Below are 72,089 nucleotides of genomic sequence, written 5' to 3'. Positions count from 1 at the left end.
GTATTTTACCCCAAAAGACTATGCACGTCTGTGTGGCTTCTTCCTGTGTTTAGTTTCATTCACGAGATGAGTAAAAGTTTAACTACTTACTGCATGTTTAGTGTCATACGCGCGGACAGATTAATCATAAGCGGTCGCACAGTGCTGCAATCTGTACTGCGCGCATGTAGAAAACTATTGACAATAGCGCTGTTACAGCTATTTCACTACCCATTTGCATTGTTTGATTGAAAGTTATCATTTTGTAAACAATCGTAATCGCAGTATTACAAACAGCTTTAAAGGAGCTTTAATATGCCAAGATTAATATTGAGTACCCCTTCTTCCATTTTTTAATCTGCTTTACGCCGTTCTACAATTCTTTTTTTTCACAGAAAAACTGTTTTATTGGTCATACAACCATAGATGACGTTGTGTACGTTATTTTAAGTATGCCGATAAAGTGTTCATATAGGCTTCTCAGCGCTTCGCGCTGCATGGCACAATATGAAAATTATTAACAACAGCGCTACTATAGCTGTTTCTAACGCTTTCGCGTTATATTATTTAAGCTGTCATTTTATAAACATTTGTAGTCACAGTATCACAAAAGGTTTTACAGGATTTTTTTAATATGTTAATGTTTTATATTGTGACCCCTTGATCCCTCCCCCTTCCGGAAATTTGACATGGTGATCTAAGATATTTGTTATTCACAGAAAACGAGTTTATGGACGTAAAACTATAGAAGATCTTATGTACGGTATCTTATGTGTGTCAACTTTAATCAATTCCCTTACAGCCATCTGGTTATCTATATAATTTTAACTTTTATTAACTACTGAAGATGTTACTGAAGATGTTACTAATTTGCCCGCATCTCGTGGTCGTGCGGTAGCGTTCTCGCTTCCCACGCCCGGCTTCCCGGGTTCGATTCCCGGCGGTGTCAGGGATTTTCTCTGCCTCCTGATGGCTGGGTGTTGTGTGCTGTCCTTAGGTTAGTTAGGTTTAAGTAGTTCTAAGTTCTAGGGGACTGATGACCATAGATGTTAAGTCCCATAGTGCTCAGAGCCATTTGAACCATTTGTTACTAAATTAAGTGTTTGTTAATACACAGCCCCAGCGCCAGTCAGAGCTTTCTCCTAATTCATTCAATGCATTAGGGGAAGAAAGAAAAGAAAAAATACTAACGCATTGTTTCGCAAAGTAATAGCCCTCGTTTTAAATGCTTTGTTAGTGTAACCCGTAAATATCTTCAACATTTCGCGGCCCTGCAAGCAACTGTGTAAATATTAATTTTAATTTTAATAATTAACTTGTAAATAATAGATTGCAGCGTTCAGTCGTCTTTTTTAAATTTTATTGTGTAGATCTAGATTTCGGCTAGAAGCTAGCCATTCTCAGTGCACTGTTATTTTCGCTCAATGCATGTAATACCTCTTGGTCGTGCTTCATCCACAGTTCATTGAACTGCTAGCCTCTAGCCGAAATCTAGATCTGCACAATAAAACAAAAAGGACGACTGATCGCTGCAATCTATAATTTACAAGTCAGTATAACAGTCGGTGAGTGCAACAGCTTTCTGAATGGAAGGTAACCTGAGTTTGTTAACGTTCTCTTTACCAACTAGCATACGTTAGAAATTTTTTTCGACAGCAAACTGTTCCCCATTTTCATACTTCTCATGCGATTCCCACGACATTTGTAACTTTTATTTTTCATTTGATATTGGTTATTTTAATTTCGTCTGCGATTGCTCTGTGTATTACCACAGAACCTCACAACAAATAGTGAACCACGTATGTAATATACTGCATAATGTATGTGACTCTCCTGCTCTAAGAAACGTAGTGCGTACTGAACCATTATCATCTGCAAAATATACTGTAAGCATGTCGCTCTGCAGCGACCAGGCCACGAATCTCTGGGTATGAAATCTATCTTGAAAAATATTCTGCTTACTGTTCCCCTCTTCTTATTATTCTGCAGGTACAATCCATACACCCATTTTGCATGAATGAGTAAAGGATTGCGTTATTAATTGAGGTCCTTAAATGCTTGAGTCTGCAATAGTCTATAGATATCTGGAACCTAGAACTGAGATAATACCGATAAACAAAACCCCCTAAGAGCTATTGCTTTCAGAGAAGAATGTAATTTTCCTATATTTTTCTAAAGTGTAATTTAAATTTGTTGAACAAAAACATTTGTTTTTCGAGTTTTCACCTCAGAACAAAATGTAAAATTTTTCATATTTGATTTGCATGTTAAAATAATGATCATTAAAGCTTTGTAAATATGTGTAAATTATTATCATTCCATTTTCCAAGTGTGCACTATGTTGATAGCAACGTCATTGTGTGTAGGGGTTTTGCTTTGTTAAGGAAGAGTACAAATGCTCGTCACATCAATACTAGCCACGATGTAGTGTGGTGTATGTGTGTGTGTGTGTGTGTGTGTGTGTGTGTGTGGTTGGGTGGGTGGGTGGGTGGGTGTTTGGGTGGGTTTATCTCCTTCGAGACGAGAAGTTGGTCACTTTGAGGTCAAGTTATGTTTTATGAGAAGCAGTCAGAGCGAAATATGTTTCCTTATCCATCAGGCTCCCAGTAACAATATAAGGCTCGCTTAATGTCTGATTCTGACACGGTTATGTCAACTGCGCCGACAACCTGTAGGACTTTTCGCATCAGATTGGCATAGTACTTTTATGAGGTACACACAGTGAATGTGAAAGAGAGTTGATAAGCGGATATTAGCGTTAATCGGGTACGAAAGTAATTCGTCGAACGAGTCATTAACGTTAGTCATTGTTGCCTGTACTAGGATTCTGCATACTGTATGTGTGCGTGTAGACGTGTACTGCATACTGCCATTGATGAGATTCTAATCTGTAAATTAAAGAAAGAGATTACAGGACACACGGAATGTTAATGCTTCCGACTTTTTTGTGTGGAAGCTGTTAACTTTTTAAATAAAACAGAAGTTATTAACATTCTACTTCATTGTTCTTCATGTCTACATATTTATTTCTCAACGTAGTCAGCCTGGCGACGAACAAATTTCTCTTAAGAAAAGGCCATTTTTATTGCACTGTCGCTGTAGAATGTTTGACTCTGTTGACAGAGCCACAACCTCACCACAGCATTCACTCCTGCATCACTATCAAGTGGAGTCCTAACGTTCTTTCATTCTTGGATGTACCGGGTGATCAAAAAGTCAGTATACATTTGAAAACTTAATAAACCACGGAATAATGTAGATAGAGAGGTAAACATTGACACACATGCTTGGAATGACATGGGGTTTTATTAGAAGAAAAAAAAGTTCACAAAATGTCCGACAGATGGCGCTGGACAGCAAAACGTCAGTCACTGCGCATGACAATCGTGTATAAAAGGTGCTGTAATGTTACAGAATCGCATCATCCGCAGCCTGGCTGATAAACACCTGCTGGAACGTACGATGTTTGAGCAGGATGGCGGCCCACCCCATATTGCTAGACGCGTGAAAGGTCTCTTGCGCGCGTCGTTTGGTGATGATCGTGTGCTCAGCCGCCACTTTCGTCATGCTTGGCCTCCCAGGTCCCCAGACCTCAGTCCGTGCGATTATTGGCTTTGGGGTTACCTGAAGTCGCAAGTGTATCGTGATCGACCGACATCTCTAGAGATGCTGAAAGACAACATCCGACGCCAATGCCTCACCATAACTCCGGACATGCTTTACAGTGCTGTTCACAACATTATTCCTCGACTACAGTTTTTGTTGAAGAATGATGGTGGACGTATTGAATATTTCCTGTAAAGAACTTCATCTTTGCTTTGTCTTACTTTGTTATGTTAATTATTACTATTCTGATCAGATGAAGCGTAATCTGTCGGACATTTTTTTGAACTTTTGTATTTTTTTGGTTGTAATAGAACACCATTTCATTCCAAGCATGGGTGTCAATTTGTGCCTCTCTATCTACATTATTCCATGATTTATTCTGTTTTCAAATTTATACTGACTTTTTGATCACCCGGTGTATGAAAATTAGATGACGCCAAGTTGGGACGCAGTGAAGGATGATCGATGACAGTGAACACAAGGAGTCGAATTGCTGCATATGTCGAAGCGCCCATGTTTGTCTGGCATTGTCGTGTTAAGGAGCGGGTAGACAATTTGTGAACAAGTCCTTCAGATTCGTGCCTCGAGTTTTCTGAGGGTCTCACAGTACGTTAAACCCTTAATGGGGTGACTTTAGGCACGAGTTCCAAATGAACCACATCTTGAACACCCCAATATACTGCTCTGATGACGTTGCCTACTGACGGCATGGTTTCGAACCCTTTTGTCTCGTGATCCCTTGTGGTGGAAGTCCACTTATGCACTCTTGTTTCCAGCAGTAAAACAGTGAACGCAGATTTAATCACGTGTCACAATTTCATTAAGGAACACATCAGCCTCTCGCTCAAGACGCAACAGAAATTGCTGACAGATGTCCAGTCTTCTCTGTATCATGTCAGGGGTGAGCATTTGAGGCATCCAGTATGCACTCAGTTTTCTGTGCCGCAGTTGGCAGTGATCGCCTTTATACGCTCTCATGATATGCCACACGAGGGCAGTACTCTGTTATCTCAGGATTTTCTCCGACGATCTCATCAAACTAACTCCCATGAGTCATACCCAGTCGTCCATTCCGAGCTCTGTCAAACTGATGAGGTTAGCACAACCATTTCCTTCATTATGTGCACGAAGAACCTAATGTGCCATATTACTGATTTCATCGCCATACGCAGCTTGAACTATTCTGTGGATATCAATTGCAGGCGCATTTTCTGCGGTTATAAACTCGATTACAGCACGCTGTTTTTCACGCACCAACACACGTAGTTATGTTACACATTACCATGTTACACACCACAATTCGGAACCCTGTAGTGGCAAAGGGTTGCAACCAGCATTAGTAAAGCGGGAAAGTCGAACGAGTAATATGCGTGACATGCAATACAACAACCAATATTGAGAACAGAGTAAATCAATTCGGAGGCATTAAAAAGGACGCCCTCTGTTACACCAACGTTTTTACTAATACTGTCCCATAACTGATATAAACCAATGTTAAAAAGACCAATGAAATACGAATAACTAATCCATCGATATATGGGATATGTATACCAATCATCACCAGTACGTAGTTTACATGTTTTACATTCTTAAGCTGATGTGCGTCATTCATCTAGATAAGAGGCCACTGTGGACGTGCACTGAGTGAGCCCAGAGGTGCAGCTGGTCATGTGTGCTGACAGGGGACTGGGACGCCACCCTTGGGGAGAATTCTCAGATAGGACTTGTCAGCAGTGACGGTCAGTGCCACTTGGTCAGCTGGCGTTGCTTGCAAAAACCGGCCATGGGTGGAACTTGCCTGAAGTTATAATACGGATATGGTCTGCCATGTTGTAGGACCATCGCCAGAAGTTGTTTTTAACAACCTTGACGTCGAAAAGGGAGAAATAGCGTCTTTGATGCGGCTCAGATGACTGCCATTATGAACAGAGCTTCTTCGAAATACACCGTCAGTCCCAACACGTAACCTCAGGAAGTTAGGCCACTTTTGACGTTACTGAATGTAAGCACTTAAAATACCAAATGTTTAACAGAATATAAGATCAGGACTGAATAACGTAAATCATTTAGAGGTTAGAGAGAGTGAAATTGGACTGTGGTTCCAAGGCGCCACCTAGTTGCCCACAGAGCTAGAAAGATAGCAGTACACAGTTTTTCAGTAACAAGTATTAGGAAGTGTATATAGCGTATTGACCATATTTGATCATAAAGTGCAACAGAGCCAGCTGCAATCAGGCAGTGGTGTCATGTATTGTTAAGCAAAACACGGGTGACAGGTGTTATGAAGCAGAGCCAGTTTGGTGCAGTAGAACAACAGCTGAAGTTACAAAGTGGTAGTGGGAGGACAGAAACCTATCCTCAGTTGCCACCACAGACGTGGTCAGAGTAAGGCCATAAGGCTAAATGTACATAGCCTTGAGCTTATTAGTACTCATCCTTCGTGTACTAAAATATTCTCGCCTCAATGTCAGAGCCTGCACTACAAACCTGTGACATCCAGACAGACATCCTGGATTGCAGTATGGCGTCCACCGTTTGACCTTGGGACACAGCTGCCTACCCTGAGTCACAAGAGACCCGCCACCAGAGCAGAGAACCACCCACTCGCTGGAGGGAGGTCATGGCCTCCTGCACGTGTTATTAGCTTTGCTGTCATACTGTATTCATAGTCACAGCTGGAGACGTCGCTGACAGTGCCATTCGAGTGACATCACACTCGGTCCCACTCTTTGCACTGTCAGCAACGCCAGACGTCTATTGTTTCGTACGAGAGACAACGTGACGCCTCCACCAAGTTGCACCTGACATGCTACGACTGAGGGCCAGCATAAAAAAGTTAATTAAACAAGAGTGCTGTCATCCTCTTGTCTCATTTCATTCTCCGTGGGTGACATTCAAAGGGTCATCTAACTCTGGTGTCAGATCACTGACATTGCCCTCTTAGAGCAATGTTTGAACCTACAGCTTATGTTATGGTTAGCCCAAAAATTTTTATTGTATTTTGGTCATAGAGAAAAGGTTTGACGGTTGCCCATCTCGTAAAAAAGACTTTATCGAGCAGAGAACCAATAGATTATTCTATATATAGTGGAAGTCACGATTATTTAGTGCCTGTAACATATACAGGGTGCAATCAGGAGGGCGACTAAGCATATTATACAGAATAAGCTCCATTATAATACTATAAATGTAGTCGTTAGGGGCGTATGGCTAGGCAATGCTGGGGGTCGGGATTTCTCATGATTAGATGTGAGAATTATGTTAATGTAATTTGTTTTCTTGTCTTGTGAGTGTTAGTTATCAAATTGATTGTTGTCAAGGACAAAATTTCGATAGAACCAGAGACGCAAAGTCTGTCAGAGCCAGAAACAGCACTCTTATTGTTAGCAAATGTAGCACAATCAACAGCAGATGACATAGAATTGTATGGATAGGTAGCCATCGACACAATGAAATGTAATTTCTCACTCGCAAGCTTAACGGCTTCTTTTCTGCTAAGGCAATCGAGGATGTGCAGACATTTATGGAGGATCTTGGAAGTCTGGCTGAGATGGAAGGTTGCTCAAATAAGGAATTACTGAGCGTTACTAAACTAAGACTAACAGGGGATGCTAAAACTTACTTAGGGTTTACAGAAGCTCTTAAGGTGGCCACTACATTCGAAGAATTAAAAGAAGGGTCAATTCGCCGGCCCGTGAGGCCGATCGGTTCTAGGCACTTCAGTCTGGAGCCGCGCGACTGCTACGGTCGCAGGTTCGAATCCTGCCTCGGGCATGGTTGTGTGTGCTGTCCTTAGGTTAGTTCGGTTTAAGTAGTTCTAAGTCTAGGGGACTGATGACCTCAAATGTTAAGTCCCATAGTGCTCAGAGCCATTTGAACCATGTTTGAGAAGGGTCATCTCAAAGATATATGAAAAGAAATAGTGCCAAACACTACAGTGAACAATTAGGGGTAACAACTAAGAGAAATAAGAAACAGTGGAACAATTTCTGGATAGGATTAGGAAGAGTTAGGACAGGATTCTGCAGTCAATGAAATTATTTTGCAAGAAGCTGAGCAGAAGGTACTCGAGGCTTTCTTAAGAGGATTACATGCGGAAATGTCGAGATGTGTATGGACAGGGGGTCTGACGGATTTGTGCACAGCAGTGTGGTTAGCTACAGAGTGTTATGAGATAGATTTGTCGACTGGAATGCAGGGTAAACGGACAGTCCTTGCATCTAATATAAATTGTTTCAGGTGTGGACGAATGGGGCATGTATGGAGGCAGCGTTGCCAGCCTTAGGGTGATGTGAATAAACTAAGAGAATGTAATAACTTTAGAAGCAGAGGACCTGGGGAGAATAAAGTGTCAAATGCCAACAGGAACCCCAGGTTCACCTATAGTCTTTCACAGTAATATTGGATGCTACGAAATTGTTTGCAGTGGTTGACTGTGCGATAAGAGGAATAGCAGGAAGAAAGGATTGCAGGGTATTGTTGGATGCAGGGGCCCATGTGTCGGTTGCCAGTAGTGACCTGGTAAAATGTAAACAATGGGGCCTATCATGGTACAGATTGCATGGGGTGGGGGTAAAGATGTCACACCATTAGGATCGATGAACATAGAGTTTTGCCTAGACAATGTGTAGAGATTGTGCCACACGTGAGTGAGGGCTATGAGCTATGATATGATTCTTGGATTAGATTTCTTTTATCAGCGTTGTGCCATAATCGATCTTCGGTAACATGGGCTGAATAATGTTTGAGTTATGAACTGAAAAATGTTTCAGTTATGTAAAGCCACTGCCAGTGTGACGATGCCGGAAGGGGAGTCTCTCGCGAAAGACAAACCAAATAAACCGCGAACGATCACAATAAGACTTAATTAACACGATTGTGTACCTTAGGGTACTAGGAAATCACTTGGGTTCAGTGTTAGGTCTACCTTGGCTATAGGAATTTTGTTTGTGATGGAACCATTAGAAGAGAACGAAGTATTAGAACAGGATTAAGAAAGGGGTTGTTAAACCTGGAGGAAGAAGAATGGGACGAGAGTGGTGTAGGCCATGGACAATTGCTGGATGCCATTGAAACTGGATTATGAGCGAAAGTGAAGCACCTAGGGGTATGCAATAGGGAATGGCTGGAAAAATTGCTTTTGGGGTTTAAGTATTCATGTTTTCCAAATGGGCCATTACTGGCTACGGATATTACACAGCACCACATACCAACTGGAAATGAATCATCAGTTTACCGCAAATCATACGGAATACGTGGACACTTGTAACCAATTTTGGAGGAATTAATCGATCAACAGCTGAAGGATGGAATAATTGAAGTAAGTAATATCGCATGGAAGGCAGGAACAGTCGTTGTGCCAAAAATATCAATGAATGGAACACGAAATATAGGTTTTATTGTGATTATATATTATGATTGCCTAACTTTGCCATACATCACAGAAAACTAGGATCGGTTAGTAAATGCAAATATTTTTCAGCAATGGACTTGAAGAGTGGTTATCAGCAGAAAGAGTTAACTCCACAGGATCGACACCAAACAGCGTTTTCGCAAACTGGGGACATTACCAATTTTTGAAGAATGCCGTTCATACATAAACAAAAAAAAAATGCACCTCTCAAGTTTCAGAGACTCCTGGATGGAGTACTCAGAAGTTTCAGGTCACGTGAATGCTTGATGTATCTCAATGGCATAATCGTCTGTGGGAATGGTAAGGAACAACTTATGCAGCGATTAAGGGAAATAGCCCTAAGGTTAAAATCACCGAAGTTAACACTGCGTACAAAAAAGCGTAATTTTGGGATAGAAGAGATACCATATCTAGTTCGTATCATTAGTAAAGGTGGGGTTAAGACAGACCCAAGATAAATTAAAACCGTACGTGAATTTCCTGTACTACAGTCCGTAAATGATTTTCAACCCTCCTTAGAAGTTGAGAGCTGTTTCCACCGGTTCGTAAAAGGATTTGTGTGTATTAGCAGACCGTTGACACAATTATTAAAAAGAGGGTACTAAAGTTGTGTGGTAAGAAGAGTGCTAGGATGCCTTTGGGGAGCTGAAAGAAGCTTTAACATCGAGTACGATATTGGTATTTCCGGATTTTAATAGAGAATTGGTTTTTATCACGTGATGAATGAAACCACGCACTTCTATGTGTGTTATCATAGGAGGTAGATGGCGTAGAACATCCGGTAACTTGCACATCAAGGCAGCTAAATTCGGCAGAAAGAATTTTTTTCCACAATGGAGGAAGAGATGTTAAGCATTACTAATTGAATCACAAATTTAAAATAATATCTGTGTGGTAAAACGTTTAGAATAATAACAGATCATGTAGCATTAGGATGGCTATTCTGGTTAAAGGATTCTTCTAGTAAGTTGACGCAATGGGCAGTAAGACTAAGTGAATTTGATTTCGAAGTCAGGCATAAACTTTGGAACAAGGACAAAAGTGCAAATGGCTTAACTACAAAGGTAGCAGTAATTCATATTGGTTTATTGAGCACAAGCAATGGCAAACTGCACAGAGGGCGCATGACGAATATAAGGAGTGTTTTAAGAAGTCACAATTTTGTATGCAGAATGGGTTGCTATGCAGAGAATGCCAGGTGCTGCTGCGAGCAGTAGTACCACCGAAGCTAATGACTAAAGTGCTACAAGAAGCTCTTTATCACATGTTAGTGGGTCGTGGAGGTCTCATATCTACGAACAAAAGAGTAGCAGAAATATAGTGGTGAAGGAATAGGTAGATGGAAGTAAACCAGTAGGTCCTATGTGCGGAATTACATACAGTGCACACAGAGACCATGTTAGTGTCGAACGAGAATACCTGAAGCACAAACACCACTCGAATTTCTGGGGATTGGTGTTTTAGGACAATTCAATAAAACCCCAGCAGAGAATAAATACATACTTACAATAATAGACCATTTTTCACGATACGTAGAGATGATCACAATACCAAACCAGCTGGCAGCAACAGTGGCACAGGCACTTTTGAATAATTGTATACTGAAGTTTGGAGCGCCTGAAACAACAGTAACAGACAGGGAATGAATTTAATGTTAGATATATTTAAGGAATTGTGTAAGTTATTGAATGTGAAGAAGTTAAGGACGAGTCCTCTCCATTCACAAGCTAATGTGAGAATTGAAAGACTGTATGGGACAAATGGGAAGTTTCATGGACACTACACTGACTCACCTGACACCAACTGTGTAAGAGGTCCGTGATTAAAGAATTAGTTGCTAGCGCGCTCGAGCAGATGTAATTTCGATGGATTTCTCACGCGCTGCCTGCGATACGTAAGCTATAAGAGAATCTCAGACCAGAGAGCAGTGTTAACTGAAGTAAGAGCAGTGTCAGTAGGAGTAAGTAGCAGCGAGCAGTCCTGTGTATGGAGTTGGCTGGGCCGGTCGTGAGGGAGCGATGGCGGTGCCTGAGCGTGGTAATATAAGGTAAAAGCAGCCTCGCGCATATGTAGTATTGTTATATCAGGTCCCATGTAAATGTTTTTAAAGAGATATCTCTTAATAATAAATTTTCTTATAAAAAAGTAATTTTTGACAATCAATCATCTCAATGTAAAGAATTTACTAATTTCTCCAATCCATGGTCATCCCGATTATTGCAAAGAAATATCAGTTGTTCTTTTTATACATGACAAATCTATCGGCCAGCATTGCACTCGACTGTGCCAAAAAAATTTCTTATAGGAGCAGTTGCGTTATCCGGCGACCTTATTGAGGTAAGAATTTTCTATTTATTCAGAATGATCTTTCAGGGCCATGACGCAGCACTACTTACGTCCAAAATTTACCATTTTAAATTCACAGTCAGTTATTGAAAGGTTATAAGTGAGCCACAATTTTATTGAGAAATTAGTCACGTTATTATTGGTAGGTTACGGGATAATAAACTGTTGCTAGGTTACACTAAATGTCAATGCTATACATATTTTCACTGTTGTATAGTTACGCTAAATGTGAATATTATCTGTATTATTTTATTGCGGGGAGGTTAGTGTAAGAATAAAGCAGTGTAGGGTTCGCTAGTAAGTGATGCTATCAACTTCTTATACCGCAAAGGGAAAGACAAAGAAGTTTTCTGGAAAGTATTAAGGGCCATGCCAAGCGGTAGGGACTACGTCACCAGTAAAAGCCAAGAGTCAGTTGCCGACGAGAACGACAACTCAGCATGTAGGGCAGTTGAAATCTTTCAAAGGGAGTCCAGAAGCTATTCCAGGGATAGGATATGCGGACCGAAAAGGGAGAATGAGGGGAAATATTTCGGAAGATAAACAAGGGGTTGTCAATGAAACGATAACGACGAACCCGTATGGATTACGGTCTAGGATATAATCTTTTAATATTTTCTTAGGTGAGGTACAGATTTAATCAGTATAAGCAGCTGTGGACCAGCAATGAATTTAAAGGAGAGGAAGGTAATACGTATTCCTGCCCATAGGCGAGGTCCAGAGAAGGCGAAATGATGCGGTTCATAGTGGAACTACTGATCCTCGTCGGGTGGAAGCGTTGGTCTCTAAGGGGAAGTGCTGCTCGCCAAACGGGAGGACGTAGTGATTACCAGTCATCGCTGGATGATATAGTTAGTATTCAACGCATGGGAGATGGGTATGAAATGAAATGAAATGTCGTGTGACGAGGGCCTCCCGTCGGGTAGACCGTTCGCCTGGTGCAAGTCTTTCGATTTGACGCCACTTCGGCGACTTGCGCGTCAATGAGGTAAGAAGATTGGAAGAAGCATTCGACAAGTTCCTTCAGGGAACGCAAAGGTACGGGATACCCAAAAGAAGTGCTAGGGTTGTGAGAGAGTAAACGGAGAGTTTGACAAATTAAGGAGGAAGATGAAACTGGTACTGGGGTTATTCCACATATGCAAAGGAAGAAGGGCTGGATCTCCGCTAGAGGTTGGCTTATGAAGACAATATTTAACACTGCTGATGAGTAAGAGTGACACTGTAGAAGAGGTTTAGCAATGGGCAAAAGTATTAGAGCAATGAGTGATTGGCACACTATGCAGATTGATAGTTTAGGGAAGGATGTAATGAATCACACACAACTGCTACGACAACTGAATGGAAAAGTACTGCAGAATGCCAGAGCTACAGAAGAGATAGTTAAGCAGAATATCAGTGAGCTACATATCGAAGCAGAAGTCTTAGATAAAGAAGTAGTAATGACAGAGTGATTGCAATCCGTGGAAGATAGTGTTTTGGAAGCACAAGAAAAAGTAACAGAACTACAAGGGGGTATACAGCAAGCCGTAAAAGATCAGCTAAGGATATTGATGTATTTCGTGGGTGGACGGAAAGTATAGAAGTAACTACAGCCGGAGTTGGGGTTGTTTCTAGAACTCGAGTATAAAATGTAATCTTTTTAATTGAAGGAAGTCACAGTGCTGTTGAGACCTGATGGAGCGCAAGTTTACGTTCCTATTTCTACACCAGTAGCAGCGAAACAAGCTCGTTAGTAGTGCGACATAGCTAACACATATCCTGTTAAATGAGGGATGCTGAAGAAATCTGTAAGAGTGAAAACGCTGCGACTGTTATTAATTCCAGAAGACAGGGGAAGGTATGTAGAAATGGGGGAAGCCAAGTTACAAAAGTGCTACCATGGGGAAATCACAGTCTGTCCGAATATGGTAATAAGAGAGGGGCAGGATTCCTGCATAGTTAATTTTCTAATGGAACAAAAGGAGGTAATAGAATAGAATAAAGAAGTGATTGAGACAGAATTGTACTTTCAGCAGGTCCAGAACCATTGGTTGTACTCTACCTTTCAATAGATAGTTATAGTGACTAGTTGTTTCGAGCGGGGGAAGCTTAGGTCAGCAAGGAGGCTAGAATGAAATGGGAATGGTTTGTTATTAAATGGAACAGTTTGCGAAATAATGGGGCTTACGTTCCTTCCGCCCGTCGCGATTTCAGGGAGAACTGTCCCTAATACTTCATGGCCTCGTTTGAATTGGTCGGAGGAACCCATGGAAGTGCTAACTGCTGCAGATCTAAAAAACTTAAATCAAAGTCTAGGATCGGAATTAATGCAGTGTATAAACACCAGTGGGAGGGACAAGTCTCCCTAGAAACATTACCGCAGCATGAAAATTTATATCGGCAGCTTCAGTACCAGAAAGACACAACACTGACTATTCTAATACCAACTACTGTAGAGTCACTTGTTCTGCTGAGCGTTGTCCTTGTTTCGGTATGTAAAAGACAAAACACAAAACTGAGTTCTGAACCAGCTGTTGTTCAGATTGCGGTGGATTGGATACCCCGAGCGTAAGAGCAGCAGAAGGAATATTAGCGCGCAAGAGGGCACTATTAAGGATAAATGATTCATTTTAGCTTGTAAGTTTGCAACAGAGAGTTAGATGTTAGCGTGTGAGAAGCCTAGTAGTGAAATAAATTCCATGGTGTTTGAGTTTAGGAGCAGGGCAAGAGGCCCTATAGAACTCTGTAAGATTAACTAATATGTTTAAGGAAATCAATTATTAGAATAATTCCTAAGAGGCAAAACAGGGCCATAAGACTTCTCACAAACACACATTTCAGTTCACGTCTTGAGCTCATCCTCCCCACCTTAGAGCGTAATTATTGCCAAGGCTTTCCCGTATCGTAACAGCACCCTAATGTTAGACGCGATGGAAAAATCTTGCCTGTACTTCAGGTGTAGGTAATAAATAGATCAGATACAACTAAATTTTCCTTCAGGTATTTGAATCTCATATTTACCTAGAGTAATGATAGAAGCTTAAGAAATGAATTAAAATTTGTTCCATGGCCAGGACTTGAATCCTGGTCTTCTGGCTTACTGGGCAGACGTGTTAGCCACTAATAAAGGACACCTGAGTTCATGTCACAACCATGGCAGAAATTTTAATTCATTTCTTAAGCTTCTGTCATTACTGAAGATAAAAGATGATACTGAAACGTCCGCTTAGAAAAATTATTGAATTACTGTGCTGGCAAACACCTTACGTTATTTGATTTTCAAGCAGCTGAGCAGAACTGAACGTACTCAGACATTTCGCTCCTTACTTCTGATCAACACTAAATTGTCACACAATATTTTTAGCGTAACGCAATCTGACTTTCAAAAATCCCAACAAAAGAATGGCCCTGATTAACAATAACCTATACCTTTCACGAATCACTTACCTCACAAAAATATTCGTTACTCGAACTACTACAATACAGCGAGTGCCACTACTGCCAGCTAAATGAAAGATTCTAACTACTGAAGGGACTAACTACTGATAGTCGGCCGGGGTGGCCGAGCGGTTCTAGGCGCTATAGTCTGGAACCGCGGGACCGCTAAGGTCCTGCCTCGGGCATGGATGTGTGTGATGTCTTTAGTTTAGTTAGGTTTAAGTAGTTCTAAGTTCTAAGAAGTTAAGTCCCATAGTGCTCAGAGCCATTTCAACGATTTAACTACTGATAGGCATAGTTAGCAAATGATGATGATGAGCGTTTGGCGTCATTGGCCGGGAGGCCCCTCGCGGGGCAGGTCCGGCCGCCATATCGCAGGTCTTATTACATTCGGCGCCACATTGGGCGACCTGCACGCCGGATGGGGATGAAATGATGATGAACACAACACAACACCCAGTCCCTGAGCGGAGAAAATCTCCGACCCAGCCGGGAATCGAACCCGGGCCCAGAGGACGGCAATCCGTCACGCTGACCACTCAGCTACTGGGGCGGACAGTTAGCAAATGAAAGATTTTGATAAAGAACAAACAATGTATTTACCTTAATTGTGTTCAAAAGTCATAATATATATATCAGTTCATGGCATCCAGTCTTACAAATTTTATGTCTCTGATGGACACACCTCCAGATCATCCGCTCTCAAAACTCCGCCTCTCTCCCCACATCCACTACTGCTGGCGGCTCACCTCTAACTGCGCAGCGCTACGCGCTGTTAACAGCCAACTGCCCAACACTACAATAAAAAATTCTAAAAAAAAAACGCAAACCAGCCACAGATTACACATAGCACAGTCAGTGATTTTCATATAGAGCGCTACATGGCGTCACCAACAAAAAAAAAAAAAAAAAAAAAACCTAAACAGCCTTCTTACAATAGTCAAATGCCTAAAGAAAAATTTAATTAATGACTAATTGTCACTAGTAGAGTTTAAGAGAGAGGATGAGCATCGGAATTCACCTGTAGCGGGAAGTTCAACAGTAATACGCCATGAAGGGACAGCATGCAGTGATGCCACACGTGAGCCCTCCCACAAACCACGTGCGGTATTCGACTTGCAGGGCTTTCTACTCTAACAGGTGAAGATAAATGACGAACAGTCAAAGAAAAACGAGGAGAACTTTGAAACGAAGAGAACAAGAAACCAGTTCGACAGTTCCAGAAAAACGACGAATAGTCTAAGGGAAACTCAAAAAATGCGAAAATCCCCTCACTATTAAAGAACGTGAGAAGTAATGCTGATTATTTATCTATTTAGATCTCTCCTCCACTGAAGCACGTAATTAAATTGTGCGCATTGGAGCTAATGAACGCTAGTTTTCGGCCCAGCAGTTGATCAATGGTAGGGAATAATCAAATAGTTTCCTTAATTATGCACAATGATGAATAACTATGAAGTTAAATTCAAATGTACAATAAATTCCTGAGTTTATTAGCACAATTTGATTTCGTTAAATTATTACATATTAAATGTTTACTGGCTTTACTCCGCGACTCGACGACAGCGACGGCGTGAATGCTTGGAATATAAGTGAGGTTGTTGTGCAAGTGTACCAGCCCCAGTGGCGGGGTAATACCTAACTGTGAAGTTATTGTGGGTTCTTACATTCATCGCGACCTCTATCACCGGTGCTGCCCGTAAATCTCACCATAGTTGGAATGTGAGAGTGCTGGCTGCAGGTAATGGCGATGCCACGCTAAGCGCACGTGGGTGAGCGCCGGTGCTGCACTCTTTCGGGCGGTCACCACCCGGAGCGTCCCGGCCGTCGACCGTCCCAGTTGCATGCGGAACCCGAATTATCTCCACCGAGTGTAAAACGTGAAGTGGCTTTGTTGCAGGAACAGGTCGAAATGTCGTCTCTGTCAGCGGAACCCGAAGTTGCTCTGTTCATAACAGAGCAGAGCAGGTCCTGAACGGGCCTGCTCTGTAGACATTTCTCGCTTCTCAGGCAGCAACTGCCAATCAGAAAGTAACATTTTTGTCCCGTCAATAAAAAATCAAGCAGACGCCGCCGTACTCCCACCCCATAGGGAGAAACTGGCCCTTTCAATTGTGTGTACTTAAACCCTCCTTCCAGAAATTTGCATGTAAAACACATACGTCACGGTACTCCAGTCAATCCAGATGTCTTGCACTTAACTCCTCTACACTCCATTTCCTACCGTGGGAACATGACAATAGGAAAGAAAGTTACAAATTTTGCGCTAGGAACTGAACGGCCCAAGCGTGTGGTCGTTATTCCCTGTGTATTTTAAAAAGCTTTCGAATTCGGTGTCTCAAGTAGAAAATATTCCCTTAAGAAAAAAAAACTGGGCGTGTTATGTACTAAATCCTCTTTCCACCAGGGAAACATTTTCCAGATTGTGCTTAGCAATCTGCTTAGCTGACAAATTCTCTCTAGGAAGCAGCAGGAACCGGCAATCCTCTGCGTCCGTAATCCCATTACCTGCTGAGTTTGCGCCAGAGGCGCTCACAGTCCTTGCATGTTAAACCAGCAGAGGTAGGAAACGTTCTTCTGTTGAACTGAGCTTGTTGCTCTTTGACTGGCATGCTCTTTGACTGAGCATGCAGAAACCGTCTTATAGCGTACCCAGTACATGCGGTACAATATCTACAAGCGCCTACATGGAAGAAAAGAAAGAAATCATCTACGCAATCCCTGTTGAAAATAAACGTGCGTTTCCACTGCCTCCCCATTTACTTTGAAATCCAATTAAATTGCAGATCAAAATCACTAATTTGCATATAAAAATGTGGCTAGTTTGAATAATCCACGTCTACATCTTCATCTGCATAGATACTCCCAGATATATCGTACGACACATGGTGGAGTTTATCCTGTACCACTACCGGTCGTCTCCTTTCCGTTCCACTCGCAAAACAGCGAGGGAAAAACGACTATCTACATGCCTTTGTATGAGCCCTAATTTCACCTACCTTATCTTATCCTTACGCACAATATATGTTGGAACCAGTAGAATCTCTCTGCAGTCACCTTCAAATGCCGGTTCTCTAAATTTTTTCAATGGTGAATTTATCAGAAAGGATGTCGCTTTTCCTCCACCGATTCCCATTTGAGTTCCTGAAGTATGTCCATAGCACCCGAGTATTCTTCGAACCTACCAGTAACATGTATTAGCTGCCTGCTTCTGAATCCCTTCGATACCTTCCTTCAACCCAAGCAGGTACGTATCCCAACCACTCGAGCTGTACCCAAGAATAGGTCCTAAATGTGGTCTCCTTTACTGTTGAACCGCTCTTTCTCAGAATTTTCCCAATAAACCGAAGTCGACCATTCGTCTTCGCTACCACAACATTCACATGTTCGTTCCATTTCATATCACTTTGCAGTGTTACACGTAGATATTTAAACGGCGTTACTGTGTCAAGCAGAACTCTACTAATGCTGTATCGGAACATTACGAGATTGTTGTTAATACCAAATTGCTGTAAACAGCATTATTCTACATATACAGATCGTCGTCATTTATCACACCAAATAGAAATTTTGTCCAAGTTATCTTGTATCCTTCTACAATCACTCGACTTTGACACCTTGTCGCACACCACAACTTTATTGGCAAACTACCGTAGATTTCTGCCTACCCTGTCCGGCAAATCATTTCTTTATGTACAGAATAGTGGTGGTTCTATCACACTTCCCTGGGCCCCCCGGATGATACCCATGTCTCTGATGAGCACTCGCCGTAGAGTAAAACATACTGGGTTCTATAACTTAAGAATTCTTCGAGCCGCTCACATACCTGTGAACCTATTCAGTATGATCGTACCTTATTTAAGAGACTGCAATGGCGCATAGTGTTAAAAGCCTTCCAGCAATCTAGAAATACGGTTTCGCAATAGTGCTACTTTCTAAAACAATGCTGATTCTTAGACACAAAAGACTCTCGGCGTAAAGAAAATTTATTATATTCGAACTGAGAATGTGTCCAAGGATTCTGCAACAAACCGATGCTAGGAATATCGGTCTGTAAGTTTGGGGCCCGTTCTTTTGGCCTTGTTACGTACAGGAGCCACTTGCACTTTTTTCGAGTTATTTGGGACTTAACGCGGGCAAGAGGATCGCGATAAAGGCAAGCTGGGTAAGGGGCCAGTGCTGTAGAGTACTGTTTGAGAAACCGAATTTGGATTCCATCCGGTCCGGGTGATTTATTTGTTTCGTACTCTTTCCGTTATTTCTCTGCGCAAGGGATGCTTATTACTATGTCGTCCATACATCAGTCTGCTTCATGGTCAAACCATGGTATGTTTGTACGATTCTCCTGCGTAAACGATTTGGTGAACGTGAAATCTGAGTCTTCAGCTTTCGTTTTGCTATCTTCAGCTTCCACACGAGACTGGTCAACAAGTGACTGCCTCCGTACACCACTGTAAGAGCGATGTTTTTCTGCGACAATGGTTGCAGACACAACAGCGCAGTTACATAGTCTAAGAATCCCAGTTCACAGACTTTGGCCACTGATGGGATCGTGTATACCATTGAAGTACACCCTCTCAGCGTCAGTTACGGACTGAAGATGGTGTGCAGAACAAGTGAAACGTGTAACTATAAAATAAATAACACCGAAAAGACGGGCACAAGTGTTCCCTTTTATTACATAAGAATTTTTTCGGGCTCTCTACAAAATCTTTTGATAACTTATGACGGTAGTAGTACTTATATGCTTGGCGCATAGATCTTTTCACAGACACACGAATTTCCACTAACCTTTGTTTGTCGTCATCTGCACGCTATCTTTTGATCCAAGAGTACAACAGCTTCTGCTTCTCAGCACTTTCCTAGTCTCTTTGTGAAACCATAGTTGATCTTTTCCGTCCTTATCCGCATACTAGCCACATAATTCTCCTCACCACATTTACGTTGTGCTTAATTTCTCTAGGACGGTCTCACTCGAATTAAGTGATATCAGTTCACTCTTTAAATGAGATGCTAACAACTGCTCATCCGCTCTTTCTAGCAGAAAGACTCTCCTAGCCTTCATAGCTGCATATTAATTTCCGTATCCGTAGTTGCTATAATGGCATCATGATCGCTAATCCCCGTTTCTGTATTGACGCTGTCATCAAGATCCGGTCTATTTGTAGCTACACGGTCTATGATGTTCCCGTTGCGTGTGGGCTGCCTAACTAGCTGCTCAAGACATTTTTCACTAAACTGTGCTCAAAAGTATTTCGCACGACTGTCTGTCTGTACCCCCTGCAATGAGTCCATGGACATCCCAGTCTATACTCGGTATGTTAAAGTCGACTCGAACTAGAATTCCACGATTTGGGATTTACGGACCGCAGACTTTCTTTTAATGACTTCGGAACTGTTACAGAGGAATCAGGTGGCCGGCAAAAAAAAAAAAAAAAGCAATGAACTTTGTTTCATCTGGACCTGATACATGCGACCAGGTAACTTTACTGTCACACTCAACTTCGACCTCAATAGAGATAATAATTTTGTGAACGGCAGTGAACTATCCCCGTTTTATAGCCTCTAACAAGTCTTTCCAATACGTGCTACATGAGTCACTAAATATCTCAGAGCTTCCCACTTCGGGTGTCAGCAGCTCTCGGCCCGAGAGTAATTTGAGCGCGAGAACTTTCCTGGAGAGCAGCAAATTTACTTACAACATTTTGACAGCCGAAGTGTCTGTACTCTAAAGGCGAACTGAGTTCCCTTGCTGCGTACTGACTGGCAAGTGTTCCGTCACAGTACCTCAAACTATCTCCTAGCCTTAAAAAGGTCCACAACGACGCTGCTACCCCAGTTGCTGCTTCCTTCGTGTAGTGCACCCCTAACCTATCAAGAGGAATCCCTCCAAATCCCCGTCCGATAACGCACATCCACAAATCTGCAGCCAAGACCATTATAGAATCGACGAATCCTCTGGCTGAGAACCTCTACTCGGCTCCAAAACAAACAACTCCGTCAACTCTGGGGACGATGCCGCAGACTGCGAGCTCTGCGTGCACCCAACACATGGAGGCCAGCAGCCTTCACCACTTCCGCCAGCTGTCTGTGTGAACTGAAGATGGTCTCACAAGCCGTGCGAGAGGCGTCGTTGGTGCCGACGTGAGCCACAACTTGCTGACTACTGAACCGTGCACGCTCGACAGCCGCAGGCAAATGCCGCCACCACATCTCAGATGCTGTCATACCGAGTGCACATTGGCTGTCTTCGTAAGGTGCTCCACGGCGCTCCTAATTTTGGAGCTCCGGACAACTAGCAAATCCCGCTCCACGTGTGCTTGCTAAGAGCCTGCTGAAGAAACGTCCACCTGTTCACTCACCGGATCAATGGACGAGGCCAGCCAGCCAGTCAGCCTCTACATAATCCTGTTGCCTCGAGCGACGTGATGGCGGATCTTCCTCTTCGCGTCACTATGAGGTGCCTCTGCAGCAGAGCCCGTGGGCGGAACAAGCGACACCGAAGGTGTCTCATGCATCCTAGCAGACATAAGCCAGCAGACGTAAGCTATAATAGCAGACAGGATCCTAGATATGTACAATGAAGGCTTTCACGACCGGATGTTTCAGCTGCCGAGAATTCTTCCGGGTTGTGTGGTCGTGGTCCCTGGAACTCCTCTGTTCCTGACGTTTCGTCCAAGGCTACGTTGGACGTCTTCGGACGTGCTCCTGGTTGTGCTGAGTCTTGCCGACTCAGCACAACCAGGAGCACCTCCGAAGATGTCCAATGTAGACTTTGACGAAACGTCTGGGATAAAAGATTTCGAGAACTTTTAACATTGCAGCGCGTCAGCAATCGTGAATAATTTAATGATTATAAAGAATCCTTCTCGATTGCATACATAAACCGGATGTTGACGTAGGTTTCGGCGCGGATAACCGCGCCATCTTCGGAGCACACTAAAACTACAAACTGCCTAAAGAGACATGGTCCAACATTTATACAGAACATCCGCAGAAGGCATGGTTATCCGCGCCTAAACCTAGGTCAGCATCCGGTTTATATTTGCAGTCGACGCGGATTCTTTATAATCATTATAGAACAGTTCCATGGACCACGGCCGTACAACTCGGAAGAATTCTCGGCACCTAGCTATATAGCTTACTACCCTCCTGATGCGTCACCAATGGACGCTGATGCCTCAGTGAGCTACGTATCTGGCTGATCAGAAGAAAAGGAAACTGTGCTACAGACTACCTGAATGTACGAGTAAAAAACGCGAACTCACACCTCTCAAACAAAAAATCACGCACGAAATGTAAGAAATGTACTACGAGGAAAAGACATTCAAAGATAAACACCTATCTTGCCGCTATGTAGATGTGTATCAGCCGAGAACCAGACGTAATGCGGAATGAAAGGTGACAAGGCCTACCGCTTCGATATTGATCAACAATTAGACGGACGATTCAAAACTAACGAACGATTACTAAAGTTGAGGAGCGAGCAAAGGAAGGCGAAGAAAGAAGAACGCACAATTTGAGGAAAATAAGAAGTGATTTAAAAACTTAAACAAAAACTGGACGAGAAAGTAGGATTTGTGAATCAGAAACCAGAGCACATGAAGAAATGCGTGGAGCAGAGTACGGCTTTGGATAAGAAGGTACGATACAAGAATTAAATGTGAACGTAGATACTTTACGCAGAACACGAAGTGGACGACAGACGGGCAGTAAAGGATGAAAACGATATTGGATACCATATTTTCATGGAGGGAAGAGTACGTAAGCTCACAGAAGAGCGCACTCGGAAACGTAGATCAAGTCGGATGCTGCGATCCACTTACACCTGAATATCTGAATTGAAGAAATCCGAGAGACTTTACCGAGCTCATAGCCAAGTTTGTTTGCACGCACTTTAGAGAAGAGGCAGCGACGAGAGTGCGAGTGATAGTGGAGTGGTGAAAAATATATGAAGAATACACACTCACTTCCTTCGAAGAATATTGCTCGAAAGAAAAGTAAGACCAGGTGAAGATGAAAATAATAATGAGAGAAAATTATTTAGACTGAGACTGGAGGTGGCAGTCGCTCATAAAATATTTCGGAGATCCATTACGGATGAACCAATTTTTAAACGCGCCTATGAGCCAAGGTAACCCACGCGCAGCTGTTTAACGAAGCTTCCACCTAAAATCAGAAGTAATTTTGAATCGTCGTGCGAAATATGCACGACATACATGGATTCCAGCAGCTACTGCACGAATAACAGTTATATCGAAGGGGAGGTACCTTTGTGTTTTATTCTGACGAACTTTCCGTCAGTAAAGTGGCAAATAGATAACCAGAACCGGACAGCGAGACACCCAGCACGGAGGAATGGAGGCGGATCGGATAGGAGAGACGATAACAGGCGATGAGGACCTTACTATCGGCCGGATGACCAAAAGAATAACTTGAGACGTGGTGACTGGTCGACGAAATGATAGGCAGGAGGGAGGAGTAGACACGTCGAAATTCGAGACCCTGTCTCATGGCACAACCAATCAGAGGAAGAGCAAAGAAACGATTCCCGAGTAGATAGACACGCCCTGGAGATGCCTGTTCAAGGTATCAGGACAGGAGGAACATTGTAGTCGTATATGGATTACGCGGAGCTCAGAGAAAATGACATAATTAACAATTGCAAATATCCTGTCGACCAAGTACATTAAAGTGACAAATTAATTTAGTATCTAATAGATACAGTTAGACACACAGGAGAAAGGAAAATAACGACGCATTGCTTGCGAGGTCACTATGTTATTCTGTAACATATTTGAAGAAAAGTGAATCATTGGCCGAGCGTTCCAAACTGCGTGGCCACCAAGGTCACTAGATTTGAGCATTGCTGGTTGTAGGGTTACCTGATGCATGGAGTTTAGCTGTGGAGCACTAATATCTAATCGAGGTTGAAGATGAGCATAGTGATGGTAGTAGCCATCATACCACCTGAGATGTTTCGGCAACAGTAGAGTAATCTAAAGTGCTGTTATAGGCTGCCGAGGATGCAGATGGTCGTCACATTAAGCAATGTTTGTATCTAGGAACGTGAATATAGTACGGAATTAGCAAATGTTATTTTCTCTTGTGGAATCTAAAATGTATTTTCTTGAATGGTTTAATCGTTATTTCTCTTCTGCACGTCCTTCCAATGTTTCCACAATGTTTTCTTGTCCTATGATCACTCAAGTAGTTTAATTATAACCACCCAGTAATTCACGCGTATTCTCAGTACACTCTATTTGTACTGAACCAGGATTAACAATTGCCTCCATATCTGACAAGGAATTCTCCACTTGAATTTAACTATTGCCATTTTTCTCTGACCTCGAATTAAAAACAGTATCTAACTACGTGTACTCACTGTAAAAAATTACAGCCCTTCCTTTTTAGTGCTTCATATTCTCTGTTGTGGTATATTTTCCTTTGTGGTCTATTTTCTCCCCAGCGTGTATTATCATTTCTATGCGTTTTACTGCTTCAATTTGTGTGCAATATTTCATGCAGCTCTGTCCTAGTGCCCTGTTCAGTTTTTCAATAAAATGTAACATTTCATCTATTGACCCCATTGAAAATTTTCAGGTAACCGCCTTTTGAGCTTTGTTATCTCTGATAAAACTCCAAACGACGATTTACGAGCAAAAGTTTCACAACTTTTTTCACGCGAAATTCTGTCACTGAAAGAATGTCGTTTACGTAACTTGGTATGTTCACTGTTTCGTCTTGAACCCCTGCTTGCTTCGTCTCTCTCCAGAGCTTATTTAGAAAATATTACTTCAACATTTCAAATATAGTGAACCACTTGATCATAGAGTTCACCCACGGCTGTACAGTATCTTCTAACGGCCGTTTCTCGTCCTGATGTATGCGACATGTCTAACACAAACGCATCTGTACAGGCTGCTAAAAAATCTACAGGTCGATGTTTCCCATCACCCATTAAGCTTTTTCATCTACTAGTGCATTTCAAGTCATGCAAATTACGGTGGTTTCCCGACTAGCCACTGCAGAATTCAGGTTAGCATGCATTTTTAGTCACCTTATTCCCCACCTCATCGATTTTAAGGCTCAATGACTTTCCTACTTTATCGAATCTGTCGTTGACGTGGTCTATTTCATCTACTGCTTTTCTTTTTCTAGCATTATACATCTTAACTTTTCCTCTATCATTCCTCGAATATTACCTGCTTCGTAGCATCAGATTTCATTTCAGATTTTACGATTCGAGTTTCGGATTTTAGTTCCTCATACTGACAAGTTTGCAAAGGCAATGCCTTCGATCTCATACAGAATTCCTGCATTCTGATTTAGAACTATATGGCACTCTAACACTACCTGATAAGACTGTGTTATCATCCCAACCTCCACCCCTGACGGAAAATCGACAGATTCACTTACATTTACACTTTTTCTCATTGTATTTAACTGATCTATCACCTTGGCTACTTTGGCTCTACAGCTCTCGCCGACGTCTTCAGTGCAGCCATCCACTGTTATCTTGTACCATGCGCTATGACTTTCGTCTACGCTTAGCAATACAAACTTCTCCTACTGAACCAATTGCATACAACTGCCGCAAAATCGTATTGCATTGCAGACCCTATAAAGACCGCCTACTTTGATTTTGATGCTGCATCTGAGCAACTAATTTCGGGAGTTCAGAAACGTCGCCATATATGATCAGCCTCCTTTTGACATGCTATACGATAACAATCAGTTCACTAGATCTAAGCAACTCAGCCAACAGTAGAGAACAGTTACCTGCTAGCCAAAGTTGAACGAATGTACGACCCTGATTAATGGTTGTTCGTTGTCACTAGCAGCAGTGTGTCCATAGAAGGTTAAACAAATTATAAAGACCCTTAAGTATTAATAAAATCTTTCAGGCTAACCATAAACAGTATCAGAAGCGTAACTGTAAATACGATGCTGCCCTCCGTCTGACAATCGCAAACAGAGTTCTAGCTGCCTGCAGCATTCTAATTCCCAACAGAAAAATAATTCAACTAGACTTGAAAAATATGTAAAAAAATCAGCCAACCGGTTGCATAGGTTTTAAGGTATAAAGAACACCTATGCAATCGGTTAGCTGATTTTTTACATATTTTTCAAGTCTGTGTATACGGTTGCTGCAAACGTCAGCCATGTTCAAAGTTGTCAACTAGACTCACATACATAAGTTAATGTACCTCCGCCTCTGAACAATGTGTCCCTAACGTTTTTTCACGAAGCCTTTATATCCTCATGTCCACGCCAAACTGTAGCTAATCCGCCAAATTTAACAAAATAGTTCGGAATTAGTATTAGAAGTAACTTACACGTAAGAAATACATGTTAAGCCGATTGTTTCACTTATAAACCATATGCACATGTTACGCACAAATGCGCTTAACACATATTACGACGAAAGCGTATTAGCCAGACGAATGCAAATTGACATGGTCTATACATTAAGATGGTGTTTCGTGCTCTTTTGAATGCTGTGTTCAATGCAAGGGGGATTAAAATAAAATTTAAACTTTCAAACCGCTGTAGAAACAACACCGCTAGTAAGAATGGCGTCAAATTTCAACATAGTGTTGTCGGAGAAGACAAGAGAGAAGAAAAATAAGGTGTACGTCTGACGTTAAACAAACTGTACTACTCAGTGTGCATGGGTGTACAGGTGTGATACTGTTATTTACGTAAGCCCATCCACCACGGCAAGGTCATATCACACCGCATGCGAAAAATCAGTCTCTAATTGTCCCGAGGCCAAAAACCGCATAAAAACTTAAATCGCATCGGTTTTTAATTGTCTCGAGTCCAAAAATCGCATAAAAGCATCAGTCAAAATCAAATCGGATGATTGATTTCTGTGTGACTGGCGCGAAAGATGTTCAGTATGCTGTCTACCGCTTTCCGCAACGAGTTGAAATCGAAAAGCAGCATATTACACAACTGATCGAATTGTTTCCGGGGTCACGTTCAGAATGTGTTGTGCAATATGGGCCTTCAGTGCAACTAAGTTTGCAATTGGAACACCGACACAACATCTTTCAGATAGCCCAACAGCTAGAAGTCACACGGATTAAGATCAGGTGATCGGGACGGCCAGGCTGAAGGGAAATGGCGGACAATATTTCTAGCATTTTCCAAATGGCGCTTCAGCAGCTGCTTAACTAGATTTGCAATTTGCGAAGGTGCTCCATCTTGCATAAAAATGATCCCAGGATGAAGTGGTACTGGTTGATTCGCGTGTGGATCTTCCGTTGCCCATATTCGACAATTCTGTGTCTTGACATATCCTGTCTGATGGACGTGGGGTACGTCTTTCTACAGAATCTTCCACAGCCAATCATTGCCCACTTCCATGCGAGCATGAAATTCTAAATCAACGGTCTCTCTTGATGGCAGGTCAACGGGAAGAAACTCGCGCACATGGGTAGTTTTGAAAGGATAGCTATGAAGGATGTTTCGTTGGATTTTACGCGCTGTGCTCACGGTTATTCCCAATGTACGAGCAATTCTCTGTGAACTACACATTTGCACATCACCATTCGTCTCCTCCTGCACTTCTGAGGCCACTGCTTCCACTGACGTCGAATCAATTCGCTTTTGCCGGCCGGAGTGGCCGTGCGGTTCTAGGCGCTACAGTCTGGAGCCGAGCGACCGCTACGGTCGCAGGTTCGAATCCTGCGTCGGGCATGGATGTGTGTGATGTCCTTAGGTTAGTTAGGTTTAAGTAGTTCTACGTTCTAGGGGATTGATGACCACATGTGTTAAGGCCCACAGTGCTCAGAGCCATTTTCTAGGTGACTGATGACCTCAGAAGTAAAGTCGCATAGTGCTCAGAGCCATTTGAACCATTTGAACCAATTCGCTTTCTCCCTCTACCAGATTGCACACCAAAAGAACCCGTCTTTTTTAATTTCTGAATCACTTTCTCCAGACCCACGGCATTCATTGGATGTACACCTTTTTTCAAACCCTTCAGCGTCCGGAACTTCTGGAGAGCGACGCGTGCACAGTCACCGTGTTTGTAATACAGCTTTACAAGCAGAGCGCGATCCGGCATTGAGACAGTCAAGGCGAACGTCGCACATGTGTAAGGAGGAAAATCCGTGTACCCGGCGTGTTTATACTAACTTCAATGGGTCGTGCGCATGACGGGTGATTTCAGTACGTATTCTGACACATACAGCGCCATCTATTGATCAATTATCACACTTTTTTCTGCCATACGTTTTCCTCCATCTCCGATAATATTCCGTTGCAATTTGACGTCATTCTGACTAGTGGTGTTATATCTACAGCGTTTTGAAAGTTTAACTTTAATTACAATCATTTTGTATACGTGTCACCAGTTTGTAATGCCTCGTGTATTTATTTGTGGCAGTATGATTACTTAATTAATTACCCCATAAATCAAGCTAAGAACTATACACATGTCATATCGCAAAACAGGAGAACGTTACGAGTATTACGACTTGTGGCATTAATGAGGAGTATATATGTAGAGCAGTCGTTGTTCTGCTGCATTTGCACAACTGGCTGTTAGTAAAATGTGCTACAATTTAGGCCGAGTATTAGTTAGCAGTGTGAGACAATTTGTGGCTGTAGCCACTCTCACAGCTAACATCTGACACCTCGGCTGTAGGATCAGTGGGTTTGCTAGTTAATTAAGACAAGCTGATATGATAAAGTTCTTATATGTATGCAGATGTAAGTTGTATAATTTCGGTAGTATAACAATGCATTTACCACATGTCATGATTACCACAGCGCATTTTATTTCTGGTGGGATATTCCTATAATTTATTACTTATTTAATTATTAATTATTATAGACTGCAGCCACTTATTATACAGCTTGCACAGACCGCCTTATTTGTGCATTCAGCTTCGGTGAAACTCAACCTATCTGTTCTCTCAACTCAGCATGTGGGAAAACCCAACTAGTAGCAGAAGCCAAACCGTCATTCCGCAGACCCGTCGGTGACAGTTGGCTGGTCGTGTCTCATGTTTACAAAGCACGCCCTTTGGCAGCTTGGTGATGGGTATCATCTTACATGAGGAAAAAGAAGTACTTTACTGTGTTTGAAGAAAAAATCAGAACATCTTGCTATCTTAGACCCAAATAGTATTACTGATCACGGAAATACTTTGCTTGTCTGAGAAGACGATTATTATGAACTTACATTTTCGCGTGTAAACGTTATCTCCCCAAATCATGTAAGGGGAGTGAGAAGGGGAAAATTTTTTTTTCACGTTTTCGGATTTTTATCTCATTATAAAGTGTCAATTTTCCGAATAAAGTGATATATATGTCACTTATAACCTCACACTGGAGGTATTTTATTTTATTTTTTGAGTATAATCAACACCGGTTGAAAATGGTAAAATCTTTACTCGCGTTACTTCAAGACCAAATAAATATGTCAATTTTTTTTATATAGAAGGCTGCGGATAGCTGTGTTATAAAGGTTAAATTACATGTTAGTATTGGTAGCAGTGTCAAAAACAGTATCGTATCGTTTCATACTATAAACACTCGTTGTATGTCGAAAAGCTAACGTTTCTCCGAGGAAAAGTGACGAATAGATTGGTAAATCTCTGAAAAAGTGAAGAATGACGCCAAAACGAAGTGGTTTTAAGAAACGTGGGTGTCATGGTAATAGATTTTCGAATAAAGGGAAACATTGGTTTCAACCTGTGACGTGTGAAGTTACAGACAATGAAATGCAGGCAAACTCGTCAGTATCTAGAGAAACACACATCAGTGTTTCGAAGATTAAAATAAAACGTTGCTGTATACAGTGTTCTCAAAACGAAAGTGATGTTAATGTCACAAAACTGTAATGTGTGTGTCATGTCCAGAAGAGGATGGGCACCAGGTTCAGGAAGTTGAAACAAAGTTTGAGAGACAAGAAACTTTCTGCTAGTGAAACCTAAGAGGCAGGCTGACAGACAAAATAATTGATGAACTACAGCAATGTTATGGGATAGCCATTAGAACTAATGCTTAGTTGTTGAAAATGAAGCAGGCAGTATGGGCTACCTTCATCCACAGACTGTCAAGTGGTGAAAAACCAGTACACGAACTTTGCCCTCCTGGACCAGATTCATGGATCAATTACCGCAATGCCCAGTACTCAAACAGTTCACACAGCCACAAAACTTCCATCCCAGCAGCAGTTATGGATATCATAAAACCTATTTACAGAGACCTGGCAAATCCTTAATTACTGAAGAAGTGTATGCAGACTCAAAATCCTAATGAGTCGTTCAATAATCTTATATGCACTGGCTTACGAAAATATGTTTTTGTTGGAATGAAGATACTAAGTTTGGGGTCAGTGATGTTGTTATTGCTTTTAGTGATCGGTTAAAGTGCTACAGCGTATGATAATTAATCCTGGAGCAAACTGCACAGAGAACTTGAACGGATGGACAAGGTTTTCATTGATAAAGCAGAGTATGCAGCAAAGTTGGCCACTAAGGAGTCCAGAAAGAAGAAAAGAAGAAAAAACTTGAAAAATGATCAAGAGGATGATATACGGTATGGTGCAGGGTGCTTCTGAGTAACTACAAATAAAAAATTAAGCATGTAATAACTGAGTTACAGTCTTTTGTAACTTTAGAAGCCATTCCTGAAAATTTACATTTTCTGTTGCATTTTTCTCAGAAACCTCTTTGAGTAGAGTATTCAAATTTTCGGGAGTAATAACATACATATCCGGAGTGTACTGAACTGAAAGAAGAACCTAATGTTATGTAAAATTAAAATTATTTATGATAACGTACAAAAGAAGTACACAAAACTTTAACCATGTAATTAAAAAATTGTATTTCCGAAAGCAGAGGCTGAAATGCAATTATTGTAATTCAGTAGACTCGGAACATACAGTTTAATGTCCTGTAAAAGTTTCATGTCAATGGCTACAGTGTTTCCTGAAGTACAGGGAAGCCAAGTCACTAAATTTAACGTTGTCGGGATAGGGCGTTCCAACTCCCCTTAAGACAAATGCCCGGATGGTCCCTTCGAAAGTTCACGGCTGATTTCCTTCTCCATCCTTTCCTAATCCGAACTTCTGCTTCGTTTCTAATAATCTCGTGGCCGACGGGACACTGAACACTAATCTCCTCCTCTCTTCCTCGTCCATGTGTAGTATTGGTTTAGATGGAGGGGGGCTCCATTTCGGAGCTGTGCAGATGTGAGACTCAGTTTCGTGTAACCGTTATGTAATAAAGCGTCCAAATTTCCGTGGCTCGAAAGAATTTCAAGTAGTCCTACATTAAGCAATGACACAATTATCATTGTGACAACAGAATAAATTCAAGTCGAAAACGAAATCAATCTCGCCTTAAATAGACAACCGGGTAGCAACATAACAGTTCCCCATGTCTGGTACTCGGCCATAACCAGAAATAAGAAATATGTAACCTGCGAGTCCAAATAAAACCTAACCTCTCCTAGGATCAGTAAATGTAGCCTCTCCAAATAAAACCTAACCTTTCCTAGGATCAGTAAATGTAGCCTCTCCAAATAAAACCTAACCTTTCCTAGGATCAGTAAATATAGCCTCTAACCCTACCTTAATCTACTGTTACTGCAGTCACCAGACAAGTAAAACAGCAGCCATCCATGCCTACGTCTCAATAATTTCTTGTACAATAATATAGGTAACAGCTCTTTCCCATGAGAGTCACAGGCTCAATCGCTTAAAATCAATAACACAATAAACTGCTAAAATCACTGGAGTAACCAACTGATTTCAGCTTACAGTGGTAAACAATCAATTTCTGTTATTACACTAAATCACACTCACATAATGTAAGGTCACAATTATATCTGATCTGTGTCTCAGCACACGCTGTCGCACTCTTCGTGTGCCGTTGAATAACAATAATTAGTTACATATCGCCCACAAACTTCTGTGCCGGAAGTTGTTTCAAAGTGGCTATATTCAGTGCGTAGTTCGCACATAACATGGTCCACTACACCAATGACAATGCCACCAGGCCGCCATCATTAGCTGCGGAAGCATTCAGACAGCGCTCCTTGTGACGTGGAGACGCCAATCCTTCGCCTCCACTGGAAATGATGTGAGATCGGCTGATGTGAGATCGGCTGGGAAATTCAGCTACCTCTCAGTTAGGTTCTTGTTCGCACAGCAACTCTGCTCGAGCCGACCATTATCTCGTCTCGCAACCACAGCACACACCAGCTTCTGGAGGCCCTTGACCCTGCTCAGAACGGTCTTCCTTGTGACACTCCAGTAACTGACTCCAGGTCCGATCATTTCAGGCCTAGCCGGCCATTACCGTACCTCAGCTGCCATTTCATTCTGCCCCTATGTAATCCTTTGCTGGCTTTCCCACCATTTCCACCGTGATTGTGGCGCTGTCCTCAGAAGATTTTACTTGTACTAGTCGGAACAGATGAATCACTACTGCCGTCCGTGCCCGACCCCAGTTCAGTTACAATGGTGCTCGCGTTCATCACCTCCCCATCCTACCTGTCCCCCCGAGGCCTGCATGCGACTCGAGAAAAACCCCTGGAGGAGGAGAAATCGATCATGCCGCACTGATGGAGTCAGTCTACAGCTATTTTTTTTCACTATAACACTAACCTCGTGTGGCCCAATAGTTTTCTACAAGTATTTCCAATGGATGCACTTGATCAACTTTTGTGGGGAATACAAACGACGATTGGATGCTGGCGAATCTCCACGTCACTCACGCTAGGTTAAATGCAGACTGATAGTCTGTGGTCTGACCGGATTCGACCCCACGACCTTTCAGTTCATAGGCGTGATGTTTACAGCTGGACCAGCAGGCCAGGCTTCGTTCTCTTCGAAAAAGTAGCTATACTGCAATGAACATCTAGATGATAAATTTAATGTTGCACAACGAGAATGGAATAGTTATGGTGGGACATGGTGAAAGGTTTAATTGCTACACTGGCCACGCAGTAACGGTCATACAGAGGAAAAAAGTGGTGGGAGATTTCTGCTCCCAGCAAATGTTTCTCTACATATACAGACGACACTTCATTTTTGTTACATGGAGGCCAGATAAAGTTCACTGAGGAGAGGCTAATGACAGGTTTGTTTTGCTGTAATTTCCGCAAAGTATAGCAATGGAAATGGAAATGAGCGTTTGGCGTCATTGGCCGGGAGGCCCCTTGCGGGCCAGGTCCGGCCACCTTGTTGCAGGTCTTATTACATTCGACGCCTCATTGGGCGACCTGCGCGCGGGATGGTGATGAAATGATGATGAAGACAACATGAGTCAGCGACACCTGAAGATTGAATTACTGGAAAATTTTTAATTTCACTTCCTTGTTTAATGAAGCTGCTTCCTATGTCTTTTGTTGTTATGTAAAGTGCATGACATCATAAATTACCGATAGCTTGTAGATACTCCTCATAACTTGTAATTTTAAGGTACATATTTAGTGTATTCTGTACATTCGTTTACTATATTTATTGATTACGTATCTGCGTAGGCAATCAAGATGTGTAGTTATAATTACAATCTGAGGAGATCAGTGTTCACTGCCCTCTGTGGTCACGATCTTGTTAAATATCTGTAAGAGTTCATTAATTCAAAGCTGAAGTGATTACATTGAAAAGGTAGATAGATACTATAATCTCGGTTAGGGGAAAGAGGAGAAGGCAGGAATTCGTCAACACTTATCGAATGTATGGCAGAGTGACTTCGAAACCCGCCAGGGATTTTGGCTACTAGGCGGAGCTGCAAAAACCACTAGCACTAGGATTGACTTGGGGAGTTGTGTCCCGGTGTTGAGTAGAGACTCCTTAGGAAAGCTAGCCGAAGCGTACCAATAACGATGACTCCACAATAAATGCGCCAAGGAAATCTAATACTCTTTTATCAGTGGGCGAGCCTGAGGATGGAGGTAACGTGCCGCCGAAACTAGTTATGTGAGACAAAAAAAACACTGTCAAGAGCCAGCCACTGTGGGCGAGCGGTTCTAGGCGATTCAATCCGGAACCACGCGGCTGCTACGATCGCAGGTTCGAATCCTGCCTCGGGAATGGATGTGTGTGATGTCCTTAGGTTAGTTAGGTTTACGTAGTTGTAAGTCTAGGAGACTGATGACAGATATTATGTCCCATAGCGCTTAGAGTCATTCTCAAGATGCAGCTGTGGTGGTACTTCTTCTCAAATATATCATCAGCTTAAGTCCCTCGTCCATGCAGTGTGATCCACAAATGAAAGATGATCATATTGGTTGGCCTGTGCAAACTCGTACCTTCACCCCAGGCCCTGAGATCGTATAATGGTGATGGAAGTAATGCGTCAATATTCGTTCTCCTCGGAGCTTTCACTCGTGGATACTGATCTCATGAGTCTATACACAGAACGGGGACGCGCCTGAAAACTGGACTTTGTGCCGCTCTTATCTCCAGTATAGCCGTTGGGTACACCACTACCGGCGTGCCCCTCTAATGCTGCAGCGTCATCGGAAGTCGCTTTAATGGTCACCTTGCTGACGGTCTCTGTTGCTCCGGACGTCGCCACACTCTCCGCGTAAATACTTGTGTTGCTGCATACAAGCCCGTTTCATGACTCCCTGTCTTACCCGAACCATATCATGATTTTCTCATAAACAATTGACATTCCAAGACGGTTTCTGAATGAGAAATCCGCTTCGTAACTTTTCTGTACATACCTCTGTAGAAAGTGTCGTCACTACCTACTTCCTACAGTTAGGCAGAAATTCTAATAATTTGCATGCCAATTTTACGTTTGCAGCATGTATTCTTCATACTGTAGCAGGTTTTATGGCTAGCGTAGCACTCAAAGAAAAGCCAAAGGATTCTGCCAGCGAAAGCTCTCTATCGACAAGTTAGCTGATGACAATCTGTAATTGTTTGTTCAAACACACGACTATTACGCTTAGATTTCTCAGCGTCGCTACGCTGTAGGTGACATTATCTGCTGAATTAGTGTTTATAAAAGACTAGCAAGATTTAAAATAGAGCTGAAACTGTAAATGAGTAACGGTATAAGCAGTTTAATGGTGTTCAGACGAGATGGGGCTACTGGACACCCCTACTGGCGGCCGTAAGCTGGTTGGCAGCGTACACTGTCAGGTCAGAGTCCGGCGACGTCAGCCGTCACTGGCGTCGGCCGGGACGCCTGGAGACAGACAGCCGCGTCACCGCGCCGGCGCTACGCCCCCGGGGTCTTTGATCCCGCCGTCCGACGTCATTATCCTCCGGCTCGGCTTCAGCTCTCATCACGGTACTCGTGTTACGGCCGGCCGGACGCCGCCTCGACGCGGTTCGCCGACCGGACTCAGTCCACAGCTGCGCCACGCCTCTCAGCTTCCACAAGGGGCTGTAGCCCCGTCCCCACTAACGTCACGGACGTAATAGCCCAGCAGATGGTGCCTCTGAGTAACCTCAATAAGCAGGTAAGCGGTTTCCGTAAGTACCAGCTTCTGTTACGACAGGCAGCCTTGAGGTTTTAATCATCACTCGGGAAAAATGATGTTATGAAATCACTGTAGTTTTCGCGTCTTTGCAGGTACTTCACCTGAGTACTGGTACGCACTAAAATCTCCGCAGCACTGTATCGAAGCACGCCGCCACTGGAGTCAAAACGAAGTGCCTCATCCCAAAAAAATGGTTCAAATGGCTCTGAGCACTATGGGAATTAACTTCCGAGGTCATCAGTCCCCTAGAACTTAGAACTACTTAAACCTAACTAACCTAAGGACATCATACACATCCATGCCCGAGGTAGGATTCGAACCTGCGACTGTAGCGGTAGTGTGGTTCCAGACTGTAGCGCCTAGAACCACTCGGCCACTCCGGCCGGCGCCTGATCCCACTGATAAACCAGAGCAGGCCTGTTCAGAAGGTGGCTAGGTGAGCTCAAGCGCTCGCGCTCACTGTCACGTGGGTAGTGAATGCTCGCGGTAAATTGTGGCTGCCAGACGTCATTACGTAGAGCAGGAGAAGCGGAAACGGCGTGCTGCCACCAGTGGAATGACAGTTTGACACTTTCGCCGTAGTTTTACAAGCAGGCGTAGTTCTTAAAATGGAGAGTACCTCTTTCAAATTCGGCGAAATGAAGCATAATGGCCGGGTTAGGAACTATAGAGTGAATGTCACACACACCAGTACAAATTTATAACTTGCCATTTCCGGATGCCCAGCTACAGTTAGAATTTATCGACCTCCAGTGTGACAGGCAGCTGAGCGATGTTGTTGTTGTTGTGGTCTTCAGTCCTGAGACTGGTTTGATGCAGCTCTCCATGCTATTCTATCCTGTGCAAGCTTCTTCATCTCCCAGTACCTACTGCAACCTACATCCTTCTGAATCTGCTTAGTGTATTGATCTCTTGGTCTCCCTCTACGATTTTTACCCTCCACGCTGCCCTCCAATGCTAAATTTGTGATCCCTTGATGCCTCAAAACATGTCCTACCAACCGATCCCTTCTTCTAGTCAAGTTGTGCCACAAACGTCTCTTCTCCCCAATCCTATTCAATACCTCCTCATATGTTACGTGATCTACCCACCTTATCTTCAGCATTCTTCTGTAGCACCACATTTCGAAAGCTTCTATTCTCTTCTTGTCCAAACTGGTTATCGTCCATGTTTCACTTCCATACATGGCTACACTCCATACAAATACTTTCAGAAACGACTTCCTGACGCTTAAATCTATACTCGATGTTAACAAACTTCTCTCCTTCAGAAACGATTTCCTTGCCATTGCCAGCCTACATTTTATATCCTCTCTACCTAGACCATCATCAGTTATTTTACTCCCTAAATAGCAAAACTCCTTTACTTCTTTAAGTGCCTCATTTCCTAATCGAATCCCCTCAGCATCACCCGATTTAATTTGACTACATTCCATTATCCTCGTTTTGCTTTTGTTGACGTTCATCTTATATCCTCCTTTCAAGACACTGTCCATTCCGTTCAACTGCTCTTCCAAGTCGTTTGCTGTCTCTGACAGAATTACAATGTCATCGGCGAACCTCAAAGTTTTTACTTCTTCTCCATGAATTTTAATACCTACACCGAATTTTTCTTTTGTTTCCTTTACTGCTTGCTCAATATACAGATTGTATAACATCGGGGAGAGGCTACAACCCTGTCTCACTCCTTTCCCAACCACTGCTTCCCTTTCATGCCCCTCGACTCTTATAACTGCCGTCTGGTTTCTGTACAAATTGTAAATAGCCTTTCGCTCCCTGTATTTTACCCGTGCCACCTTCAGAATTTGAAAGAGAGTATTCCAGTTAACGTTGTCAAAAGCTTTCTCTAAGTCTACAAATGCTAGAAACGTAGGTTTGCCTTTTCTTAATCTTTCTTCTAAGATAAGTCGTAAGGTTAGTATTGCCTCACGTGTTCCAACATTTCTACTGAATCCAAACTGATCTTCCCCGAGGTCCGCTTCTACCAGTTTTTCCATTCGTCTGTAAAGAATTCGCGTTAGTATTTTACAGCTGTGACTTATTAAACTGATAGTTCGGTAATTTTCACATCTGTCAACACCTGCTTTCTTTAGGATTGGAATCATTATATTCTTCTTGAAGTCTGTGGGTATTTCGCCTGTCTCATACATCTTGCTCACCAAATGGTAGAGTTTTGTCATGACTGGCTCTCCCAAGGCCATCAGTAGTTCTAATGGAATGTTGTCTACTCCCGGGGCCTTGTTTCGACTCAGGTCTTTCAGTGCTCTGTCAAACTCTTCACGCAGTATCTTATCTCCCATTTCATCTTCATCTACATACTCTTCCATTTCCATAATATTGTCCTCAAGTACATCGCCCTTGTATAAACCCTCTATATACTCCCTCCACCTTTCTGCCTTCCCTTCTTTGCTTAGAACTGGGTTGCCATCTGAGCTCTTGATATTCGTACAAGTGGTTCTCTTCTCTCCAAAGGTCTCTTTAATTTTCCTGTAGGCAGTATCTATCTTACCCCTAGTGAGACAAGCCTCTGCATCCTTACATTTGTCCTCTAGCCATCCCTGCTTAGCCATTTTGCACTTCCTGTCGATCTCATTTTTGAGACGTTTGTATTCCTTTTTGCCTGCTTCATTTACTGCATTTTTATATTTTCTCCTTTCATCAATTAAATTCAATATTTCTTCTGTTACCCAAGGATTTCTGAGCGATAAGTTTGTAAACAAGTAAGTACTGTAGACAAATTTTCTTCTGCACAATTTCCACTAAGTCACAAGTTTGCAGTTACGTTCATGTTCATGTTTGGACCTACATGTTTATTCTACTGTTGATCACTTTCAGTGACAGATTTCAACTTAAAAGTTTATCTCCGCGTTAGCATTGCTCAGACATATGTAAGAAACATTGGTGCTTGAGTGAAAAGTAAAATGAATATTATTCTTTGGCAAACAGTGTTTTTATGTTTAATGTGTGAACAAAACAATCACAAAATACGTGTTCATATCGGTTTAAGCTTCGCCGGAAGTCTCATGAATCATAACAAATATCAAGTTTTCTTTGCCTCCCAGTTAAATGAAGTGTATCATTTCATTGGAATTTATTAACAGTGTAACACTTTTAGAAAAATATTACCACGAGAGGTATTAATTACCGATCGTGAAGAGATCATCTCCATAGACTATCAGCGGCCGTAGTATTTTGACAACAGTTTCTCGCGCCGCGCGGCCTTTTTCCGATTCCTGCTCCTCTCCCCTACTCTTCCCCTTCCGATACTCTCGTGAGCCGGCCGGCTGGTTACGGCTGCGGCGTGAGAGGCAGCCAGCTCGCACGGGCAAATTGGTAAAAAGGACTGAACTAGAGCTCTGCGCGAAACTTGGGGCAGACGCTTCACTAGCGGTCGAACAGGTCATAATGACACAGTGGCAGGAGGAAGACCATCTCTCCCATCTCTCTACGAATTAGATGTGTGCACAATATGATTGTGAAGTGACAGCGATTAATATAATTTAACTCAGTATTAAGAAAACAGTCTTCATCGCGTTTTTTTTTATTTATTTAGTGCCTACCGGTTTCAGCCCATCGTAGGGGCCATCTTCAGGGCGAGCATATGGTCGACTGCTGGTGGCGTCACGTCTACCGAGGTGTGGCAGGAGACTGTAAGGAATCACCGGGAATCTTACGAGGATGCCTTGGTGCTTAGAGATCGACTTATCACAATCGATATGTCAGTTCTGACAACATCTTGCACGTCTGTATCAAGGCAATCCAGATGTACGATTGCTGGGCTTATCGCTATATCCCGGAGGTAATGAGCAAAGCAAGCAGCGGAAAAACGTGGATTAAACGCCACCGAAAAAGACGAACAGCCATCTTCGCCCACCTTGGTACTATGAACACGGAAGCTACACAAATTGCTTCAGGACCAAGAGAAACCAATGAGAAGAAACAGTGTAGGCTTCAGTTTGTGATCAACTATGACGCTAGTCATATAAAACTTCCAAAGGAATATCATAGAACTGGACACGTGATTTCTCAACCTGTATTCCAGGTATACTGCGAAAAAAATGGAAAAAGAAAACGAACATAGATAGAATCCGTGACGAGAAATAGAAAACGAGAGGGCGCCTCACAGTACAAACTTTACAGAGAAAGTACAGAGGTGGACCGACACCAAGATTTACTATCAGTGACCTACTAGCCAAATGTGCAAACTGCAGACGCAAAGGCTATTCGTTGAAGAGGATTTGGAGAAGTCCGAGAAGGCACAACGATATCAGAAACGATCCAACGAAAAATAAAATGTTACGATCCTTCAAGAATCGGATACATCTGAAAAACGACGACAAGGAAACAATTTGAGAGACCTCACAACAAACAACGATAGGGAGGAAAACCACACAGCTAGGTACAGGTAAAGAAACACCCTATAAAAAAGGAGAATGCTCTCGAGCGTAGTGAGCTACAAGGCAGATGAGAAAGCAACAAACTCAGTCAACACGGCAAAGTTAGAAACTCTATCGCAGATCGCCAAACTATTACATTCCTTACAAGATGGTGACTTATTACAAATGTTAATTACTGTAGGAAGAAAGCTGAAGAGAGGAACTGACGCAGTAACGAAGATTATTGGCTTACACCAAGTAGAAGAATTGGTATGCATTGTTCACGAACCAGAAAGAAAAAGATAAAGGTCGTGATGTTTGATACTATGCGTCTTGATGTCAACGGCTCGTGTAACGGAAAAGACAACTACAGAACTTTGTCTTCACGAACAATATAGACGTCTAATTATTGACAGAAACGCATCTACAAACTGTAGAAACATTCAGAGTACGGAATATGATGCGATATCGAAATCACAGACATACCGGAGGAGGAGGTGGGAATGTGATATAGCTGTGCAATAAAATTATATATCGAGTATAGCGACTGCCCTCACCGCAACAATTTCAGGCAACAGCAGTAACTTTTGGACAATTACAGGACCACTAATGTTAGAATCATCAAACCCACGACCTAATACTCTTCAACATCTCAGGATCTGCAGACAGTTTCTCGAAATAAGACAGTTTCTTGGATGAGATATCAACGTTAAAAACCTGATTTGGCACGCAAGTAGAACCAGCCCAGCAAGGACACTTGTTTAAGTTGGAGTATGATCCTGAAGCAACTTATATCGCAAAATCTTCTGATTATTCATAAATGGCCATTATACTTTATATACACGCGCGGCAGCAGAAACCGACCCCAATACATCCCTGATATGCCGCTAGTCATAATTATCTGGTACCGGCCAATCTGTCTTGTTTACTGCTACGGCCCCACTCACAGCACTGCACCTACCGCCGGCCGGAGTGGCCGATCGGTTCTAGGCGCTTCACTCTGGAACCCTGCGACCGCTACGGTCGCAGGTTCGAATCCTGCCTTGGGCATGGATGTGTGTGATGTCCGTAGGTTAGTTAGGTTTAAGTAGTTCTAAGATCTAGGGAACTGATGACGTAAGATGTTAAGTCCCATAGTGCTCAGAGCCACTGCAGCTACTGAACAACTTGTTATCTTTACCTAGGAACGAAGGCCGCACTGCTCACCTCTCAAATGCTAACTGCCTCACTGCTCAGAACGCTCTTGCCCCACATGGTTAAGCCACCCCCTTTCCCCCACAGTGATAGCTGGAGGAAAAGCTAAAAAAAACATCATTAGAAAGTGACATACCTATAAAACGAAGAATATCGATATTGATCAGCACAAAGCAAGTATCACCGGCACGGGGCAAAACTTAGATGCCACTATGCTAAATGGAAAGGTGGCTCTAACAACAGACATCTTTCATCAGCTTCGTCTCAAACGGAAGATCAAGTGTGGTAGGTTTTCTTTATATTTATATAAGAGGAGACGCTCCAAAAAGAGCTCTGTTAGCACTCATTCATCAAAAACCGAACTGAGTACTTCTACTCATGTATAATATTTCACCCTGAGCTTACGTAGTTAATGAAAAACACTTATAATTACTTGCATATGCAGATCAAAAATACCCACATCAAGGTCATTATATATTTCTCTATTTATACGTAAAAAATCCTTTTTGGTGGATGTAATTACTGAAAAGGCATTTATTAGTATGCACAAATTCTCTAAAATCAACAAACGAGTAGCTATAAGGAAAAAATGCCTCATAAAACTCATTCCGTTTTATTTTCATCACTAAATAATAGGCCCCTCCCGCCGAAGGTTCTAGTCTTCCCTCGGGCATGGGTGTGTGTGTTGTGCTTAGCATACTTTAGTTTAAGGAGTGTGTCAGTCTAGGGACCGATGACCTAAGCAGTTTGGTCCATTAGAAACTCACACACATTTGTACATTTGAACTAAATAATAAGATTAAAGCTTTATGGCTATTACGAGACAAGAATTCACCTTGTACATACTTAAGACTAGCAAAGGTAGCATTAAATATCTACGAGCAGACGGCTTAAGTGGCGTAACCTATTATGTTTGCGGGCAACAAATAACATTATTCAGAGAACAAAGTTAAGTAAGAGCATATCAGCAATTTCATAGAACTTACACAATGTAAGCAGCGCACGTCAGGAGAAACTGTCTGGAATCATGTATGTTATGTGTTCCATATAAACTGGCGTTTGGAGTGAATTCACATGATAATGATGGGAACACATCGTGATGTAGGTAATATCTTTACAACAAAAGTAAGTATTGAATGCGAATTATGGGTGTACGTCATGGAAGGAGAAAAATAAATAGAGGGGTGCTACAGACTTATGCTGTACGTTACTTTAAAGCCAGAGTGGGAGGGGCCTGGCACCATTTTAAGTAGCCCAAAACATTAGCATTGCTTACGATTGCTTCTTCTTCATTATTTCTGTCTTTGCATGCATCAACTGTTTAAATACTAAAAATTGTAAATCTTACATCAATAACACAGTATCAGGAACGCAATTTCGATGGTTTTTGCGTTCTTGAGTGCGTATTTACTACAGTAATGTGACACAGAGTGACATCACGGAGAAGTATCACCGCGGTGAACTATGGGGATATGAATCCGGCAAACTTAATGTTTTGGGCTAGTTAAGATAGTGGACATTGGCTTCAAATTTGTGACGTACTGCCCCTTCCCTTCTTTTTTTCCTCCATGGTATAGGCCTATATGTGTGTGAGTGATTCAATATGTATCGCAGGCTAGCGGAGGTGGATCAATAAACGAATAAAGAAAAAAATCCATGAAGTAAATGTTTAGGTCGTGTTACTGCACACTTCTGACGCTTAGCACGAACTCTGATGCATTGTTGAGACTCATTGTGGAAATTCTTTGTTCTGGACACATCATGGCTGACTTCTTCGTTGTCACACACAGAATCGTGTCCATCGAGGTTTGATTCAGGGAAATCAGAAAGATGGCAGTTGAGATGGAAATTGATTCATATCCCGAGCAGCTGAAAGAACATGCTGCACGTAAATTAAGCACAGATGCTGACGCAGATTTTCAGAAACCATTTTACTGGAAGCATAAAAAAATAGGCACCACATACTCTGTTTTGTTTTACAATGCAGTTGTTCTCCAGCGATTGCTGGGAAACTATTGCCTTAATGTATAGTATTTGATTATTTCAAATTGAACGAGTAAGTTTCTCATCACCTGGCGAAATGGTTATCTTTTTGTTATTGGTCACAATACTTCTAGGCTGAGTGACTCTCTGTCCGACGTTCAAAAAATCTGCAATGAATAACGTCAGATGTGACTGATAATGCGAGGAAAGCGGAATACGAATATTTGAAATTATCGTCACATTTAGAAACGTGTCCCTCATATGCAGACCTATTTCGTAATTTTGTGTATTTATTTGCCAGAAATTTCTGAATCCCATTCAAAATCATCATGTCTATGTCTTTATCACCTTGAGAATACCTAAATACCTTTCTCGATAGTGCAGATTCGTTCAGCAGCCTTCTGTGTAATTTGCAAGTGTCCAAAGAAATAATATCTTTCACTCCACCACGCGGAGAATCGTGTTCGCATCTCATATGTTTGATTCAAGGGAAGTTGAATGCTGAAAGTTTACTCGTATGCTGCGCTGCGCTAAGATTTTCTTAATTTAAACGAAGCAAAGCTGCAGCGCATGCTGCGTTTTACTTTATGCATAAAGAATTCAAAAAACCAGGTTTACGATTCGCATGTGTTTTTGCAATGCTTTTGTTCCGGAACGATTGCAATCAATTTGGTACCACTTAGGCGACTTACAAGTCGCCTGTCCCTGAACAGTTCTCCAATTGGAAAAAGGGGAGTTACACTGTAATGTGGAATTGGAGACACATTTAGTTTTTGGTGAATTTCCACATCACTGAGACCTTACGTGCTATGTGAAAAGACGGAGGAAATGATAGCCAGCTTTAACTCTCTAGCCACACAACCGACCGCTACAACACTGCTCCTGATGCAAACTGCGTTACGCTTTCCGCTCTCCCAAGCACTGCTTCACTCTCTCGTGTTTGATAGATGACAATGGCGTCGTTTTCGCAACTTGATTTTAATTCATCACAATTCAGACAATTTGTACCAAATATTTATCAATCATACATAAAAACTTTCTCGGTAATTAGTGTATCTATTAGTCAAAACCAGAACAAAATCCCTGCAAGCAGCTCCTGAGATTAGCCTGCAAGTCGAGACAGACGCGAGGAGGCGATTGTAATTTATATCTACAGGGTGATTAAGCTGCTCTCAACACAATGTTACAGATGGCCCTCGTATACTAAGCGCAAGATTTTCTTACTCTCTCACTCCCTACGCACAAGCTGTTAGTCCAACAAAAAAATGAGCAGGACCTTTCTGTAGTAAATTTAATGTAATTAAATTTTATACTGGAATACCTTTTCCTTAGAGCTAAAACGCATCATCAAATGCACCGCCATCCCGCACTCTTTCCCCACCGTTCAAGATTAGTGTTGTGTTGTTCGTGGCACTGCCTCCACTCCCGCGAACTGGTCCCGATATTTGACTGTTTTTGTCTTTATTGATTTTTGCCATTACGCGACCGCCATAGCGGGCTACTTCGTTAACATTATTGAGTTAACTGTGCCCCTGCAGGCAATAAACAAGAAACGACTCACGTAAAAGTTCCACTGAAACTAATTACGTTGACAGTTCGATACAAAAGTGACCCTTACAAGCGAAGAAGTTCGTATTCAACAGGCCTAACGAATAGAACATAGTAACTGTTTATTTTACGCTGCTGAAACTAAAAAAATTGATAGTTAAAATTTACACGAATGGTAGTTTTCCAATTTGTAAGTGGTCGGCTACGCCAGTGTCGTAGTATGTTGTTGTTGTTGTTGTGGTCTTCAGTCCTGAGACTGGTTTGATGCAGCTCTCCATGCTACTCTATCCTGTGCAAGCTCTTTCATCTCCCAGTACCTACTGCAACCTACATCCTTCTGAATCTGCTTAGTGTATTCATCTCTTGGTCTCCCTCTACGATTTTTACCCTCCAAGCTGCCCTCCAATACTAAATTGGTGATCCCTTGATTCCTCAGAACATGTCCTACCAACCGATCCCTTCTTCTGGTCAAGTTGTGCCACAAACTTCTCTTCTCCCCAATCCTATTCAATACTTCCTCATTAGTTATGTGATCTACCCATCTAATCTTCAGCATTCTTCTGTAGCACCACATTTCGAAAGCTTGTACTCTCTTCTTGTCCAAACTATTTATCGTTCATGTTTCACTTCCATACATGGCTACACTCCATACAAATACTTTCAGAAATGACTTCCTGACACTTAAATCAATACTGGATGTTAACAAATTTCTCTTCTTCAGAAACGCTTTCCTTGCCATTGCCAGCCTACGTTTTATATCCTCTCTACTTCGACCATCATCAGTTATTTTGCTCCCCAAATAGCAAAGCTCCTCATTTCCTAATCTAATTCCCTCAGCATCACCCGACTTAATTAGAGTACATTCCATTATCCTTGTTTTGCTTTTGTTGATGTTCATCTTATATCCTCCTTTCAAGACACTGTCCATTCCATTCAACTGCTCTCCCAAGTCCTTTGCTGTCTCTGACACAATTACAATGTCATCGGCGAACCTCAAAGTTTTTATTTCTTCTCCATGAATTTTAATACCTACTCCGAATTTTTCTTTTGTTTCCTTGACTGCTTGCTCAATATACAGATTTGTCGTAGTAAGGCCAGTTAATTAAGATAAAAATGTCGAATGTGAGAAATAATTGGTGCAGTTGCAAATATTCGTGCAGTGGTAAAAAGGAGTACTATAAATTCTCTCCAGTGGGGGCTGAGTACGGGAGAGGGCTACGTTCGAAGTCACTTTTGTACGACCTTCATCGATAAGTCGAAAACTACAGCCTCTAGCGAAAACGCACAAAATTTAACTAAATCGAATTGCCCAGTAATGGTACTGTTAATTATTTCTGTAGGACTAATAGTTAGCACTTAACGAGCCGGGAGTTATGAACATCTCGTGTGTGGTTTATGAATGCCAGGTATAACATTGCGGGTTGCATGAAACAACCGCAGTAGGGGCAGCTAAATCATCTGTAACGAGATACAACATAATTGACTCTAACGTGATTAACAAATTCCATTATTACCCATTGTCATTATAGAAGCCATTAATTGGTTAATTACCCATAGTCTTCAGTACTTATTCAATGTAATTTAGAAATTCAATTCTCAAAACTAAGCAGTGTAATTAAAACTTTCTTAAATGTTTCCTCCAGAACAGTAAAAACAACATATCATAAACTAATTACCACCTCATTATCGTCACATTGTTGTACTGATTAGTACATCATCGAAGACGTTTTATGTCGGATATACTTAACAGACTCGAAAAAGTAATTCGGTAAGATTATGTGCACTCTCTTCTTCATAAATTAGGACTATTCTTCTGCACAAGAATTAAATTGAAATCTCTAGTAACTACATGCTCCATTGCTTATATAAACATATACCTCGATCTATAACTTGTTCTATTACCATCACAAAATTAGCAAGTGGCTTTGAGCCTGATAATATTATTGATGACAGATGTCTTTATTGAAACATACAGTATCACTTAAGTCATCTCAATATCTAGTCGATTTCCTGGGTGCCACCACACGGGTTGCTATTAATAGACAAAACAACTGACAAGAAACTAAATAAAAATTATGTTTTTGGTAATTCTAATTATTAAATTTTTCTTTGAAAACCCAACAGGAAATGACAGAAAATAAAAATCAGCATAATTCAGAGTCAAGAGTCAAGCATGTTCGAAATACCATTTACTATGAAAGATCTTAATCATGGAATGAACTCAATGAAAAACGGGAGAGCAGCGGGAGTCGACGATATATGCGTGGAACAGATGAAACAGCTCGGACCTAGTGCCAGGCAATGGATCCTGCAGCTCTTTAATCATTGCTTAAAAACGCGTAAGATCCCAAAGATATGGAGGAAATCAAAGGTAGTGGCGCTACTAAAACCTGGGAAAGACGCAGGTCAACCGAAGAATTACCGCCCAATAGCACTCCTGTGCCATCTGTACAAACTGTACGAACGAATAATCCTAAACCGCATAACAAATATCGCGGACCAAAAGCTCATTCCCCAACAGGCTGGATTCAGACCCCGGAAATCTTGCACCAGTCAAATCCTAGCACTCACAGAACACATAGAGGAAGGGTTTGAAAACAAACAAGTAACAGGTGTAGCATTGGTGGACTTAAGTTCCACATACGACACCGTCAACCACAGAAAGCTCATGGAAAAACTGTACTATACATTTAAGGATCATCAGTTCACAAAAATCATTGAATCTCTGCTGCAAAACCGACAGTTCTATGTAATCCTGGACGGAAAAAAAAGCCGATGGCGCCGACAAAAGAACGATCTCGCCCAGGGCAGTGTGCTGGCCCGCCTACTATTTAACCTATACACCAATGACCAACCAACACCGGAACGTACTACCCATTTCTTGTATGCCGATGACCTGACCATTACAGCGCAAGGAAATAGCTTCAAGGTAGTAGAAGGGAAATTAGAAAGCTCGCTACACGTAATGTCTGAATACTATAAAGAGAACTCCCTCAAACCAAATCCATCTAAGACACAGGTTAGCGCTTTCTACCTCAGCACAAAACAGGCACACAGCAAGCTGAACGTCACCTGGATTGGCAACAAACTGGACCATACGGACAAACCAACATACCTTGGTGTCGTGCTGGATAGATCACTGATGTACAGATACCACTGTGAAAAAACCTGCCAAAAAGTTGCTGCCAGGAACAACATTTTAAGAAAACTGACGAATAGTAAATGGGGAGCTAGTGCGACTGTATTACGAACAACTGCTCAAGAACTTTGCTTCTCCACGGCGGAATATGCATGCCCTGTATGGTCTCGATCCACACATGCCAAAAAAGTCACTACAGTCCTTAATGAAACACGCAGGCTAACAACAGGATGCATGAAACCCACTCCACTTGGGAAAATATACAAAGCAGCTGGATTCTTATCTCCTGAAACCCGAAGAATTGCGCACGAACATACAGAAAAATTCAAACAGATTTTCGACGAGCGCCACCCGCTGCATGGTTCTTCATGTGGACGTAGCAGACTTAAATCCCGCAAGAGATTTCTCACTAGTGAATTGAACGAGCCTCCGAAGGACTACCCTGCCTCACGAGAAATACCCAGCGGCTGTACATCAAACTGGAAGATTTGGAGAACGCTGAACCCCATCAGAACAGGCGTAGCCCCAGTTAAAGCGAACCTAGTCAAATGGGGCTTCAAGGACGAAGGAGACAACAAATGCGACTGTGGTGAAGTTCAGGTATGGAACACCTGCTACAGTGTTCCATCTGCCCCACAAGGTGTACCCTTGACGAACTATGGCTTGAGAAGAGAGAAACATTGGACTTGGCCCGACATTGGGCTGAAAGGCTTTGAAACAAATCTCCGGACACGAAAAAGTAAGTAAAATAAATTCGTGAAGATTTGATTTCTCACTTCATGGGTAATGTCGATAAACTGTAAAGCAGATTCTCAGCACAAGACCACACTTAATATTATAACTCCACCGTTTTAATTTCTAAAGACAGAAACGCTGTTGTTGCAAAGGTATGGCACACATCTCCTCATTACACTTTTTACCTACATCATCTATGACCATATCATATTTATAGTTTTCTCTTTTCATTTCCAAATCTGATGTCAAAAACTCACACTCAGTCAAAACCTACAGCCGAAACAAACAGCAAAGAAATTCAGACATATTCAGAAATTAAAAAGGTCAGCGAATTATAATCTGTTTTTATTGTATTAGATGTAGTAATAACATCATTATACGGTAATGATTTCATTATGACAGCTTGTCATCTTTCCATAGTACAATTATTTCAGGTAATCATTAGATTTCAGTATCATATCACAACAGCATCATGTCATATCATCACACTTTTAAAACACCAATACCACGACTCTTTTTGTTTCTTACGATCTAACTTCTAACGCAGTCTGGTGTAGTAGACACTATAAATGGACAAGGTACACTGCAAACAAATCGTGTATTAAAGAGTGTCGTTCAATCGATAATTTATGGGCCTTTGTTGTTACTTTTTAGACAACAGCAATTGCCTATCCTCTATATCTCATCGACTACTGTGGTGGTTATTCGCTAACGTCTTAACTAATGTCCCTTCTTCTTGTCAGTGTTCTCCACACATTCCTATCTTGTCGATTCTGTGGAGAACCTCCTCATTCCTTACCTTACCAGTCCAACTAATTTTCAATATTATTCTATAGCATCACATCTCAAATGGTTCGATTCTCTTCTGTTCCGGTTTTCTCATAGTCCATGTCTCACTTCCATACAATGTTGTTCTCCAATTGTATGTTCTCAGAAATTTCTTCCTCAAATTAACACCTATGTTTGATACTACTAGATTTCTCTTGGCCATAAATGCCCTGTTTGCCAGTGCTAGTCTGCTTTTTATGTCCTCCTTGTCCATCCATTATGGATAATTTTCTGTCTAGGTAGCAAAATTCCTTCTCGATCCCCGCTTTATGATGTTAAGTTCATCGCTGTTCTCATTTCTGCTGCTCCTCATTAGTTTCGTCTCTCTACGATATACTGTCAATCCGTATCCAGTACTCAATAGAATGTTCATTCTGTTCAATAGATCCAATAATTGTTCTACATTTTCACTGAGGATGGAAATGTCATCAGCGATTATCAATACTGATATCCTTCCAACTTCAATTTTAATCCCCCTCTTGAACTTTCTTTTATTTCCGGCATTGGTTTTTCGGCGTACAGCGAGGATGAAACACCACATCCCTGTCTTACGCCGTTTCTAACCGTGGTCTTCGCACTTGGTCTTACACTCTTGTTGTTCCCCCTTTTTTCTTGTACATGTTTATATTACCCATCTTTCCCTATAGTTTACCCATTTTTCTTTGGGCTTCGAACACCTTGCACCATTTTACGTTGTCGAACGCATTTTCCAGGGCGGTAAATCCAATGAACCTGTCTTGATTTTTATATTGTTTTGCTTCCATTATCAACCCCAACGTCAGAACTGCCGTTCCGGTGCCTTTACCTTTCGTAAACTCAAACTGTTAGTTATCTAATAGATCCTCAGTTTTCCTATCTGTTCACCACATCACCTTTTATTAATTGGAGGAAATGATATTCTGTCACTAATCTTATCTAACAGGGGTTTAATTTCTAATACTAGTATTGGTGTTAACGAAGTCGAATAATTATGTAATTAAGATAACCGTCGTATGGAGCCGCCTGGCTATAAAGTGCGCCAACAACAAATAATTTTTTTTGTACCATCAGTTGTTGTTTTACAACTGCGTGCCCATACCTATTCTTTGATTATTTCTTCAGCTAAAACAGTTATTGTGTTGTTCCTATCCGGCGCAGCAACAGCACATCACTACTTCCACCTACTGACAGAGGTTTTTACCGTAGATGTGATTACAGTGTTGCCAGACTGACAATTCTTAACGTCCATTTACTGCCACAAATATGCTCAGGATAAAATTCTGTAACATACATTTTTGTGTTGCTATTATGTGAGCAATCGCACTACGAAGTCTGAGCGAGCGAATTTTTCTTCACTCTTTATATTTCTACAACAGTTCGACTGGCTGCTGTCCCTCATTCCATATTGCTATGACAGATTTAAGATTGCTTACTGATTGGTCAAAGTGGTCGCTCTTTGGACATCAGGTCTCTCCTTATATTAATTGCTAATGAGAAAACGTGCTGTGTGATCGAACATAACAGTGCAAAGTTTGGCCCGCATCTCGTGGTCGTGCGGTAGCGTTCTCGCTTCCCACGCCCGGCTTCCCGGGTTCGATTCCCGGCGGGGTCAGGGATTTTCTCTGCCTCCTGATGGCTGGGTGTTGTGTGCTGTCCTTAGGTTAGTTAGGTTTAAGTAGTTCTAAGTTCTAGGGGACTGATGACCGTAGATGTTAAGTCCCATAGTGCTCAGAGCCATTTTTTGTTGTTGCAAAGTTTGATCAATTATCTGCTTTTACACTAGGAAGCGCGTGTCAAGTTACATCACTGAAATTTTAGCCTTGAATATCTTTCTATTTAGTGCCTTTAGTCGGATATGACTGAATGACCCTTTCTCAGCTATGAGTCAAGATATTTTATGCCCCCTAATGACACGGATAGTGCTGTCTGTTATTCGAACGGCTTTGCTGGGTTGAACCACGTTACACGTCGCTTCATTACAGGCTGTTAATGTAAGGGGCCACTGAGAAAAGTGGGTAGTTTTCAGGAAAGAGAAGGACCCACGATGTTGTAAAATTTCTGGCAAAATTCTCTGGCAACGGCGCGGGGAAATAGAAAGTAGGACAATCAAGAAAGGCTAAGGATAAAGCAACAACAACCGGTGTTCTAGCAACGTTCACTAAGAGTCCAGAGCGAAATCACAGCTGCATTTGGCGAAAAATAGGGCCAGCCTGCGTCAGTAATGAGAATTTTGGCTACACATGAATGTTAACCATACCAAATGCAAAAATTACATCATCCAACTGAGGACGATTCAGATGATTGGCTTCAGTTTGTAGAGGGTGGCACGCAAGCTGGATAGAAACCGTTGTTTCGCCTATTACGTACCATTTACGGGTAAAACTAATATCTACACTCCTGGAAATTGAAATAAGAACACCGTGAGTTCATTGTCCCAGGAAGGGGAAACTTTATTGACATTCCTGGGGTCAGATACATCACATGATCACACTGACAGAACCACAGGCACATAGACACAGGCAACAGAGCATGCACAATGTCGGCACTAGTACAGTGTATATCCACCTTTCGCAGCAATGCAGGCTGCTATTCTCCCATGGATACGATCGTAGAGATGCTGGATGTAGTCCTGTGGAACGGCTTGCCATGCCATTTCCACCTGGCGCCTCAGTTGGACCAGCGTACGTGCTGGACGTGCAGACCGCATGAGACGACGCTTCATCCAGTCCCAAACATGCTCAATGGGGGACAGATCCGGAGATCTTGCTGGCCAGGGTAGTTGACTTACACCTTCTAGAGCACGTTGGGTGGCACGGGATACATGCGGACGTGCATTGTCCTGTTGGAACAGCAAGTTCCCTTGCCGGTCTAGGAATGGTAGAACGATGGGTTCGATGACGGTTTGGATGTACCGTGCACTATTCAGTGTCTCCTCGGCGATCACCAGTGGTGTACGGCCAGTGTAGGAGATCGCTCCCCACACCATGATGCCGGGTGTTGGCCCTGTGTGCCTCGGTCGTATGCAGTCCTGATTGTGGCGCTCACCTGCACGGCGCCAAACACGCATACGACCATCATTGGCACCAAGGCAGAAGCGACTCTCATCGCTGAAGACGACACGTCTCCATTCGTCCCTCCATTCACGCCTGTCGCGACACCACTGGAGGCGGGCTGCACGATGTTGGGGCGTGAGCGGAAGACGGCCTAACGGTGTGCGGGACCGTAGCCCAGCTTCATGGAGACGGTTGCGAATGGTCCTCGCCGATACCCCAGGAGCAACAGTGTCCCTAATTTGCTGTGAAGTGGCGGTGCGGTCCCCTACGGCACTGTGTAGGATCCTACGGTCTTGGCGTGCATCCGTGCGTCGCTGCGGTCCGGTCCCAGGTCGACGGGCACGTGCACCTTCCGCCGACCACTGGCGACAACATCGATGTACTGTGGAGACCTCACTCCCCACGTGTTGAGCAATTCGGCGGTACGTCCACCCGGCCTCCCGCATGTCCACTATGCGCCCTCTCTCAAAGTCCGTCAACTGCACATACGGTTCACGTCCACGCTGTCGCGGCATGCTACCAGTGTTAAAGACTGCGATGGAGCTCCGTATGCCACGGCAAACTGGCTGACACTGACGGCGGCGGTGCACAAATGCTGCGGAGCTAGCGCCATTCGACGGCCAACACCGCGGTTCCTGGTGTGTCCGCTGTGCCGTGCGTGTGATCATTGCTTGTACAGCCCTCTCGCAGTGTCCGGAGCAAGTATGGTGGGTCTGACACACCGGTGTCAATGTGTTCTTTTTTCCATTTCCAGGAGTGTATATGAAGGAAGACGTGAATAGACTGAATTCCAGATACTTTTCAGACATCAAGCCTGACTAGATAAATCCATAGAATATAAACGGCGAATTGAAAATGGATGTTTGCTGTGGAACATCACAGTTTCCAATTGTTCAGATCCTCTTCGGTGTGGTTACAGCAGACAATTAGGCCTACCTGTATTTGTTAGACGAAGATGTGCTGCCGCCACTGTTATCTGAAGACGAACATTTCTAACATTCTTTCAGCACGAAGGTGTCCTAGCTTATTACGGGCTAGCCGTTCAAGCATACCTCGATATCCAGCTTTCCTGTAGATGGATAGACGGCAGAAATCAGGTGGAGTGACCACCATGCTCCCCGAATTTGAATCCACTGATTTCTCTCTCTGGGGACATTTGAAGACCAGTCTGTACACAATGAAGATAAGAAATCATGCGCACCACAGGGAACGGTTGTTGATTCTTGTGTCCACATTCCAAGACATGTGCTGGCGGAAGACCACGGGGAAAGGTTGGAACGGATAAGAACTGTACCATGTACTGTCAATACGTCGTACACACACTGTGGCCTTTATGTGTCCTCACCAGAATTTGCCTTGGACTCTACAAAATACGATATAACTTGAGAACGAATAAAGATGTATTCCGTGAAAGCCGTCATTGTTCCTTTCATGTACGAGGCGCCACAATAAACTAATGAGACTGATTTGAAAAAAATTTTGCTTACCGTTTCAGTCAGATTTAGTGTAGTCTCCGTCAAAGTAGTTCCATTCTGATTGCACACACTTTTTCCAGCGCTTATGCCATTGATGGTAAGATTTCTGGAACTCATCTTCTGTAATATCCTCCAAGACCCTCGTCACAGCTTTTTTGACATCTTGTGTTCTTTGAACATGGTGTCCGTTGACCGCCCTTTTGACTCTTGGAAATAGAAAAAAGTCGCACGGAGCGATATCAGGTGAATAAGGTGGCTGTGGTAATACTGAAATTTGTTTTGAGGTTAAAAATTGCTGTACTGACAAAGCAGTAGAGGATGACGCATTATCGTGATTCAGAATCCCATTATCAGCAATGTTGCCACGGACACGAAGAACTCTTTTACGAAGTCTTTCTAAAATTTCTTTGTAGTAATATTGGTTAACTGTTTGCCCAAGAGGCACCCACCCTTTATGAACAATTCCCTTGGAATAAAAGAAGCACACAAATGTGTATTTAACTTTTGACTTTGACATGCGAGCATTTTTTGTCTGAGTGATCCCTTTGAGCACCATTGCGAACTTTGGCGTTTTGTCTCTGGATCGTACTGAAAAATTCAACTTTCATCACCAGTGATAACACGGCTCAACAATTCTGGATTGATTTCCGTTTGCTCTAACAGATCGGCTGCCACATTTTTCCGTCAGATTGTTGTGGTGTGAGGTTTTTGGGGACCATTTTTGCACAAATCTTTCTCATACCAAGATCTTCAGTTATTATTAGACGAATCGTTTCTCGATTGATGTTCTGTTCTTCTGCAATCATTTTCACTGATAATCTTCGATCAGATCGTACGAGTTCACGCACCCTGGCCAAGTTGACATCCGTCCATGAGGTTGATGGTCGTCCTCTGCGGTATTCATCTTCAATATCTTTTCTGCCTTCACTAAACACTATATGCCAACAAAAACCTTGAGCTCTTGACATAACCTCCTCTCCAGAAGCCTCCTGAAGCTTATCGTAAGTTTCTGTCGCGTTTCCACCCAATTTAAGGCAAAACGAAATGGAATACCGTTGAGCACTATTATGCGGTTCCATTTCCGTGACGAGAGACACAAACAGATGTTAACTTATTACAGCACATCTTACGACGGAGAAGTTGCATCGATGTGCCACCTGGACTAGAAGCAGCTTATAGACCAAGGTCAAAGATATTGTGCCTACGTAAGCCGGCAGGGTTGCCACATCTTGCAAAGAAAATCAGTCTCATTACCTTATTGTCGCACCTCGTATATGTATCTGATATGTCCGATGACGACCTTCCATTTTAAATTTACCAGTTGTGCACGAGATAACGGCTTTCAAAATGGCCATAATGTTCATAAGATAGCCTCAATGGTTTCCCTTTGTCGCACCTCGTGTTACTTGAATTTAGATTTCCGTTTATCCACCTATTTTGGTTTTAGGAGGGTAGTTCCAAATACGTGGTCATCCTCTAGTACGTCAAGAGAAGCCAGTGTGTCTATAAAAGCTACGGTTTCTGTCGCCTCTTGGAAAATTTTCTCTTGGTATGTTTTGATTACAAGATACTTCCTATTGTAGAAGTGATTCCAGCTGTCTGTAGTAATAGCACAGTTATAGTATCGAGATATCATAATTTCAAAAAATGGTTCAAATGGTTCTGAGCCCTATGCGACTTAACTTCTGAGGTCATCAGTCGCCTAGAACTTAGAACTAATTAAACCTAACTAACCTAAGGACATCACACACATCCATGCCCGAGGCAGGATTCGAACCTGCGACCGTAGCGGTCGCTCGGTTCCAGACTGCAGCGCTTAGAACCACACGGCCACTCCGGCCGGCCATAATTTCAAATTTATTTCATATTTGCAAATAGTTTGTGGCCAATAATAGGTCGTTATAAATCGAAAAGATGAAATATCATTCACCGTTTTATGCATTTGAACGGCTTTTTTCTTGTTACAGTTAGACATTTATGTGCGTCCCACGTGAGTTTCAATTTTGATATTCGCGGCAGCGTTACTAGATTTTGAGTTACTCGTCTATCCTCGAAAAATCTAAACTTCTTTCAACTGGTCGGTGCACCTCGACTTCACGTACAAAAATTCCGCTCTTATTGGCGCTGAGATCATTTGATTTTCCTGTTTTCACTTTTCGTTTCCTTTATCTAAGTGATTTGAAATATCTCACTATTGTCTGGCAAGAACTTAAGATTTGTACTAAGACAACTTCGAAGGTGGTTTTCGTAAAACGTTGTTTGTTTGCGTGGCTTTCCTTGACACACCAACGAACATGATAAATGACGGTGTTCGATGTTCACATTTAATTACTACTCATGACATACAAACGTGGATTGTCGGAGGTTTTAGCACAATCCGAGCCACAATGCTTTCTGGGCTCGATCCGATATACCTATTTATGAACCGCAATAGTTGATACTATGTGTGAACGCCGATTGTTGTATTTATTTACTTTCACAGATGCTGCTCAAATGTGGCACGTTTCCCTATTCAGCAGCGATCTGGGCGTATATAAGCACAGCGTTACCAGTGGCCTTTGCATCGACATAAGAGGGCTCAGCTGTCAGTGGAACAAGCTCCAAAACTTTCCATGATCGCTCCCATACCTCTTTAAGTTGACACGATGTTCGAACGTCAGTTGTCGTCTTTTCTCACACGAGCACATTCTGCTCTAGTGCGGTACGGTGCTATACTTACGGGCGACATGGTTGCTTTCAAGTGCAGTGTTTCGACACCGCTTTGCATCGACAGGGGAGGGCTCGTCAGCTGCAAGTGGTACGCTCGCGAGAGAGTCGGCGTCCACACGAGGGCGCTGCAGTATTTTCATTGCACTGAACGAGCGACGAGTGCGGTGCCCAGCTGTGGCTTTCCGTCAGCAGCGGGGCGTGCTCCGGATGGGTCGCCACCGACACTTTTCCAGCGGTCCACCGGAACTTCATCCACAGCGCGGAAAAGGAGGAAGCGGTGGCGCGGCTGTTGTGGAGAGCTGAGAGCTACCCAGTCGACCGTGACGCCGCCCCCGGTCACGCACCGTCCACATTTCCTGCTCCAGTCCGCGCTGACGAGCTCCGTAAAAGCGATGCGCACCAGTCCACTGGCAGTGCCGTGTCCTTCACTGTGGTTCATATGTCAGTGTTATTAAACTGTTGCTGGTGTTGGGATCTGTTGACTATGATTTATATGTGACAACCGCCTATGTTGGACGTCAACGCGCAATAACCACCACAGACTGCAAGTGCCACCACCAGCAGTGAAGCGTGTAGGGAAAATGCGGGTAACAGCGCAGGCATTGTCGTAATGCGGAAACGGAGGGATTTACTTGACATCCAAAAGGACATGATCATTGACTTGCTGGCCAAGGGTCGAAGCATTTTCGAAATCACTAGGTTTATTCATTGTTCGCGTGCTCAAAGTATGCCGTGGGCGGCAAAATCGCACTATCCAAAACCGGTGCCGAGGCGACCTGGTGCACACGGACCATTTTAACGGAACGAGCGGCGGCTGCAGAGATGTTAAGGACGATTAGTCGCTCCGCTGTTGAGCAAATGATCGCCTACATGAACCAAGCATTTACCAATACCTTGTCCTCTATGACCGTTCAGCGAACATTGCTCTGTATGAGCCTCCAGAGGAAGTGCCTGCTGACTTCTGTTCATTGTCGACGAAGGCTGGAAGCAGCATGGCAATACCACAACGGACGTCTACTGGGTGGCAATAGGTGAACATGCTCCATTGGCGTGAAACGTCTGGAAGCAAACACACTGCAACATATATCGGATGGCTCCTGATTGGAGGAGGGATCGTTATGGTGTGAGGAATGTCTTCTTGTTATTCTCTCGATGATCTCGTCATTCTGGAAGGCTTGATGGATTAACTAAGCATTCAACTATTGTTGAGGGCGATGTCCATTTCCACACGCAATTCGTTTTCTTCGCCAGAATGGCAGTTACCACCAGGAAAATGCTACGTGGCACACACTTCTCAGTCTGCTTATGTCGTTCCACGGGCGCCAGGATACCGTATTTCCCCTGCCACCATACTCACCAAATAAAAACCCAAACGACAATCTGTGGGGCGACCCCCAACCGGTTAATAGCACCCTGGATCCTCAACCGAGAAACCTAGTGTAGCTGCCCAATGGACTGGAGCATGGCTCCAGCTCCCTGAAGTACCTTCCACAAACTCACTGGTTTTCTTCCTCCTCGTCTCGAAGTGGTCCGCGCTGCAAAAGGCGGTTACTTAAGCATTTCACAGCTGGTCGCATCAGTGAGACTGGACAGTTACATATACACACATGTGCCAAAATCTTATGACCAACTGCTCAATGGTGTGTTGGTCCTAATTTTGAATGCGATATAGCAGTGATTCTGTATAGATTCGACATGCCATTGGTAGTTTTTCGGATGTATGTGGAAGAAGATGTCAGATAAGTCCTACCAGTTTGTTGCAAAGGTGGAGCTGGTCCACTTATATTTTTTTTCCAGTAATCTGTCTTCTGACTGGTCTCTTGCGGCCCTCCACGACTTTCTCTCCTGTGACAACCTCTCCATCTCACAGCAGCACTTGCCACCTACGTCCTCAATTATCTGCTGGATGTAGGTTTTGCCCTATACTGTTCCCTCTAGTACCATGGAGGTCAGTCCCAGATGTGTTAACAGATGTCTTTTCATCCTGTACATTCTCCTTGTCAATGTTTTCCACATATTCCTTTCCTCTCCGATTCTGTGCAGAACATCCTCATTCTTTGCCTTATCATCCCACCTAATTTTCAACATTTGTCTCTAGCACCACATCTCAAATGCCTCAATTCTCTTCTGGTCCGGTTTTCCCACAGTCCATGTTTCACTACCATACAATCCTGTGCTCCAAATGTACATTCTCAGAAATCTCTTTCTCAAATTAAGTCCGATATTGATACTAGTATTCTCTTGTCCAGTAATCCCGTCTTTGCCACTGGTAGTCTGCTTTTGATGTCCTCCTTGCTCCGTTCAAAATTGGTTATGCCTAGGTAGCAGAATTCCTTAACTTTATCTACTTCGCGACCATCAATCACGATGTTAAGTTTATCGCTCCTCTCATTTCTGCTACTATTCATTACTTTCGCCTTTCTTCGATTTACTCTCAGTCTCTGTTCTGTACTCATTAGACTGACCATTCCATTCAGCACATCATGTAATTCTTCTTCACCTTCACTCAGCAAAGCAATGCCATCAAGGAATTATATCATTGATACCCTTTCACCTTTAATTTCAATTCCTCTCCTGAAGCTTTCTTTTATATCCATCATTAGTTCTTCGATGTACAAACTGAACAGTAGAGGCGAAAGGCTATCTTCCTGTCATAAATCCTTGTTAATCCGAGCATTTCGTTCTTGGCCGTCCAATATTATTATTCCCCCTTTGTTCTGGTACAAACTGAATATTGCTCGCCTCTCTCTATAGCATACTCCTATGTTTCTCAGAATTTCTAACACCTTGCACTATTTTACATTGTCGAACACACTTTCTAGGTCGACAAATCGTATGATATTTCTTTTGTCTTGCTTCCTTTATCAACCGCAATGTCAGATATGCCCCTTTGGTGCCTTTACCTTTCGTAAGGCCAAACTGATCGTCATCTAACATATCATCAATTTTATTTACCATTCTTCTGTGTATTATTTTGGTCAGAAACTTGGATGCATGATCCGTTAAGCTGACTGTGCGATAATTCTCGCTCTTGTGAACTCTTGCAGTATTCGGAACTGTGTGGATGATATTTTTCCGAAAGTCAGATGGTATGTCGCCACGCTCATACATTCTACAGACCAATGTGATCAGTCAATTTGTGGCCACTTCCCCAATGATTTTAGAAATTTTGATTGAATGTTATCTATTCCTCCTACCTAATTTGATCTTAGGTCCTTCAAAGCTCTCTTAAATCCTGATTGTAATATCAGATCCCCTATCTCTTCTAAATTTACTCCTGCTTCTTCTTCTAATAGATCTGACAAATTTTCCCCCTCACAGTACCCTTCAGTGTACTCATTCCACCTATCCACTCCCTCCTTTGCATTCGACAGTGGAATTCCAGTTCCACTCTTAATGTTACCATCCTTGCTTTTAATTTCACCGAAGGTTGTTTGACTTTCCTCTATGCTGAGCCAGTCCTTTCGACCATCTTTTCTTTTTCGATTTCTTCACATTTTTCTTGCAGCCATTTCGTCTTAGCTTCCGTGCACTTCCTCTTTATTTCATTCCTCAGCGACTTGTATTTCTATATTCATGAATTTCCCTGAACATTTTTGTACGTCCTTCATTTATGCATGAACTGAAGTATTTCATCTGTCACCTATGGTTTCTTCATTGTTACCCACTTTGTACTTTTTTTCTTTCCAACTTCTTCGACTGTCCTTTTTTAGAGATGTTCTTCCCTCTTCAACTGCACTGCCTACTGATCTGTTCCTTATTGCTGCATCTATAGCTTTAGAGAACTTCAAGCGAATGTCGTCATTCCTTAGTACTTCCGTATCCCACTTCTTTGCATATTGGTTCTTCCTGATTAATGTCTTAGACTTCAGGCAACTCTTCATCACTTCTGCATTGTGATCTAAATCTGTATCTGCTCCTGGGTACGCCTTACAATCCAGAATCTTATTTCGGAATCTCTGTCTGACCATGATGTAATCCAACCGAAATCTTCCTGTATCGCCCTGACTTTTCCATTCCTGAGCACAGTATTCGTTATTACTAGCTGAAATTTATTACAGAACTCAATTTGTCTCTAATTCCTTATCCCAAGCCCATATTCTTCAGTAACATTTTTTTCTACTCCTTCCCCTACAACTGCATTCCATTCCTCCATGGCTATTAGATTTTCATCTCCCTTTGCGTATTGTATTACCCTTTCAATATCCCCATATACTTTCTTTGTTTCTTCATCTACAGGTTGCGAAGTCCTCATGTATACCTATACTATCGTTGGCAGTGTTGGTTTGCTGTCGATTTTGATAAGAATAATCCTGTCACTGAACTGTTCACAGAAACACACTCTCAGCCCTATCTTCCTACTAATAATGAATCCTACTCCAGTTTTACGACTTTCAGCTGCTGTTGATATTACACTATACTCACCTGACCATAGATCATTGTTTTTTTTTTTTATTTCATTTTACTGACCCCTACTAGATCTAAATTGAGCCTTTGCATTTTCCTTTTACTTTCCTTTTATTTATGCATGCATATTGTTTGAAGTTCCATACTACTTGCATGCCCGATTCGCCGCATGTGAAAAGGACCTTCATACACGAAGAAATACTTGCTACCTAAAGGCTTTCCTTTATGGGATAAACGATGCCATTCAAGCATCATTTTCTGACCTACCTGTGAACTCTTGATGTTCAGTCGTGGGTTTCGTAGTGTCTTGCTTTTCTCTGCAGATTTTTATGTTTTCCAATGCTAAATTAATTATTTCGTAGTTGTCTATGGAAGGCTACTAACTGTTTTATACGATTTGGTGGTGGATGATTCTTTAATACAAGGATGACAGCAAAGCTGTAGAAACATTCCGTAATTCCTTAACAATATTGTGAAAATCGGATATGTGTAAATCCCAATGTCTGTCTTGACGATAGCAACACAATCTGCAAAGTTTAGCTGTTTCTTTCATAATGCGTTCTGAAGGGTTACAAGATGGTGTAAAACGTGATATAAATATTGCTTCTTCTACTTCTTCAAAGTTTTTAGCCATGTATTACAATGAAATTGTGGGCCATTATCAGACATTACTTCTTGAACATGTCCCCCTTTTTTCAGGAAAATTCTGAACGAATGGCATGGTAACAGATTTTGCAACAGCTTCCAGTAAAGGTGTGAATGATACAGATTTAAAAGTAAGCTCAACAGCTACAAATGCAAATGAATGACCACGTTTAGATCTCGTAATAGGGCCGAAAATGTTACGAGCAGCTTATTCTCTTAGCTTCACAGGAATGATCAAAAATAGTGGTGTTGAGTACTTTCACAACAGGTGGTTTTGCCATTTGGCAAAGTTTGCATTTTGGTGTTGTTGAACTAACATGTATCCCGTAATTTAACTGCAAGAATTTTTTTTGCCAAAACCATCATTTTTCTGAACAGATGACTTTTCTCTTGTACCGTAACTCGCATTCAAGTCGTTGTGTCCTGCAAACATATGTTCTCGAGAGAAGTGATTGGCATTTCCTTCATTAGTGCATTCATTGTGATTTCCAACGCGATAATTATTGAATCTATTGCTACCGTTATCTCGAACAAACTTTTCTTCGATATTGGCAAGCTATTCCTGTATCGTTTTTAAGTCAAGTTTATTTTGCTGAATAATCGTCATCTGCCCTTCTTTAAAACGTTGCAGAGAAATTCTTCGATATTTGCGAAGGGGGTCGGCTGAGTATCGTCTGACTTGTTTCTGAATCATTGTTCGTTTGGTAATTCCCTCGGATAATTCTTCGACACATTTTGCAACAGTCATCAACGATTTTGCGTCTTTAAAACTACAGTTTTAGTCTACAAATGTGATGACTCGGACTTTTGTGCTAATTCCTCTATTTGCATTTCTTGTTTTGACATTCATTGTTTCAACTCAGAAATATCAAAAGACTGTACATGATGATGTCCGGACTTTATATTATTATTATCAGACTGGCAGCTGAGTTCGATCTGCCAGATTTTTTGTATGGGGATTATTATTCTTTAAGTTGTGAAATGCTATCTGCTGAAGTTTGTTGCTTGTATGGAAGCTTTTCTTAATGTTTGTAAACCGATTGCTTATTTTGTAGGACTGGCTACAACATGTGCGTACTTGATACAATTATTCTTCTCGGTGGCACGAATGAGGAACTGATACATCAGCAACAAATTGGGAGAGCTTGCACAAACACTCAAAATGCATTGTTGAACATGAGACCAACAACAACATCAGTTTCTTAGACATAAAAATCGTCAACAAGAAACATAAACATCATTTTCAGATTTATAGAAAACCGTCATCCACTGATGTGTGCATCAGCACATCTTCTTGTCATCCAAACCAGCATAGGATGGCATATTTTAGGTCCACTTTGAACTGCCTACTTCAAATTACATTTGGACCATTTCAAAAAGAAAAACAGATCAATATTATTAAAAGCAAGGCCTGAATCAATAGCTACAGTCCTTAAATTATAGGCAAACTACCACAAGAAATAGAAAACTCGTCAGATAATAAAGCTGTTCACTAGATGCATTTAACACAAGATGCAGTAACAAACAGCTGGAAATATGTCGCATTATCTTTCTTGGGGAGAATATCATACAAAATAAGTCATTTTTTTAAAAACACAAATATTAAGATTCCACGCCATTTGAACCATTTGAACCATTCCACGCAAACAAACTTCAAAAGATAGCAAATCACAACTTAAAGAATGACAATCTACCCACACACAAAGTCTGGCATACATGAACTCATTTGCCCTTGCTGCTATGTAAGGCAAACGAGGAGAAGCTTTAAGATTCAGTTCAAAAAGCATACAGATGTCATATGTTTGAACAACATATCGAAATCCACATTTTCAGTGTACACAGCTATCGACAATCATAGAATAAAAGCATTGAAAACCAAGTCCAGATATTGAATCATGCTGAGATTTTGGTTGAAGAAATTGAAATATACCTACATAAAAAGAAATCACCGTAACATCTCTTTAATACATTCTTTTTCTAAACCTCATTCACCTGCTTTCCAGTTTAAAATAAACACTGCTCCCTTTGGCACTAACAACATGCAGACACTAACCCAACATGAAACAGTGCATTAAGTATAACACCTTCCTTAGTCATACAATACCTTCAATTAGCTATCGAATTTTAATATAACGTGCACTGTTGTAGCATTTATTTATCCCTAATCATTTACTTTGCTTCCAGTGTAAATGGTAATACATGCAAAACAAACTGGCTTCCTTATTTGTGTATCTTATTTGTAATCAGTACTTATTTATTATAAATTGTAAATAATTGGATATTTATAGTTTGTAAATTCCTACTGTCACATCAGTGTATGTGTCGAAACATCGCTGAGAGAGAAATTCTTTTTCATTTTCATGGTTGTGTTACTGCCATCTTTGAATATGTTCTCTCACGTGGCAAAAGTTACGGTGTGTATGAGTAATGCTTTACATCGTGTGTGTACATATATATCAAAAATTGCATCATATAATATTCGCTTTTACATGAACACAAGCTATCAGCACTACAGCTTAAAGTCGCGGAATTTTCGACGTAAGAAATTAAAACACTTTAAATTTAATAACTTGTTTACATCGTTTGAAATCGTTGTGAGGGACGGTTACGGTTAAATAGATAGTTTCTCACATATTTTGGTTGTAGGGTATCACCACCCTAAGGAATTATCACCACGTATGTGAACCGAAAGGAAAAACTAATGTAAAATACAACAACAATATATCTTAACATGAACAAGCTGTCTGATGATAAACCTGTTGGTTCGAAATCAGTAATGGCACTATGTGTCTAAATAAATAGTATTATGAAATTGGCTGTTTGCTGTTAGGTTCTCTGCAGTAATCAATCTGTAAACAATCTGTCACCGCCAGACACCACACGTGCTGGGTGGTAGCCTTTAAATCGGCCGCGGTCCATTAGTATACGTCGGACCCGCGTGTCGCCACTGTCAGTGATTGCAGACCGAGCGCCACCATACGGCAGGTCTAGAGAGACTTCCTAGCACTCGCCCCAGTTGTACAGCCGACTTTGATAGGAAAGGTTCACTGACAAATACGCTCTCATTTGCCGAGACGATAGTTAGCATAGCCTTGAGCTACGTCATTTGCTACGACCTAGCAAGGCGCAATTACCAGTTTGTACTGAGATTATTATTGATGTATCAACAAGAGCGATCTACACAAATTATGGATTAAAGTTAAATATTACATCAACTACGTATTTTATTTGCTACTATTAATTCCCTTAACTGTTCCAGATCTCGCGCCAGCCTGCGTGAGCTTAAGCGCGTGCCTTTCGGCTTCACCTCATAGCGACTTGGCTGTCTTGCCAAGTCACAACACTTAGCATATCACATTTCGGATTTCAGAAAGGTTGCTCAAGTGAGACTGCTATTTATTCATGCTCTCACCAAATATTACAAACTTTTACTGAGAATATATCGCCAATTGCTATTTTTATGATCTTATGAAGACGTTTAGTTTTTAGATCACATCACACACTTAGAAAGACTTAACTTTTAAAGAATGGCAGCTTTACATATATCTTAAGTCATACTTAACTGACAGAATTGTAAATTAGATGCGCTGAACAAGTCATAAATTTTGGATGAATACAGAATGTTAATAACTCGGGAGAAATGAAATGGGAGGCCCACTGAGTTCAGTTTCGGCTTCACTCCTATTGTTTGTATTTGTGAATGACTTTCCACTCAACATTCGACAATCACAACTGATACATACTGCAGATAGTACTGGCGTTATAATATATCCCATTAGAGGGAAAGCAATACAAGAGATTTTTAATATTTTTCAGATAATTATTGAATTAAGACACAAAGGAATCACAGACATTGGCAGCGAGTATGCATTGATTTAAATCATGGGGAAAGTTGAAAATTTGTTCCGGAAGGGGATCAAGGTCGGATGTCCTGCTTACTATGCAGATGCTCTTGACACTAACCTGTCCAGACACAGTGTTCATTGCAACAGCGTGGACTACCATAGCATGCCTCCGATCAGCCCAAATCCTCATGTCTACACACTAGTAATTTAGTGCATCCTTGCCAATTATCCTCATCACTCGCGGCATTTCGTCGATTTCCATAATAGGTCGAGCCCTGTGTGCGTCTGCATTGAAGAGATCATTAGCTGTCTCACCTCATATATATATCACGAGGAATAGTGTTACCCTCAAACCTAATCTATTTTTGTAGCATATTTTTTACTCTGGAAAGATCTTCAGACACTTTTTATTCTGTTATGTTTTCTTTTAATGCTCATGTGTCAAGTTAATGTTTCTAATGATATTCTTATTTTTCATTTATTTACCTATGTCATAATTCCTGTAATACTCATGTACATGTTTATTTTTATTCTTTTTGTAAAGTCTGTATAACTACAAATGTTATCTTTATTGTGATGTTATTTACTGTAATGATGTTTTCTTTACCTATATATATATATATATATATATATATATATATATATATATATATATATATATATATATATATATAGAGGTCCAAAAAATGTATCCACTGTTTAAAAGTCCATAGCTTGCAAACTAATTGACGGAGTTTGGTGAAAGTGTAGCTTAAAGTGCAACTTAATGATCGAACTGTAGGTGTTCGAAATGGTCACCATTAACATCCACACACAAATGATGCCGCCGAACTGCAGCACAAACTACTGACTGCAATGTGTTCAGTTGAATATTTGCACATTCTTGAAGTTCATCCAATGTGCGTGGCTTTAATCGATAAACGACCTCCTTTATGGTTCCCCACAGGTAAAAGTCCAGAGGAGTTAGGTCTGGGGAATGTGGAGGATACTCCACATCACCTCTGAGGGCCTGTCAATCTTCCTGGCAGATTTTCGTCGAGATACGCCCTAATACGATTTTGGTAGTGGGCTAGGGCACCATTTTGTTGAAAGTAAACTCTTCCGGCTCCATACAAGTCTGAGACGGTATGTAAAATGGATGTCTGAAGCTTCTGAACGTACACCTCACCGGCAACTGTGCCGTCAAAGAAGAATGGCCCAGTCAAGCCCAGGTAAGACAACCCACATCACACATTTACTCGTGGGAAATTCACGGTTTTGTCTACATGGACGTTCGGACTTTCGGCGGCCCAGTAGATGCAATTGTGGCGATTTATTGTACCATTGAGTTTCAACTGTTCCTCATCAGACCGCACGATAGTCTCTGCAAATTCTTCATCGTTGCGCACCATGTTAGAAAACCACCCGCAGTACTCCTATCTACGATCTGGGTCGTCCTAGTTCATTGCGTGGAGCAATCGTGGGATGTAGTAGCACTTCCACTTAGCTGTCTTCAAAATTCGCCGAACACTTGAGCGACTCGCTCCAGTTTCACGGGCACACTATCTCACATACTTCTGTGGCGAGCGAGTGATTAGTTGTAACACACGACGGGAATTAGCTGGACTTATTACTGTTACAGGTCGTCCAGATCGTAGTTTGTGTGCATCTTTAACACAGGCTTCGGCTTCAAATTTGTCTCGAATGCGACAAATCGTTAATCGTGTCGGTGGTTCTGTTTGATATTCATTTCGCCATTGCCCTTTAACCTCATTAATGTTTTCGTACTTAAAACACCATTTGAAAATTGACTTCATTTCATAGAATGTAAGTATTGCGTCATCCATGTTTACTCGAGTAACTAGGTGCAACTAAGAACAAAACACTGACAATTTGGCGACTGTCATCTGACAAAAAAAACAACGCAGTACAACGCTTGTGTGGCATATGTTGGTACTACAAACTAGTACACTACCAAAGATGTGACAACTCCGTCAATTAGTTTGCCAGTTATGGACTTTTAAACAGTGGATACATTATTTTGGACCCCTCTCTCTCTCTCTCTCTCTCTCTCTCTCTCTATATATATATATATATATATATATATATATATATATATATATATATATATATATTATTCCCATTTAAAGAGAGCGTTTGAACTTGAATTCCTTTATGATGATTGTTTATGTTTTCTCTGAACCCAAATTTTCTTCATGTGTTCACTGTGTTGTTTCTTTCACTCCGCTGTCCATTTGCATCCTGGTCTCTTCTGTGTTGTGGTGTCGAATTTATGTTTTTTGATGATGTTCCTGAATTCAGTTCTCTTTTCTGCATCGTTTACTGTTATGTGTGCTTCTCTGAGGTCCTCTTCAGCTTCTTTTATCCATTTTGTTTTTTCCCGGCCTGAGTTGATGACTTTAAGAATTCACTTTGAAATTCTGTTTTCATTCGTCCTGTGGATATGTCCGTAGAACTGCATGCTTCTTTTCCTTATTGCATCCGTAATCTTGTCTGTGTATTTATATAATTCTGATGTTGGTCTCTCCTTCCAGATTCCTTGCTCTTGTATTGGGCCAAAAATTTCCTGAGAATTTTCCTTTCTTGTTTCTCTATTTCTTTGATTTTAGTTTGCCCACCTATTTGTGTTGTTTCAGATGCATACAGTGCCTCCGGAAGTGCGATATGTTGTAGTGCCTCAATTTTGCGTTAATGGATATGGACTTTTTGTTATAATAGTTCCACGTGAGTATATATATATATATATATACAGGGTGTTACAGAAAGGTACGGCCAAACTTTCAGGAAACATTCCTCACACACAAAGAAAGAAAATATGTTATGTGGACATGTGTCCGGAAACACTTACGTTCCATGCTAGAGCTCATTTTATTACTTCTCTTCCAATCACACTAATCATGGAATGGAAACACACAGCAACACAACGTACCAGCGTGACTTCAAACAGTTTGTTACAGGAAATGTTCAAAATGTCCTCCGTTAGCGAGGATACATGCATCCACCCTCCTTCGCATGGAATCCCTGATGCACTGATGCAGCCCTGGAGAATGGCGTATTGTATCACAGCCGTCCACAATACGAGCACGAAGAGTCTCTACATTTGGTACCGGGGTTGCGTAGACAAGAGCTTTCAAATGCCCCCATAAATGAAAGTCAAGAGGGTTGAGGTCAGGAGAGCGTGGAGGCCATGGAACTGGTCCGCCTCTACCAATCCATTGGTCACCAAATCTGTTGTTGAGAAGCGTACGAACACTTCGGCTGATATGTGCAGGAGCTCCATCGTATATGAACCACATGTTGTGTCGTAGTTGTAAAGGCACAAGTTCTAACAGCACAGGTAGAGTATCCCGTATGAAATCATGATAACGTGCTCCATTGAGCGTAGGTGGAAGAACATGGGGCCCAATCAAGACATCACCAACAATGCCTCTCCAAACGTTTGCAGAAAATCTATGTTGATGACGTGATTGCACAATTGCGTGCGGATTCTCGTCAGCTCACACATGCTGATTGTGAAAATTTACGATTTGGTCTCGTTGGAATGAAGCCTCATCCGTAAAGAGAACATTTGCACTGAAATGAGGATTGACACATAGTTGGATGAACCATTCGCTGAAGTGTACCCGTAGAGGCCAATCAGCTGCTGATAATGCCTCCACACGCTGTACATGGTACAGGAACAACTGGTTCTCCCGTAGCACTCTCCATACAGTGATGTGGTCAACCTTACCTTGTACAGCAGCAACTTCTCTGACGCTGACATTGGGGTTATCGACAACTGCACGAAGAATTGCCTCGTCCATTACAGGTCTCCTCGTCGTTCTAGGTCTTCCCCAGTTGCGAGTCATAGGCTGGAATGTTCCGAGCTCCATAAGACGCCGATCAATTGCTTCGAACGTCTTCCTGTCGGGACACCTGCGTCTTGGAAATCTGTCTCGATACAAACGTACCGCGCCACGGCTATTGCCCCGTCCTAATCCGTACATCAAATGGGCATCTGCCAACTCCGCATTTGTAAACATTGCACTGACTGCAAAACCACGTTCGTGACGAACACTAACCTGTTGATGCCACGTACTGATGTGCTTGATGCTAGTACTGTAGAGTAATGAGTCGCATGTCAACACAAGCACCGAAGTCAACATTACCTTCCTTCAATTGGGCCAACTGACGGTGAATCGAGGAAGTACAGAACGTACTGCGAAACTAAAATGAGCTCTAACATGGAAATTAAGTGTTTCCGGAACCACATGTCCACATAACATCTTTTCCTAATTTGTATGTGAGGAATGTTTCCTGAAAGTTTGGCCCTACCTTTTTGTAACACCCTGTATATATATATAGTTCTATTTTTTGCTACTGAAGAACACAGAAAAGATGACTGCAGTTTATTATGCTGTCCCTAAGGCTGCCCAAGTTTTTATCAGACGTTGCTTTAAATTCACGGTTGCATGCGGATTCCTCTGGAAAAGGCTGAAAACCTGTTTTAATATGCTCCACTGCTAGTTCGCTGTTTTTTTAAACCGTTGTGGAGCACATTCGAATGCGGCTCGCCGCCGGCTTTGTTCGCGCAGAGTGCAGGCAGGGCAGGGCAGCGCAGAGCGATACGCTGCAGTGTAAATCAGCCGCAGCGAGAGCCGCTGCGGCGGTGGCCCACGGCCCTCCTGTCCGCAGTCCATCCGCCGCGGCTGTGCCGCGCCACGCTGGGCTCTGCCCCGCCGCGCACCTCTGCCCGGCGCGACACGATTAATCGCCCCAATAAAACGCCGCGCACCCCCGCTCTCGCTGCCGCCGCAGCCGGTGGGCCGGCCGGCACCGCCCGGCGATACCGGCCGCCGCGCCGCTACGAGCAGTCAATCTCCCCGCGCGAAATCCTAGCAGCGCCGCACCGCAGCGCGCCACGCCGTGCAGCGCCAACATCTATTGCTGCTATCGCGGTGGAGGCCCTGCCTGATCGGGCTAGGTCACGACTCGTAGGTTGCTTGATTCGCCTGTCGCAGGCACACAGTGTTGTCGAAGATAAGGAAGCACTGTGGGCTCCAGCGCTGCGAGCCGCTAAGAAAGTCCTCTTCTCCTTGCGTTTCCGTTGAAGTTGTGCCATGCGGGGAACCTAAGAGAGCTGGAGGGACGGTGATGGGGAACATCACATCCCCTCCCTCATACAGAAAATGTCGTATTATTAGCACCTTTATTGGTAACATTGCAAATCTTGTGTCGTTCCATTCCATTCTTTTAAGGTTGTACTCTTCACCTTTGATTCACCTAATACCGCTTCATATCTAATACCATTTCATACTATCCGACGAGGAAAGTTTCTCTTTTCGTCTGAAATATCTAGACTTCTTCTTTCTGTAATTTCTACTGAAAATCTGTTGTTCCAAATAACAGTATTAATGTTACCGTTGTTCTCTGCATCTGCAATCTGCAGTCCAACTGCTTTCAGATGTGGCTGAATTTCTCAGATCTCTACATCTACATCATTAATTACTTTTGAATACATTATAGGAGTGACAGTGATCAATATGTTACAAATATTTACTATTAAAAACAGTCTTGGTCACAATTTATTTAATACGGTGATCAGTTTCGACCACTACTGTGGTCATCTTCAGACCAATGAGTAAGAACCTCCTTCTGCTAGAGAATCACTGCTCACTAGTAGTGATTCTCTAGCAGAAGGAGGTTCTTACTCATTGGTCTGAAGATGTCCACAGTAGTGGTCGAAACTGGTCACCGTACTAAATGAATTGTGACCAAGACTGCTTTTAATAGTACATCTACATCATTACTCTGCAGTTCACAATTAAGTGCATGGCAGAGGTTCTATCCCACCCCTTCAAGCTAATTCTGTACAGTTCCACTCTAGAGAAGTGCACGGGGAAAGCAAACACCTAACTCTTTCTGTGAGAGCCCTTATCTCTCTATTTGTATTATGGCGATCATTCCTGCTAATGTAGGTGGGCGCCAACAATCTATTTTCACACTATCAGCAGAAAGTTGGAACTTCCTGCCACGACGGAAGACGCCTTTGTTTTAATGATTGCCACCCCAGCTCATGTGTCATACACGTGGCGCTCTCTCCCCTACTTCGCTGCCCTTCTTTCAACTTTTTCGATATCTTCTGTCAGTCCTGTGTGTTGTGGATCCCACAGTGCACAGAAATACTCCAGAAGAGGTCATGCAAGTTTATTGTAGGCAGTCTCTTTAGAAGACTTATAGCATTTTCTCAGTGTTCTACCAGTGTAACATAATCTTTGGTTTGCTTTACCCATAACTTTATCTATATGCTCGCTCCATTTTAAGTTATTCGTAATCGTATTCCGTAAGTATTTAGCTGAATTTACAGACTTTTAAACTTAGTTATTTACAGTTAATCGAATTTACTGGATCCCTTTTTGTAATCATGTTGAAGACTTCACACTTTTTGTCATTTATAGTCAACTGCCAGTGTTCGCACCATACAGATATCTTGTCTAATTCGTTCGCAGTTGGGTTTGATAGTTGATGACTTTACAAGAAAGTAAATGACAGCATAATTTCCAAGTGTGCCACTCAGATTATCTCGCAAATCGTTTATGTAGATCGGGAGCAGCAGAGGGTCTATAATACTCGATGACTTTACGTCAGTTATCACGAGCAATGAGCTGTCTGACAGGAAATCACGAATCCAGTTGCGTAACTGAGGCGGTACTCCATACCAAAACCATCTGATTAGAAATCGCTAGTAAGGTACGGTGTCAAAATCCTTCTGGAAATCTAAAAATATGGAATCATTCTGACATCTCCTGAGAACAGCACTCATTACTTTGTGAGAATAAAGTACTAATTGTGTTTGACAAGAAAGATGTTTTCCGAAATCGTGTTGGCTTTTCGTCAATAAATTCTTTTTTCGACACTGTATGTTCCAAAATCCTACTGCAAATCGACTTTAATGATAT

Source organism: Schistocerca serialis, chromosome 7 (assembly GCF_023864345.2).
Source record: "Schistocerca serialis cubense isolate TAMUIC-IGC-003099 chromosome 7, iqSchSeri2.2, whole genome shotgun sequence".
In the NCBI taxonomy this organism is placed as follows: domain Eukaryota; kingdom Metazoa; phylum Arthropoda; class Insecta; order Orthoptera; family Acrididae; genus Schistocerca; species Schistocerca serialis.
This window is presented reverse-complemented; position numbering follows the sequence as displayed.